The following is a 60312-nucleotide window of genomic DNA, read 5'->3' as shown; positions in this document are numbered from 1 at the left end:
TAAGCTTGTCCTGACAACTGACATAACCCTGCATAAATGTTTAAATGTGTTTATTCCTTTATAGTCATTCGCTATAAAGGTTACATTTGCCAGTTTTGATCAGTCAGCTAAAGTAGCCTTTATGACAGATAACACCTGTTGGAATAAGCATTTATAAACATTTATGTCAGTAGTCATGACAAGTTTATGTAGGTATCATGTAGCCTTATGAACATACCCTACAGTAAAGTGTTACCATAATAATATCCCATGATCCCCGTGATGAACCTGGCGACCTGTCCAGGGTGTTTCCTGCTTTCTGCCTGATGAACGCTGGGACAGGCTCCAGTTCCCTCCGCGACCCAGAAGGATAAGCAGCTTGGATGGATGGATGGATGGATGGATGGATGTATAGTCCACAATCCAGGAATGTCTACCCAACAGCATCCTGTGACCAGAAACTGACCACTGATGAAGGACTAGAGGATGACAAACACAAACTAGGCAGCAACAGATAAGCTATCGTCTCTGACTTTGCAAATACAACGTAGGAGTGTCTAATAGAGTGGACAGTGAGTGGACACAGTCTTTAAAAACTCCAGTAGCACTGTTGTGTCTGATCCGCTTGCACCAGCGCAACACACGCTAACACATCACCACCACATCAGTGTCACTGCGGTGCTGAGAATGATCCACCAGCCAAATATTACCTGCTCTCTAGTGGTTCTGACCATTGAAGAACAAGGTGAAAGGGGGATACAGACAAAAAACAGATGGGCTACAATCTGTAAGAACTACAAAGTGCACCTATAGGGTAAGTGGAGGTGATAAAATGGACAAATAGTACTTAATAAAGTGGCCAGTCTGCCGTTTTTCTCTTAATTATTTCGATGTATTCATTCTGTACACATTTTAGAATGGCCACCAACATGAGAGCTGCTGTTCTTGGTTTTCCACAGCAGATCTACTTGATGTATGTATGAAACACCGGCCAGTTCATACACAATGCAGCTATTTAAAAATACCCTTATTATGCGTTTAAGTCAATCCTGAACTCCTTAATTTACACGTACAGGCCAACCCTTAAAACCTACACGACGTATTAACTGTTACATTCCAAAATAATCATGAATATCATTTCGAAACCTGGAAAAAAAAAGCAACCAGTAAGTTTACACAGACGAAGTACAGTATACAGCACATTTCACCTAATACACTGAAACCAAATGTACAGAAAAGAACCCGGAGCCATGCACCAAATGTTAAAAGAGACATGCTCTTCTGCAGCTGTCTTAGGCTTTTACACGAGGGCAACCAATAAACTGATGCGACTGCAGCAAAGAAAAACATTCAGGAGGGTTCGTTTTTTTGGAGTGGTTACCCCAGAAAAAAAAGAAAAGAAAAAAAAGCATACAGTAGAAAAGCCACAGCAGGTAGCCGGTCAGTATTTCACCCAACAAAAAAAAAACAAAAAAACAAAAACAAGCTGCAAAAGGTGGTACTGGTACATGCAGGATGCAGCAGTTCTCAATGGCTTCTCCACTTATTGCAGTTTGAGTGCCCGAAGATGTCCGCTGCTGACCTCTGTGGTGGAAAGAGCCTCTGTTTAACAATGGCTTTTCCTCTCTTTCTTTTTTTTTTGTCTTTCTGAAATCTGAAACATGTCGCCATGAAATGTAAAATGCCACGTGGTTCTCAAAGACTTGCTGAGGCCAGTATCGCACATACAGGTTGAGTCATGTTGTTTCAGTATGCCTGGCCTTCTAAAGCTCCTCGTAGTCTCCCTCCTCTCTCTTGGCTGACCCTTCCCCTCCGGCCAGGAACGCCTCCAGGTCGTCCAGCTCGCCCGGTTTTTTGCTGCGGGACTTTTTCTTTTTCTTCTCCTTCTCTTCTCCTGCTCCTGCTGCCTCCTCTCTCTCCTTTTTCTTGTGTTTGTGCTTCTTCTTGCTGCTTTTCTCTTCATCCTAGACAGTATGGTCATGCAAACATTAGAGTTAGTAAGGCCCAACTCCATTTCACCCCTCGCCCCAACCACTCGGCCTTTACCCCTCTGTTTTGCGCGTTCATGCCTAGGGGTAGGGTGTCCTGATTTTCCTTGAGATGGAGGGGTAGGGTTAAGTGTTGGGGCTACATGGCCGTCCAAACGGAGGTTTTTCAGAGGCTAGATGGCTGCGCAAGCGACCAAAGAAACCCACAAATGTGAGAATTTTCTTTGTTAAAATGACGATAACCACTGTATTGTCTTAGTTTAATGTTGTTTCAATACATTATGGTCCTTTTCTTCATGACAAGCATTAAAAAACACTAGTAGTATGCTGGTGTCTCGGTAGCTAGCTAGCTAAATTTCCCGTTCCACCTTAAATAGTCCAGCAGTTCTGACGCCTGAAGTGCCAGAATGTAACTGCATTTAAGGTGGAACTGGAAAATTCAAATGAGAAGCTGGTGAATATCTGACTTCAGCTTCATATCACTGAAGAATTAGGGGTGGGTGACAATAAATAATTATCACATCCCCCCTCTTTGAAGGCATATGGTGCCCTAAATGTAACTAAAGCCCAGCAGTGAGGAGCTGAACTTTACCCTCCTCTGCTGTCACTGCAGACTGGCAGGGTCGCCTACAGAGCAGCGCTAGTAGCTGTTAATGAAGTAATGTTCTCCTTTATTTGAGGGTCCCATTTCATGGAGGAAGATTTCAACCATCACCCTTTGTAACTCAGTTCCAAGGGGCAAGGTGACACCCAAAAACAAGGGGTAGGGGTAAAAATTAGAAATAGACTGGGCCTAAGTTTTACATTCAGTGTTTTTTCCACTAAAATTCTTTTTTCAGAAAAAAGTTTTCAGTTGATACGGAAGCTTGAATGATGGTTATGCTTCAAATGACCTGAAATGACCTCCTTTTTAATTTTCCCCTTCCACCTTAAATGGTGCAGCAGTTACATTCAGTTGCCTGTTCAGGTTCCAGATTGTAATTTCTGCTCTATTTAAGGTGGAACAAAAAAAAAATAAGAATTATAAATAAGAAGCCAACTTCTTGAGACAGGAAACAGCATTTAGCACTGATTTTGATGGACCAGTGGGGTGTTAGACATAGTAGGTTTATCTACATATTATTTAGTTTTGTTTTTACTATTTCGTACCAAATTATTTCAGATTTATTTTGGTTGCTAAAAATGGTTCTTATTAAAGGGTTAGGGGACAACCCATAAAAACCGGTTTACCTAAATATCCAAACTGGTTTTATTTCCAAATATACATATATTGTGATTTAGGGTCATTCTCCATTTGGAGGGGAAGCCATGTCACAAAGGTTGCAGGGCTTAAAAAGATGCTTCAAATATTAGGCACAGCTCCAAAAGTCGTTATGTACATTTACACAGTTGACCTAAGATTAATTAATACTTTTTCCTTATAATTTTTCTGATTTTTCTTTTTTTATCCTCACAAAACCAATTTTCAACATTTGAGAAACCATTTTTAACATAAAACAATATTTTTAAGAGGTATAACTCAGGATTTTATTGTATTTTATTTAAATAATTCATTTGTCACAGTGATTTTGGTCACTGGTGTTATCAGGACTCTTATTTTACATTTTAACACAGTATTTTCAGCTCTATTTAACTGCGTCTTTGGGTCGAGGCTCATCAGAGTGGAAGCCTCTCAAGGCATGAGAAGGCGAGTCACACTTACTCACTATATTTCTTTATTAATAATTTTGTTTATCAGGCAGCACAGAACTCCTATGTGTCACTGGTGTTATGTGCTTTAATGGTTGGGTAATCAAAATTTTGTCAAAATAATGCCAAATATATCATTTTTATTACTGATTTTAAATAGTTGCACAAGGTCACCTGACCACCAATGAGGCAGCCAATTTACAAAATCCTCAGTTTTAACCAAAATCTCACTAAAGTCACTGGTGTTACACCACATTCATACAACACCAGTGACTGTAAAATATGTTTGGAATTAAGCTCCTTTTTGCATCTACGATAATGGGAGACGTTAATGGACATATATAGATTATTTAGCTTTGGGATGAAAGAAACTGATTTTTTTAAAAATCCACCTGAATTCCCACTCCAAATGGAGAATGACCCAAATCCTGAAACTTCCAGAGATTTTACCTATACTGTGTCATACATTTTTGGCTATAGCGCCCACTACAACGTGGTATATTAATAAAATGTATTATTATGCTGTCATGACTCTTCACATTTCTGGGCTGTTAATCACCATTAATCAGATATGTCTAATTTGCTTGATATGACCATGAAGAGAGATGATTTTGTTTAAAAAGTAGAGCAGATCTGAGTGAACAAAATGACCAGAATTTATTTATTATATTAATTCAATAACATTATTTTTTTGTGCGAACAGACTGGGGCAGTTGTGGGCTGGAGGTTAGGGAACCGACACTGTGTGACTAAAGTGCCCTTGAGCAAGACACCTAACCCCCAACTGCTCCCCGGGCGCCGAGGATAGGGCTGCACACCACTCTGGGCAAGTGTGCTCACTGCCCCCTAGTGTGCGTGCATACACTAGTGTGTATGTGGTGTTTCACTGCACAGATCGGTTAAATGCGGAGGTGAAAGTTCCCCATTGTGGGACTAATAAGGGTCACTTAATAATAGAAACAGAGGGTTCACATGAACTAAAAAAACTGGACAGAGATTGTAGCTGGTCACTGTCGTTGTTGTTCGTACATATTTTAAGTTACATTTGTGTTCTGTGAATTGTTGTGATGGTGAATTGTTGTGATGAGTAAATAGCAGCCAATTGTATCCGAAACACACATTATAAATGCCAGTTTTGTGGTTGGCGATGACGAACTGCTCCAGTTGTATCATTAACAAAACTCCAGTCACCCTAATGGCCACAGAAACAGACTGTAAACTGTAATATAAGAGTAACACAAAGGTTTGATTCTCTTCACCTCTTTAGTCTTCTTCTTCTTTTTCTTCTTTTCCTTTGTGGAGTGCCTGCTTTCTTTTTCTGCAAAAGATTATAAGATAAAGATTATTAAAGCTTTCAGCCTGGATAAAGTAACACCAGATTCAGTGTGGCTATCTATCTAAATCCAATAATCAGACGATCCTGCAGATTCTCTCTGTGAAGAACTTGCCTTCTTGTTCATCGCTGCTGTCTTTGCTCTTGGGGGTCTTCTCCTCAAAGCCCAGGCCGAATAGGTCGCTGTCATTCTTGTGTTTGAAGGAGAGGATTGAGGCCTTCGGAGGCTCCAACACCTTTGTAGGGACGAGCTCGTCGTCTGAAAGGTCAGACAGATCTGCTCGGACTGGAAAAGCCTCCTTCAGGAACAGAAGGAAGAAGTCAACAGTCCATCCCAAAATAAGCTACCAGTGCTAAAAGCATTATATACACCTCTCAAAACACAAAACCGCTCTTTAACACATCAACAACTTTCCAACACATTTCCAAAACATTAAAATTCTCAAGAGTTTTTGAAATTAAATTATTGTCATTATTAATATTTTTACTACTGTAATCATGATTTATTTACAGGAATTGCCGGAAAGTTTCTGCCTCGATGTTTGTTCACCATTATGAAATATGGGTATTCTGGAAGCTAATTTAAGGAAATAACGTTATAATAATATTTAGGGATGCACTTGTTATGAATTTTTATTGACAATCATGATTTATTTTTGGCTGATTTTATTATGTTTTAAATCCAAAGCAATATAAACAATGTAAACAACATCATTTGGTCTGGATGTCACCTGACTAATCCTTTAGCCAGTATATATATTTTTTTATTATTTTAAAAATTTGTGATTCATTAATTGTGTTACCTCTACTTGTACTTAGTTTGGTTATTTTTATTGTCTGAGTTGTTCTTATTGTTTTGTTTTTGTTTTTATTGTTTATTGCTTGCTTAATTTTTACTGATTATTTTTGAGCATTACTTTTAAGGCCCTATTTCATTTTGCTTTTCTTTTCATTGTATTTTAATTTGCGTTCTTCTCCATGTGATTAGATGTGTCGTTTTTACTCGACTATTGAAAATGAGAATTCTTCCTCAATGTATTTCAGAGTATGAAGGTGAAACTGAATTGAACAGACCTGCCTATTTAAATAACATGAATCAAATAAAGAAAAATAATGTTACTGCCCATTGAAAACAACACAAAATCACACAAAATGATGCTATAACATTTTGGTACAGGTGCAACAGCAGCATTCAAGTATAGCGTGAGTGCACTCACCTGCCTCGCCTTATTTACCTTACCTGTAAATTACACCACCGATCAGCCAAAGCAAAAAAAAACTTTTTCAGCAAAAGTCTACTAAATTTCAAATCTTGGCTGATCCTGAATGTGCATCCCTAATAATATTACAATAATTTTACATATTGGACACATTCATACATGTACCTGCATCAAAATTAGCTCAATATTATTGAACATAGTGAGTCCAAGTTATTGAACTGGGTGACTGAACTCCAGAAAGTGTATGTCTACAAACATGTTGTCAAAAGACTTGTATTCATCATCATTATTGTCATTATAATCATATTCATCTTCATCATACCTTGTCCACCTTCTGGACACGTTCCTCCTCGCTCTCGAAATCAGGGTCGTCCATGACGAAGGACAGCATCTGAGCCACTGGAGCCTCGGGGTCAGTATCGGAGGAGTCGCCCTGAGCTAAGCCCGTTTTCCTCTTGCTGGGCTGGACCAGCTGCTCTGCAGGGGTGTGTGTCTGTGTGTGTGGACTGTGTGTAGGCTGTGCAGGTGTTGGGATTAGTACAGAAGGCTCTGTGTTCTTGCTGGTGTCGCTCGTATTGGGCTGGACTGAAGGCACAGTCTCCAGGAGTTTGGGTTTGTCCTCCAGCGTTAAGGAACTCAAATCCTCCCTGAAAGAGAAAGAGGATTAAAGGAAAAGCTGCAAATTGGAGCTACGAGGCTAATGTAGCTAACAAGTAATGAAAGTTTCTAGTCTAATTAGGACGGTGCAAACCGCACACCTGAATCAGACACATCTGGGCTGTAAACCTGCAGATTCAGTCTGGCAGAGAAACTTATTATTGTGCTTACAATGGTTTACAATAGATAAGCTAAGCTTACAGGGGATCATTGAGTGTGAGCTCCACATCATCCTGGGCAACGGCCGGTCGAGCTCCGTCCTCTCCCTCATCGCTGGACAGTGTTATGTCCAGATTTTGACTAAGCACAGAGGCTCTGGGCTCCGGCTGGCTCAGCTCAGTGTCATCAGGGTCCAAATCATCCTGAAACCCAGCCACCATCGGGTTCCCTCCTTTACCCTCGCCTTCACTGAGAGAGAGAGAGAATGAGAGGCAAACAGGCAGAAAAAAAGGGAAAAACACAGAATAAGAAGGGGAAAAAATAGTGAGAAAAAAACAACAAGAAACAGACAGAAAGACAGGGTAAAATACAGACATAAAGAAAATAGAGAAATAAACACAAACAGAAAAAAGGAACATGAGAGACAGATTGGAAACGAAAGAAAGAAAGAAAGAAAGAAAGAAAGAAACAAAAGAGAAAGAAAGAAAGAAAGAAAGAAAGAAACAAAAGAGAAAGAAAGAAAGAAAGAAAAAGAAGAGAGAAAGACAGGAAGAAAGAAAGAAATAAAGAAAGAAGGAAAGAAAGAAAGAAAAAGAAGAGAAAGAAGAGAAAGAGAAAGACAAGAAAAAGACAGAAAAAGAAATAAAGACAAAAAGGAAAAGGACAAAACAAAGAAAGGGAGACAAAGAAAAACAAAAATTGAAAAAAAGAAAGAAAAAGAAATAAAGAAAATAAGAAAGAAAGAAAATAAGAAAGAAAGAAAATAAGACAGAAAGAAAGAGAAGACAGAAAGAAAGAAAGAAGGAAAGAAAAACATTGAAAAAGAAAGATAGAAAGAATGAGAAAAAGAATGAGAAAAAGAAAAAGAAGACAGACAGAAAGAAGAAAGAAAAAGAAAAAGAAAGAAAGAAAAAGAAAGAAAGAAAAAGAAGACAGAGAGAAAGACAGAAACACAGACAGAAAGAAAGAAAGAGAAAAAGAAAAGAGGAAAAGACAGAAAGAAAAAAGAAAAAGTAAAAGAGAAAAAGAAAGAGAAAGAAAAAGAAGACAAAGAAAGAAAGAAAAAGAGAAAAAGAAAGAGAAAGAAAAAGAAGAGAGAAAGAAAGAAATAAAAGAGAAAAAGAAAGAACGAGGAAGAAGAAAGAAAGAAAGAAAGAAAGAAAGAAAAAGAAAGAAAGAAAAAGAAAAAGAAAAAGATGTGCATCATCAAGTCTTTAGTGATTTATACTGACGACTCCTGATTTCCATAACCAGATCCAGCTCTATTCTACCTGTCACTGTCCAGGCTGGCCGCCAGCGGCTGGGTGTTCATACTGGCTTTGGTGCTGGACGGGACGCTGTCCTCTAAGAAACTCTTATCCAGTCTGTCATCGGGCACAAAGTCGTCCACACTCTGAACGGTGGGCGGAGCTTCGGGAGCCACTGGCTCCGCCTCTGCAGAGACAGACACAAAAACTTACAGATTAAAACACAAAGATTTACATCAAAATCAACACTGATTTCATTGTTTCATAACATTAAACAGAATAAATAAACACTGTTTTGTGTGGAGTGCGTTCCTTTGAATTACTCCTTTGATCTGTGGAGCAATAAACACTGACAAACACAAGAGACTTCGACCCCACATTAATCCCTCAAGACTGGATATGGCAAACCTGAAAAATGTAGAATTAAGATATTTTCTAACTGCTTGAACAGAATAATGCAGGCAATAAGAGACCTTCTGTCAAGTGGTACCAAAACATGCTGAACAACAAATATTCTAAAGGGACTCGAGTCAAGGAAAACTGATTTTTCCTCTTTTTTTAACCTTTTCAACTCCTTGAGACCACCAGTGGTTCCAAAACGCTCTGTCATATTCTTCATAACTTTCATATTTCATAAGCTACGTTCAAAAGGTGGGGGTCGTATGAGAGCTGTAACTGTCTTCTTTCCAGACAAATAGATGGTTTAATGTAATTTTAAACCCTTATAATAAAAGAAGCTGAACTCATTTTTTTTCTACTGAAAGTCGACCCATTTTTACACAAATCTGGGCTATAAACTATAAACAGATGGCGTCTCTTCAGTGATCTGCTCTGTACAAATTATTTTAATAAAATAATACAAAGAGCATCTAAGATTTTTTGGCTTTCAGCAGTAAATTGTAAGCACATAGCAACATGTGTATGATCGTAAAACATGTTCTGTTAATTTGAGGGGAGCTTTTACAAAAAATAAATAAATAAATAAAATAAAAATTTTACATTTATTTCACGCAGTTACTGAATAATTTGCCTTACGATTTGGTCATGTAAATTCAGATGGACAAACCAAAATATACCCTGGTCAATAAGAGGTTAAAATAAAGGACTGATGTCATATCCAAACATACCTAAAATTACCAAAATGTACCATTTACTCTCCAGTCCAAAAACCAACACCTATTAAACTTCCTGAATGAGGCGCTGTAAAGGGAAGCCAATCAGAACAGAAGCCATTTGCATATATCAGTCTTAAAGGTACAGTAACAAAAACAGCTTGTTGAAACAGCAAGTTAGGGATAAAAAGATGGAGCACATGAAAAGAAATAATGACCGTTTTTGGTACATAACCCCAAACGTCATAAATGGGCCTCAGGGGGAAAAACAAAATAGAAGGAAAAAGGAAGACTTGAGCCTTTTTGCTTGAGCACAATGTCTTCAGTCATTACAGTACATTGACTTTCTGTAAGGCTACAATAAGCTCCACTGACGAGGCGTCTGCTGACATCTTTCACTAACGCAGTTCAGAAGTGCGGCTCTAATGATCCTCAGCTTTTTCACAAGTAGCTTACGGTTTTTCCCCTACAGTTGTTCGCTGCTTGCTGGCATTTTTGACACTCTGCTTCCTCACGGTGCTGGGGGGGATTCAGAGCCCCCACAGATGCTGGAATTCGAAATGGTCTTGTGATACTTTGCTGGAAAAACCTCATGATGTTCACGAGTGCTAATCCTTTCCGTTATTCTGCGTCTTAGAGGGTCTAGCCTAGGATAAACTCTCAAAATATATATGTGCGTGAGCCTGTGCAGATATGTAAACAAAATACCCCTTCAAGTGCCCTTCAAGACTAGGATGTCAACATGATACATGAACAGCAAGTCTCTGAGCTGTATTCACAGCGTCATGTATTCATCTATGCCATCTAGATCCACACTGTATCAACTCTTAAAAGGGCCTGTATTGGCCTCCACTCTCAAAATGACCTGACACACACATATATATATATATATATATATATATATATATATATATATATATATATATATATATATATATATATATATATATATATATATACACAGTAGCTAATGGATAATTTATAGTACTGTTTTAAGTCTTAAGATTAAGAACTGTAAAGTAGGCCTGCAGTTTCATAATAAAAGGGGTTAAAATACATGTTAGAAATAAGAAAAGATTAAAAAAAAAATGTTGCAGAAAAATTACTTTGAACATCTTTTCAACATGAATACAAAATAAAAACAATTCCAACACAGACAGACTGAAAGACAAAATTCTGTTGATATATTTTACTCCATTTTATGCGTTTATTTGAAGTAAATTCAAATCGGTTCGAAGTTAATTCTGTGCACCACTTTCACTGTGCTAGTTATAATCCTCATTCTACACGACAGTAATTTGTCTTGCACTCACCTGGTACGGCTGCGGGTGGTTCAGGGTTAGGGGCCGATCCAAACAGCCTGGAGATGAAGCTGCGTTTCTGTGGCTGCGGAGCCGGAGAGGGGGCCTGGGCCAGGGCCGGAGCAGGAGCAGGAGCAGGAGGAGGAGGGGACGGGCAGGGGGCAGGTCTCTCTGGACTCTGGGCTGTGGGGAGGGGCGGTGGAGGCGGGGAGGGAGAAGAGGAGGGAGACTGAGGACTCTGAGCGAGGCCTGCGGGCTGCTGGGGCGTCCCTGGACTGGAGCTGCCCGTGGAGCTGCCCCCCGCCGCCACGATGGGTGACTGCGAGCCTGAAGATGGGCTCTGACCGTTAGCAGCATTTGGGGAGCTGTAGCCTTTAGCACGGGTCTCCATCATCTCCAAAAATCTGCAGAGTCATTGCAAACAGACGCGTTATGTGTTTAATTAAAGGGAAAGGCAATTCTCCTCTTATCCCAAATGCAGTTGATCAGCCAAGACACATTATGTGAGATGTAAACAAAGCCATAAAAAATGGTTCTTTAGAAATTTGGGCTTCTTAACAGGGGTGGTGATAGAATCCAGGGGTCGTATTGTCTAAAATGCAAGTATAGTCATTTTATTTACCATCTAAAACCACCAGTGAACCTTCTGAGTGTCTTCTGAGGTTTATACGTGATGGTGAAGCAGCGGTAAACCTCAAAAAAATATATTTTCTGTGGGGACTATTTTGCCTTCCATGTACATCCTGCATGTACCTCTCCACCAAGAATGATTTAAAAAATTATATTTTAGATCAAAAACTTTCAAAACTATCGTAAACGATGTCTCGGGCATCAGGCAGTGTATTCAAAACCATTTAATGTAATAACTTTCTGTGATGGAGCTCCTAGAGGTATTAAACCCTTCAGACGTCTGGTTCCTATCACTACTGCTATGAACAATTCTGACTCTAAGTTTTTCTGTAATGGAGCACTTTTCTGTAGTCAAACCTGAACGACTTTGTTCACATCTTTGTTCAACAATTTAATTATGTAGACCTTTTGGAAAATAAGTGTAATTCCCCTTTTAGTAAAATAGACTTGTTTATGTTATTGCTGATAATAGAAACACACTATCACCTAGGTCTGATTAATGATATTTTAAGTGTTATCGCAAAGTAAGTTTCCATTATGAACATATTGTTAAGCACTGCCATGATAGAATGGAACAAACAGTGACGTAATTAGATCGGTGGGAATGTAGCATCAGGAGCGATGTCTAAACAGCAGAGCAAATGCCTTAACCACTTTGCTATAGAGCCAATTAGAAAGTACATGCACAGCTCTAAGGCTCCTCTGTCCTTATTAACTTACTAATTAATCTGTAAAAATCGTGACTGGTAGCAGTTCCAGTGTTGTATGTAAGAGGAGTGAAGCAGTACTGGCTGGTGTTACAACAAACTTAATGCACATATAAATACATATATTTATTCAGCTTTGCAGGTCTATATAGAGGCGCTAACTCCTTTTTTTTTATTGATGATGGTTTGATATGAGCCTTTAAAAAAGGTGGCAAAAAGAGTTTCTTGGAAGAACCATTTTAGGTTCCCTAAAGAGCTTTTCAAAAATCATCCACTGAAAGGTTATTTAGGGAACCAAAACCATTTTTATGGTAATGCTCCAAAGAACACTTTTTGTCACCTTTATGTTTATATGCACTACATACACCGATCAGGCATAACATTATGACTGCCTCCTTGTTTCTACGCTCATTGTCCATTTTATCAGCTCCACTTACTATATAGGTGCACTTTGTAGTTCTACAGTTACAGACTGTAGTCCATCTGTTTCTCTGCTTACTTTGTTAGCCCCCTTTTACCCTGTTCTTCAGTGTTTAGGACCCCCATGGACCCTCACAGAGCAGGTACTGTTTGGGTCATTCTCAGCTCAGCAGTGACACTGACGTGCTGGTGGTGTGTTAGTGTGTGTTGTGCTGGTACGAGTGGATCAGACACAGCAGTGCTGCTGGAGGCCAATGATCCTCCACTCAAATAGTACCTGCTCTGTGAGGGTCCATGGGGGTCCTGACCACTGAAGAACGGGGTAAAAGGGGGCTAATAAAGTAAGCAGAGAAACAGATGGACTACAGTCTGTAACTGTAGAACTACAAAGTGCACCTATATAGTAAGTGGAGCTGATAAAATGGACAATGAGCGTAGAAACAAGGAGGTGGTCATAATGTTATGCCTGATTGGTGCATGTAGTGTATATAAGGGCTGTGGTCCAGAAACCTCACACAGACGTTCTCACATCTCGTAGTTCTGGTCCTCTGTCTCCTGCTGGACTGTCAACTCCTCCAGTGTGGCGTCCATGTCCAGCTGATTGGTCTCCAGCTGCCGTAACAGTGTCTCTCTCTGCACACATCATCATTAGCAACAACTACGTTAAAATGGATCTACACATTACTCCTGCCATTAATGAAGCTCCTCAGCAGACCAATTACAGCAAGTGAGATGGTAGCCTGATTATGTTACAGGCCAGAACATAGAGTGGGTCCTATGTGGCTGAAGATCTAACTGAGGGATGTCAAACTGTGGTCATGGAGGGCCTGTAAAGTCTAGCGTTTACTCTGTTCAGTTCATAGTTTTTGGTGCTTAGCTGATGAGATGGATCAGGTTTGATAACTCTTTGAATTCTTATTACTACAGTCATTTTTCTGTTATCATTGGGTTTGAGTTTTTTTCATTTATTTCAACGTCAAAACACGACAAAAACAGAAAAACTTTAGGGTGTTTATACTTTTAGTTCATCTCTCTTTGCACATTGTTCCATTTTAATTTTGGTTTGCTTCGTGTTCACATTGGCATATTTAACATCTAACCAAACAATGTAAACAAAAGTCATACATAAGGGGCTGCAACTGGTTAATAGACATTTCCCATTACGTTCTGTCTCCGCACACATATGATGTAAAATACAGCCATAAAATATCATCAACACAGCATCCAGAAATTACTCAACTCTAAAGATTTCACTGTAAACTCACTCTACTCCACAAACATGACATAAAGAGTTTATTCTCTTATATGGAGGCGAAAAACCACAGCCTAATTTGTATATTTTTGGAGGGCAATCATTTTAATTATTCCTTTGAATTTAATAAAACAGCTGGATGAAAACATAGTTATTAGCTTCTACGGTTATATCACACATTGCTTGGTGCAACCAAGTCTGTTAAACCTAGGAGGGCTATAAACTGTACAGTACTCTGGTCCTCAAAACAGAAATCTGACACCCCATATCTGATTGCTGTTGGATATTTGAAACACTGTGCCTTCCCAAAACCTTAACAACAAGGGGTTGTTACACTACAGTGAACTGTGTCCATCCTAAAGCCTTTAAAAAGTAGGCTCTAATGGTCTCTAGGCCAGTCTAAGGGTTCAATAGTGAAGACGGCATACAATCATATCGCTGTTTTTTAGTTTTTGACATAATTTGAAAACACCTGTTACCCTTTACATTGTATGCAAATTTCATGATGAATGGATTAAAAAAAATGACCCAAAACGACTTGGAAAAAAGTCTGGTTCCATTGACTTCCATTAAAAGTAAAGTAGGTTTTTTCCTTCTCCTGTAAAGTTACAATTTTGGAGATACGAGGTTTTCTTCCAACAACAACGATACATCTCTTGTATCCTTACAGTATGTGACTCTTGAACTTTAGAGACTCTTACCTGAAGCTGCAAGAAAGGAATGTTGAAAAATCGGTGCAAATATTTCAGGCCGAAGCCGTTTTTCATGGAAGACTCAGCGTAGTGAATGTAGGAAGAGCCCAGCGGCCTGTTCAGGAAGAAAAGAAACATGACCAATCATCAAAAAAACCTGAATCAGAATCATAAAACACTTTATTCCACACACTGGGCTTAGATAAAGCCTAGTTTTGTTGTGTTTTACCCTTAAAATATCATTTAGTCTAGGCTTAGGGTTAATCTGGGTCTGGGAAACTGGCCCTCTCTGAAGTTTTTAGGGCTGCACTGATATGGATACTAGGCCACTGCTGAAATCCAACATTTTACATGCACAGCTATATGCAAATGCTTGGGCAGCATGTTCAAACTTTTGCATACGACTGTACATATCTGCCCATGTCGATGCAGATACACAAATATTTACACAATGTACACACTGGAACTACACCTACCTGAATTTTAATTACAGATTATATAAATTATAACATTTATTTCTATAGGGTGACAAACATAGTAAAATGAACAAAATGCAGACATTGCAGCACAGTAACCCAGCGTCATCTAAACATTCTGATCTTCCTGTGTACAATAAACATATCATCAAATGTTGGTTTGATGTATCAGTCAAATGTAAAATGCTCAATGCTGACAGAAGCAGATACCAATTTGGATCGGATATCAATGCGCATCCCTAGAATTTGTCAAGCCACAGGTACGTAGAACAAATAACATTCAAGACACAAAGACATAGAACACTCAAGATGCACAAACAGAGAGAAAATACTGTTGACAGGCATATGTTTAGTGTGCGATGACAGATGCCATAATTAACAAAAATGTATGAATCAAGGACACGAGCACCAAAACTGGTGGATTTCTGGAGGACGGTAAAGATGGCCATATTTGCACAGTGCAGCAGGCTGGTTGTTGTACCTGTTGAGGCTGGCAATGAAGTCTCTAATGTCGTCAGGCAGGATGACCCTGTGTTCGCCCATGTCTCGATGGTTGCCAAGCACACACACTGGAACATGAGTCGGCACTCTGGGCAACTCTCGCAAAATGTAGTTATAAGTCCTGTCCAAAAATGTATAATAAAAAAAGAATATGCATTATTTCTCTCAATAAAGCGCTTATAGCCAAGCAGAATTCAAAACTTATGATTCATCATATCATGTTTTCCTGTAATCTTCCTTCAAAACATAATAACTTTGGCCACTCCTAAAGCTCCATAAGGGGCATAGTGCTTGGACCCCAAGGATCGCCACTTGTGATATAGACATTCATTTAGGTCTCACAGCTGTTGCAACATTAAACAGAAATAAACACTTTTTTAAAAGCAATTTCAGAAGAAAACTAAAAGGAATTTGATTGTCGTGGCTGTTTATGACGAAAATTTACACAAAATTACTTTTTTTTTGTCCACCATTCAAAAGTTATTGAAAGGAATCTGAATATGCGAAAATGAAACCAACTTCACCAACAAAACCACAGATGAATTGGACTCTCTTTTCACTTTTTTGGTAAATCTTAGTTCTGATTGGCCAATAATAATTAACTACTATATCCGTGGGTTGAATAATGACTGTGAACTGCTACTGTGTTGTGTTTTTTGCAAGGGGGGGCAGCATTCAAAACAGTGAATTCTGCCAAAAGGTGATGGGTTTGCATGTACGATGATCTACTAATGAGATTTAATGTATTAAATTGTCTATTCTTCACAAGGCATAATCACATCTCCATGATACCTGGTGTCACGTTTTTTGCGTTACAATATCATAGTGTCACAATGATTTTATGCTTTATTCCATTCCTAGAACAAACATTACTTCTTCTTTCTGAAGCCCCAAATAACAGACCATTTCTTATAATAAATAATGTTCATTAACATATTCCAAAATATTGATTACAACAGTGGTTCCACATGCCCGGCCAAGGAATCCCAAGATCTGCACACTGCTCCTACATTCCCCTGCAGTCGGAGCTTATTCTGCTCCAACACGCTCGTTTTAACCTCATGAAGTGCTTCAATGAACTGATGAGCCGAGTCAGATGTGTTAAAGCAGGAAGAAGTGCAATGTAAGGGGACGTGAACCTGCTCTAACATACCTGACTCACCTCCGAGCCCTGAGACAATTAAGCAGCATTGGTGCAGATTTAGCACAAGCAGGTGTATCTTACCATTGCTTTGTGATGTCAAACATCATGATAACACCGTTACAGTTCTTATACACGTCCAAAAACTCAGCGTCCAACGCCATCTCATTCTCAGCCTGCAAACGCCACACATGGACAAGAAAACATCACATTTATTTCATATCTAATCCTCAAATGAGAATCTGCAATATCAGCCCAGCTTCACAAGGAAGTGTTTAATATTTTACAATTACTTAAACCACCTTCAAATTCTTTCCTAATAAAAATATTAGGGCCCAACTGACATTCAAATTTAATCTCTGACAACAATCCAGAATTTAAGGAGCTAAAACGTCTGATTAGCACTACTATTGAAAAAAATTAAATTAAAAAAAAACTTTAAATTGTTAAAAAAATAAGCAGAACTTTTAGTTAAACAATGCTTTACTGATTGATATGCTAAAATATGACCGCCAAGTCTCAAGTGTCTTCTTTCTTTAGGTCTCAGGATACTTCTTGCAAAACTAAATTCTCGAGGGCTGTGCGAAGCCGTAAATGCCTTTGCAAGCTTACAAGCTCGCATACTGTCTGCGGTTTCGTGTTGCCTGCCAAAGATGCTCCACGTGATGCTATTTCATTTAATAATAAGTTTCACGACTGCTGGAACACGATTCTATCACAGTTCTAACTACGGCGACGTTTGAGTTCAGAATAGCGCCACCATTTAAGGTGGAACAGGAAAATTCGAACAAGAAGCTGGTGAATAAACTTCAGCCTCGTCCTTTTGTGAACCTAAATATAAGATAACCTATATGTTTGGGTTCTTAGTACTACCGAATAACGGACTTACCATCTTACATTTAGGAGGTATTCATTGTTTATGTAACACATTCGCGTTTCACAGTGAAATATTAGCGTGTCTGCAAAGATGAAGCTCCGCAAAGTTGTCCATTTTGTTTAATGGCACGCCTCTTTTAGTCAATCAGAGGCTTTGTCGCATATCGTCTTCGTCCATAGAGTTCGCACAGCTGCCATGTGCCCGGCAGGACGAACGAAGCCTCCACGCGACATCTGCAGTTGTTTGTTTTCTCCGCAATTATGTCATATTGTTCGCTGCAACCAGGCGAAGTCATCTCTGCTTACTGCATCTTGAGGCTTACAATGCAGTGACAGCATGGAAACCAATGCAAACTGTCAGAGTGACTGTTAAGCTAAAGGAGTGAGAAACAGAAGAACCCACTGACACCTCCTGGCTATTTCAACACCCAATTTCAACCCCATTTTCAAAAAGTTGGGATGCTGTGCAAATGTAAATGAACAGAATGCAATGAGCTAATAATTTAAACCCCACATTTAACTAGTAGAAAGGCAATATATCAAATGTTGTAAGTGAAACATTTTATTGTTTTTTTAATATATATATATATATATATGCCCATTTAAATTTGACAGCAGTGACACGTTTCAAAAGAGTTGGGAGAGGGGCAACAGAAGTATATATCGTAGATAAGTAAGTATATAATAGAAGTATATATCATTGTACATTACAATTTACTATAAGTTCTTGCTTTAAAAAAAATAGTTCATATCTTGTGACTGAGTTTAAAGAACAAAGTTTCGTTCCAGATTTCTTCTGGACGTCTCCGGCCATCGCATGGATTTGTTTAAATCCACAAACAGCATTCCTGATTTAATGTAATGCAGGACTGATAAGACAAACTAGGTATTGAATGATACCTACAAGTAATACTGGGCGTCCTTGAATAGAGATTTGGAAATAGCTAAACAAACACATTGCCATACAGAAAATCACTACTATGTGTTAATGGTCCTCGTGCCTAAAACCATGTCTTTATTTGTATCTATTGCATCACACTGCACATACTGTTGTATACTGTATTACCACACACAGTATCCCACACTTAATTATTCTGCATGTGTGGTGCAGGTGTGGTCCAGTGTCACCTGCGGGGGTGGAGAGCTGGTAACAGTAAACCAGCGGCTAATTGGACTGGTTTTCACCTGTGTGCGGCTTGCTGACAGCCTATTTTTATGGGTTTCTTTTACAGTAGGCTGTTAGAGACTTTAAGAGAGACTTTAAACCTTGCAGAGCAGTGCCTGAAGAGAACGACTAGAAAGTCGGAGCCTAAAGAGAGAGCGTTTTTACAGCTTTTAGTTCCCATATAAAAATAAGCTCTGCATTGATTACTCCAGTGTCCAAGCCAAGGATTTTACACTATGCTGTATTATATGTTACTATTCTGCACTGTACTTCTCACATTCACACACTTTCAACTCAACTCTGCCAGACATCTGTACTGTTTGATGTCCTTGCTATTATTTATTGTTCCTTCTTGTCTGGCCTGCTGTCTCACATGCGCAATACCCCCCCTCCTCTGTTTCACTGTAATTTTGAATGCTTTGTATCCTGAATACATATTACAATAACTTGAACTCATATGCTCATCATAACACAGTCGTATGCAAAGTGTGGGCACCCCTGGTCAAATAACACTGTTATGTGTAAGGACATATTTTGGGTTTTTTTGTTTGTGTGTCTCTCTCTCCTGGTTTCTCCCTTCAGAGGTGTACCTGTGAAGGCCATCAGTCATGTGAAGAGGACCTCTAACCAATCAGAGGCCCAGGTAGTGTAACTTAGGGAGGTGCGTCAGCCTTAAAAGAAGGCTGAAGAGGGAGGACTGACCAGATGTGTGCGGTGTTTTAACCTCTTGTGTCCGGAATCTGCTTTGTTTTCAGTATTTTACCAGTGCTTCTTTTAACTCCTGTGCTAGGGGAGGTGCTTTAGTTGGTGTTTCACCTGCACACTTTTAACTTAGTTTTACAAGAGACTGATTATTTGTACTACCTGGGGTTTCAAAGAGGTCAGAGGGGCGCACCTATTCATTCGCACCATGTAGAAGTCCACTCTGTCTAGTTCCCTTGGTCAGAAGGCACTACCGCATGTACTTTTGATTACTGGTCAGGGAAGTGTAGTTAGCTTTTGTTTCCTTTTTTTAGGTTAGCTAAGTACTTTTTGTTTCGGAGTTGGCGAGCGTGGTTAGGTTTTGTTCTTTTCTTTGGTGTCGTCCACAGTTTGACTCTTCCAGTGTGGTACTAAATATCATAGTTATTGTATTGTAAACTGATCAGGCATAACATTATGACCACCTCCTTGTTTCTACACTCATTGTCCATTTTATCAGCTCCACTTACTATATAAGTGCACTTTGTAGCACTGCTGTGTCTGATCCACTCAGACCAGCGCGACACACACTAACACACCACCATCATGTCAGTGTCACTGCAGTGCTAAGAATGATCCACCACCCAAATAGTACCTGCTCTGTAAGGGTCCATGGGGGTCCTGACCACTGAAGAACAGGGTAAAAGGGGGCTAACAAAGTATGCAGAGAAACAGATGGACTACAGTCTGTAACTGTAGAACTACAAAGTGCACCTATATAGTAAGTGGAGCTGATAAAATGCACAATGAGTGCAGAAACAAGGAGGTGGTCATAATGTTCTGCCTGATTGGTGTGTATATCATTATTGTAGCTGATTTTGATAAAATGGCTTCAAAAGCTCTGTTGGTCTGTTCCTCCAGCTTCAGTCTTATGCTACTGTCCACATGTTACTGATCCCACAGCACCCTGGACAAAACCTGGGGTCGTAACAACAACACATCTTCTATAGGGAACACACTTCTGCACATTTTAATGCACAATTCCTGTTTATTTGGTGAAACTAACATAGTGGAAAAACATTAAGCGTGGTCAGTGCAGAAGTTATGGCATATTTTACATTTTATGCTTCAATTTTTCCATGTTCTCCAGTTAAACTACAAACTTTCCATATTACATAAGTAATAAATAGAAATTGTCAGAAAAATGTCAATAATTGTCTTAACTGGTCAGAAAAATGCCATATTTAAGTGTATTGTCTGTTGAAGATGTGCTATCTTTTTAATTTTCACTTATAAAATCAACAAAACGTGTAATTTGATCAAGGTCGTTTGCATATGACCGTATAAAACAACTCTATTGGCACGACTATCATCAACACTGATAAATACACTTATCAGGACTTATTATCAGCCAACCAACATATCAGTTGGGCCCTAAAAGAAACAGCCTGGCTGCATTATATTTATAAAGCAGGCTAGTGCTGATCTATGAACAGATTCTCCTTTTATCCAAACAGTCCTCATAAAGAAAAAGCAATGAGTCTTACCTCTTGTGGTTCATTCTCCAGTTTGAGAGTTTCACTCCGTTTTTTACTCCTTCCTGGAAAGTATATGGGGAAAAAAACAAGTAAGATCAACAAAAAGACATAAGGAGTGAGTCAGAGTACTTCCAGGCAGCACTGTAGCATAGCAACAGAAACTGTGCGCTTTTTTGCAATAAAAGGAAAACGAAGTCAGTGCCACCAACTGCTCACTGAACATGCATTACAGTGTAATAAGATCACAGACATTAACCACAACAGCCACATCTATTCATACTGAACACAATCGTTTACGACTTTTAAGGGACTGCACTTAATATTTGAGCAACTGTATTTATGTATTTTCTTATATTGGAGTAAAGGAAGAAACCAGGGCTGTTGTATCTCGTTAAACTTCATTATTCAATAATTATAAAAATTTACTCAAACTGACTCATGAATTGAGGAACTAGTGGGCAACTGGCATAATGATAGTGGTCCTTTTAAATGCTCTTACAGTAACGAATAGCCTGATGGAAACAAGCTGTGAAGCTGTGGATCCTTCCCCAGCTACCTTTTCACTCAGTCACTTTGTCAGTATTATTATTATTATTATTATTATTATTATTATTATTATATCATATTACTGCTATGGACAATAACACTGTCACTTAAAATAACAATAACGCTAAGTCACTTAAGTCACTTTAAAATGTATATATTCTTCACAGATTAACCCTTGTTTAATATGAATATTTGTACACAGCAGAGTTTTTTTTTTTTATATACTTTCATATTTTTTGTATATTTAATATATTTCAGTTCCAGTATTTTCTTTGTATTTTTATTTTTACTGTGTTTACTTTCTGTACAGTGATTACCTGAGCCTCACCACAAGCATGTCAATGCATGAATGTCCTGACATGTTGTGCAAATGACAAATAAACTTGAAACTAAACTGAAACAGTTACTGTGCAAAAGCCAGACACAACCTTTCATTCAATTCCAGTCAAAAAAAAAATAATCAAAGCATCAGGAAAAAGCTGAAAATATATACTTTACAGAAAATTACACAGCAGCCTCAAAAACTAAACATCATTTTTTTCAGTATTTAGTGATTTTATTACAGCTTCCATTCTTCTCAGGACACTTGCTTTCAGTTTTTCAAAGAACCCGGCAGGCATATTTTTCCACACCTCCAAAGCTCAGTCTTAGAAGTTGGTTGCATTTTCTGCTTCAAGTGATCCCGAACATATTCAGTAATGTTGAGCTCTGGACTCTGGGGTGGTCAGTCCAGTGTTCTGAGACCACCAGCAGCTTCTTTGTTTGATTTTTTTCTCGATTTCCTTTCGAAACTTTTGGAAATTCCTGTTTTTCTACTTATTTTCCTTTGACTTTTGGCGTCTTATGTAAGTGAATCTCATCCCCTCAGAATATCTCCTGAAAAATGAAAAACTTGTACTTAATGGCCATTTTGAATGGAAATTAAATACATAAAGGGGGGTCTCTGACTTTTGCACAGTATTGTATAGCCATTCAAATGTACCTTCTTGATTAACTGGCAGAGATTCAGTGACAGTTTTCATGATGATAATGCATATTTGAATTCTCCTGCTAGTCTCTCTAAGACACAGATAGACACACACATTCATACTATATTTATGTTGTATTATTTTAAGTGATTTTAAAGGCTACTTAGTTTATCATTCTCTACTCAACAACATTTAAATCTTTGTTCAGCTTCTTGTTTGTCACATTTTTGATGATTAATCAACTGATTTGTTAATTAATTGTCAAAATAAATCAGTAAATTACTCAATTACTAATATGAAAGATGGTGACAGCTCTAGTAGTAACCGAGCTTTTGGAGGAAAAGTACACCAGGTTAGTCTTATTAATAAAAGCTGGTATTCTGTAATATCTGTTGCGGAATGCACCATATTGCAAACTGTCATGGACCTGCTGTGAGATTTCAGGCTGAATAACTGCACAGCAGACATGACCACACGTTACGTCTGTTTAACAGTTGAGTCACACCGCAATCAGTGAAAAGTGGCAGCTATGTTTACACTCAGATTACACCACACAGCAGAAACACACCCATTAGACAGCCACAACCTACAGTTCACAGGCTCTATGCAGTAGAGTGTCTCACCTACACCTTCAGGAAGAGGGATTTTTTGGCCTGGGTGCACAGCGGGAGCAGAGCAAGAGAAACACCATTAATATACATGAGGAGTGGACGGTGTGTGAGACGAGGCGGTGAGGTGACACGTGCGTTAATGATGCATTCAAATGGATGGAGTGGAATGACAGCATGCAGTGAGACGGATTCGACACTTGTATGTAATGTATGTAATGGAGCATTCGCCATAATAAATAAATACATAAATAAGTAAAGGCCATCACAATTACTATATATATATATATATATATATATATATATATATATATATATATATATATATATATATATAATTGACCTTCTCTGTAAATTGGCAATGATAAATAGCCAACTTACATGATAATAATACTTTTTTTTTTGGAAATCTGATAGATTTTGGAATATTTAAAGGGCTATGCATTGTGTCTGGCCTTATAAAACAAAATGTATATATATAAATAAGAAAACTAAATGAAATAAATAATACAAATAACTAAATAACTAGAATAATTGTCAAAATAACCCAGAGCTTATATGATTACTAATATAAGCAATAGTGACAGCCATTAAAAGAAAAAAAAATGGTTTAGAGGTACGACAGAGGTCTGATTACATATCAATACATCGCTGCTGTCAGATCAAAACCTCCCATCTTCAAAATAGTAACTTTACAGAAAAAAGAAAAAACATACTTTACTTTTAATGTAAGTCAATGGAACCAGACATCTTTTGGGCCGTTTCTTTTGGTCCATTTATCATTAAATTTACACACAATGTAAAGGACAACAGGCACATTCAAATGATATCAAAATGACAAAAATGGAGATATGAGGTTTGTTCTGACAGCAGTGATATATATTAATAAACATGCTAACTGTATGGACAATGTAAATATGGACGTCTGCTCTCACCAGGTACAGGGGAAAAAATGCAGAATGCGTGGCAAAATTTTGCCTTAATATACTCTAAATAATGTCTTTGTTCTCAGGGTTTAGAGAAATAATGACATTCACTCAAAATACTGACTTACGACAAAATAATGGCTTATTTTTTTCAAAATTCTGAGCACACAGAAACAATCACTCATTATCCGAAAACAATTACTTATTTTCTTACAATTTACTAACTCATTATTTCTACATAGTAGGTCAGAATTTTGTCTTAAAAACTCAAAGTCTCAAAAATATAAATAAATAGTTATTTATTTATTATTTATTAAGTGAAAAAACAAGTTATTATTTCGACAGATCTTTCACATTTTTGACCGTGTTGAAATAATCACTAGTTTTCACAAAATGTTGAGAACATAAGTCATTACTTTGAGATATAACTAAAAACCAATCCAAAAACCTTTTTTTTTATCCTCTACCTGGCAGAAATGAAATTAGAAGACTTCCAAAGAGACACAGACAAAAAAGATGTTTAGCCTCTACTTATCCAGTGAGTTTACTGCACTTAACCTAATGAAAAATCCCAAATCATGCCAACTGGGACTTTAATCATGCTTTAACAATGACTTAAAGGCAGGAAAACCTCAAAGCAGACTGTGTCAAACTCACCTTTATCTACGACATCCCACACTTCCACTTTCACCACGTCGTCAGTAGCTGTGGGGACATTAGAAGAATGAGGCCAAACTATCCAGCCTGATTAAAATCACAAACAAAAACAAGCACTGCCTCACTTCCCCTACTGCCTTTTCCAGAGTCCATGCAAAGCAGTGCTGCTTTTAAATGCTTTTTTTTTTTAAACCTGCAGTCAGACGCGCCTCTAATTTAGTAAATGACACTTGATTGCACCACTTTGTCCAATGAAAGTTCATAATAACACAGCTGCATTGAGCATGTTTACGTATCAGAGTCTAAAGAAAAAATGTGGAAAGTCCAGAGGTGCTCAGTGCAGCGTGCAGCGGAAGTGAGTTCTTGTGGGGGGGAGGGGGGCTTTTGAAGTATTGGGATATAAAAACATGAAAGAAAGCAGGGGGATATAATCCATATGAGGTTGCCAAGACTAAATCACATGATTAAGAGGTGACGCAGCTGTTTGACTAAAGGCAAAGCACATAAAAGGGGACTCTGTTTTAGAGGCTTGCAACTCAGGGTGGGAAGCTCTAAGTGCATCCCCACCCAAAAAGAGAGCCTTACTTAAGACTTTACAGGCAGCTGAAGTAAGACAAGCTATCTAAAAGCTACCGATCTACTGTAGTCTATACTAATGGATTCTAATTATGGCCTACAGAGTGTTTATTTACCTGGTCGCACATCTACATCAGATTATAATCACACAATTGCAGAAAAGGAGACATAAACAAGCGTCAGTTTGTCATATATGACCAAAATGATTTAAATCAATAAGGTTCATTCTGTATTGATAACACTGATCATACTGTGGCTGTAAATCTCTCACCTCATAACAATGTAATATTACAAATATTTAGAAATTCAATGCACTGTGAAATCTCAAATTTCAATAATTTAAATGATCTGATGTGTTAGATTCTGAACCATTTTTAAAAAATAAACTGAAAACATAAATGTGACTGGACATAATACTCACATAGTAATGAAGTATACAATTAAAACAGTATATCAGGATTTATTTTTATCTCGGTTGCATTTTTTACATTTGAAAATGTTTTATTTTGGCCAAAAAGTGACTGCATATTTGATTGATCAGTAGAATAATCTAAAATGACTGAGAAAGCTGTATAACATCAAGAATTAAATTATATTAAAATGTATATCGCTGCTGTCGGAACAAACCTTCGTATCTCCAAAATGGTAACTTTACAGGAGAAGGAAAAAACCTGCTTTACTTTTAATGTAAGTCAATGGAACCAGACTTCTTTTCAAGCCATTTCTTTTGGTCCATTCATCATAAAAATTACGCACAATGTAAAGAGCAACAGGCATTTTCAAATGATGTCAAAAACTGAAAAACGACAAAAATTGAGACATTTGGTTTTGTTCCGACAGCAGCGACAGGCAGAACGCACATTCAAAAGTGGAGATCAAATCTCAAGGCTAAAACTTGACAAAACATCAATGAAATTGATCATTTCAGTATAACATTTAGCTTTTTATCTGGTTCTTGTTCACAAAAATTTTAAAATATGTAATGAAATATATCTTAGCTGTTGTGCAAAAGCACTGTATCTCCATTTTAGTTGTTTTTTTTTCCATTTTCTACATAATTTGAAAATAATTTGAAAGCAGTTTGCATTGTGTTCAAATTTCATGATGAATGGACCAACAGAAAAATTCTTGCTACATTAATTTCTATTACAAGTTAAGAATATTTTTTGTTCTCCTGTAAATTTACAGTTCTGGAGATGCAAAGTTTTGTTCAGACAGCAACAATTTTGTTTAGTTCCACACTGTAGAAGTTATTATTATATATAAAATAACAAAATCTGTAAATATTGCATGTGATTCCAAACCTTTTGAACGCTGGTATAAATGTGCCAGGTTAACTTTCATCCTTCATTTATTCCACACAGCGAGTGAGACTAATAAAGGCCGCAGTGTGTGAAGGTGAGGAAGGCTGGTTTGGCGAATGTAAACCTCTTACTCTTGTAATTCCAGTGGATGCTGGTGACCTGGATCTCCTGAGTGGGGATATATTCCTCCTGGAACTTTCCTCCCTGCAGTCGCTGCCACAGTGTGCTCTTCCCTGTGTTTCTGTCTCCACGGATCACAATCTTCACTAAAGCACACAGCAAACGCGGCATCAGCATTAAAGACCATGTTAAGGTGTGTCTTCATTGAAAATGTACTACTAATTAGGATTTTGTAGTTTGGGTGCTCTCTGGAAAATTCAAACCAGATGAAATTGAGCATCCATGCTCCGCCCACAAAAGCTTTCTTTCATAGCAACTGTTGCTAGTGGACAAGCTTTACAGAACACCAACCAAAAATGTCATGTCAAAACACCTAATTTCTGCTGTATGTGTGTGAAAGGCCACACTGTTAGGACAAATCAGATTTAGTGCTGTTTTCTCAAGTAATCTCAACTAATTAACGTTACCATGGTGGTCATTTTACTGGCGACCTGTCCAGGGTGTATCCTGCCTTCTGCCCAGTGACAGCTGGGATAGGCTCCAGCACCCCACCGCGACCCAGAAGGATAAGCGGTTTAGATGATGGATAGATGGATGGATGGATGGATGGTGGATTTTTGTTCTGATACTCCGGCCTAAATTCATTTGGTCGAATGAGATTCTCTCCAAGGTTCTGTTAAGCTTGTCCAAACTCTCATCAGAGGCTATAAAAGAAGGCATTTTTGGGTGGGGCATGACAGCATGTGGGCAGCGCACAGACAATAAGAAACATTGAAAAAATGCTTGTGACGCTCCCAAAACTGAAGGTGAGTTCTTTAAAGGGCCACTTTATCCCTAAGAAAAATTTCATGTTGTGTTCTACAGGGAGATTCACTCAAAAGAGGCCCCGAATATTCTGTAATAACTCTCTCTAGGATGAAGCAATCTGAACGAAACCACGCGCAATGAACTCCTCAGTATATGGAGCTTCGAACAAGCTGGGATGCCCCTGTGTCGGAGTGATGAGGTAGGTGCCGGACAGCCGTCCCGATGTTTAACCTCCATTTGCAACTTCTGGGTGCAGAGCCCCCGTACCCCTTCATGTGTCTGGCAGAAAACAAAATCACGTCCAACATTGCATGTAATGCAATCGATTACACATGCGTCAAGGTATGTAGCGGATTTTTTTGGTTCATCCTAACGGGAGTTGCAACAGAATATTCGGGGCCTCTTTCGAGTGAATCTCCCTGTATAAAGAGCCATTTTTGAAGTTCAAAGAGTCTCCACATAATGTAAACATTCCCTACCAATGAAAGTTTTCTTATTTGGGCTGAACGTCCCAGCCAAGAATGATTTACAAACCTTTAGAAGGGGAATTCCACCAATTTTTCCAAATTTGTAGGTAACTGAAAGGTTAACATGGAAACAAAGTTGTTCAGAGTGGTTTGGTGTGAAATGCTCTGTTTTAGAGAAACTTACAGAGTCAGAATTGTTCACAGCGGCGGTGATAGGAACCAGACGTCTGAAGAGTTTAATGCCTTTAAAAGTTCCCTCACAGAAAGCTATTATATTAAGCAGTTACGAATACACTGCCTGATGCCTGAGCCACTGCTTTATAGTAGTTTTGAGAAGGTTTTGACCCTAAATGTAATTTGTAAAGGACATTAATGGCAGAGATGCATGCAGGGTGTTATGAGACAAAATAGCCAGCAAAAGAAACATTTTTTCTTCAGATTTACCACTATTTTACCATTATCAATATCTAAAAACTTAGAAGATTAAGTGACCCTTATTAGTCCCACAACGGGGAAATTTCACCTCCACAATCTGACCCATCCGTGCAGTGAAACACCACATACACACTAGTGAAGAGACACACTAGGGGGCAGTGAGCACACTTGCCCAGAGCAGTGGGCAGCCCTATCCACAGCACCCGGGGAGCAGTTAGGGGTTAGGTGTCTTGCTCAAGGGCGATCAAACCGGCAACCTTCCGGTCGCAAGGCTGGTTCCCTAACCTCCAGCCCACGACTGCCCTGAAGATGTGTAGGTTCCCTGTTTGTTTTGAATAGATCATAAAATGGCTACATATCGCTGTTGTTGGGACAAAACCTCGTACCTCCAAAATGGTAACTTTACAGGAGAAGGAAAAAACCTACTTTATTTTTAACGTAAGTGAATGGAACCAGACTTTTTTCCAAGTAATCTTCGGCTGTTTCTTTTGATCCGTTCATCATGAAATTTACACTCAACGTAAAATGCAGCAGGCATTTTCAAATTATGTCAAAAACTGAAAAGCGACAAAAATTGAGATACAAGGTTTTGTTCTGACAGCAGCGATATGTTTGCAGCCCCTGGTTCCGTTTATCACACCATTACAAAGAAATCTGACATGGTAACAATCTACAATGAACCATTTCACATCAAACCACTCTGAATTACTCTGTTCATATCTCAACACACGAAAAACTGGTGGAGTTACTCTTTAATACCATCCTGATCAGATGTTCTGCTCACTGTGAATGCAATTTTATAGGACAGTTGGTATGAGGCACTTGAGAAAACCCAAGCCACTGAAAACAGAGGGAACATTATGGCCCAGATTCTTTTATTTTACGGCCACAGGTTAAGCTCAGCCTTGGCCTAAACTGTCCCGAATGGGATAATCCACTCAAAATCCTTTTCAGACTATGACCACTAGCAGTCTGTGTTGGGAACACCTTCCCTTGCTTGATTCCCTAAGTGAAACGGTGCGTTAAGTGATTATTATTGATCGTCTAATCAGTCTAATACATTCACCGTAAGGTTGGACTTACTGTTGTACTGCACTCCTTTGGCGAATCGCCTCTGCAGACTCTGATTCATTGACTGTAGACCTGCAGGAATGTTCTTGTCCTTTTGCTGGACAGGTGGCTCAGAGCCAACCAGCTTCTTCAGAGCAGACAGCATCTTGAAGGGACGCTTTTTCTAAATCAGTCACTGATGCTTCTGTAAGTACTGAACTCAATGTCTTTGCCCAAAACCGGCTTCTACAGCAGCCTTAGATGAGCCATATACAGGTGAATGGGGGTCTGGAAGTGTCAATCAAGCATTTCTTTGCTTCTTGGCCATGACGGGTAACATCTGCTTCATCAGTCATGTAGATGAAGGGGTGATGTCATCTGTCCAGACTCTGAATTAGTGCTTTTCATAGAAAACCATGTTGTTTCTCCGCTGACCTCAGATAACAAAACCTATGAAGAAATGACAAGAGAATGCAATCAGGCAGACTTCTGAGGAGGATAATACAAGGTTTTCAAAGGATATTCCAGCAATTTAAAAAAGAAATCTGCATAATTAGAGGATTAAGACGTAAACAAAGTTATTCAGAGCGGTTTGATGTGAAATGCGTCATTGTGGAGAAACTTAGAGTCAGAACTGGTGGTGAAAGTAATCAGACCTCTGAAGAATTTAATGCTTCTAAAAGTCCTTTTATACAACAGTTAGTTCCGTAAGCTGATTGGTTGAGAAACATTTTTTTCACAAACACTGTATCACTGCTGAGACGCCGTTGTTAAGCAACGACTCACGGCTGTAGGAGACGCTCGAGCCATCTGAACATTTTTACTTCTTACTTTGCCACAAACAGAAAATGGACACTTTTAAGATCACGTTTGACCGGCAGCCGATTTGGTCAGACTCTGAAGATGAGACGACACTAAATTCCCAAACTGTCGTCACCACTGAGCAGCTTTTCAGTCGGCAGCTGTGACAGAAGAACAGCTAAACAACCTGGAATCGGCCAGAAATGAACCCAATACCATTCGCCAAACTAAACGGGCTGTAAGATGCTTTACAGACTGGCTGGAACAAAACAACATTAATACTGATCTGAAAATTGAAAATCCAAAAATTGGCAAAACTGAGCTAAACTTGATATTGAGGCAGTTTTATGGCTCAGTCCGATTTGGTCAGACTCTGAAGATCAGACTACACGTTTGGCGAATGGTATTCGGTTCATTTCTGGCTAATTCCAGGTTGTTTAGGTGTTCTTCTGGTAATGACAGTTTGGGAATTTAGTGTAAGGAGCTGGAGAACGAACTGCCGGCTGTGCAGCGAGTGAGCGGAGTTCGTTACTCTGACGTAGCAACAAGCTGCTCGTTAAGGAACTATAATTTGGTGAAGGAACTGCGAACATTAAAACATATTAAACGCCGCGTTCACGGCCCAGTTTATTAATTTCTCACTTTATTTATTTAACTGTTGTATAAAAGCAACAGAACACTTGAGATCATATCTAATCATGGATAACTACGGCGACCAAATCACAGCCGTGATGTTATTTCACGATAACACACTCCGTCTCGTGTTCTATTGAAATGTAACGCTAATGTTGTAAACTCAGAAGACACGTGTAGGCTCCCTGATAGCTTTGGATAGTAAATAATATTCGAGTTTAGGCATCATGACCCCCTGGTCATTCCTAAGAAATCTGATTCGGTAAGTTTATCTACAATGAACGATTTCACATCTAACCCTCTGAATGACTTTGTATACAAACCAACCACTGAATTATGCAGAGATTTTGAATGGTGGAATTCCCCTTTAACCTGGAGTGATTTTTATCCCCAATCCTGCTTTGGAAGTTCCTCTGTACCTCACATTTTAGTGTTTCCCTGCTTAAACACGCCTGTTTTAACATTGGAAATGAGCTTATAAAAACAAAAAGGTGTCTCAGAGCAGGAAAACTAAAACAGTGCAGCGCAGGGGGCTCCAAAAGCAAGACTGGGACCACTCACATAAATAAAAACCCCTGCTAAACCTGCTAATCAAAGCCTGTCCTTGCACTTTTTTCACAGTGTAGGGGGCTCCTGAAGCAGGGTTAGGACCCCTCAGATAAAAAGTATGACAAAGACTGCTCTGCAGATCTTCTGCAGGTAAACCGAGTCACATTGTATTACTTCACTAACTGCATTACATTACTGTAATTTGTGCTGTAAAACTGCCGTTTTAATCCCACAAAGGGCCTGGAAACACGTTTACAGGAGAAACAGGTGCCTCAGAGCAGGAGAAACTGAAACAGTGCAGGCCAGGGGGCTCCAGAAGCAAGACTGGGACCACTAATACAAAAAACCCTGCAAAACCTGCTAATCAAAGCCTGTCCTTCTATTTTTCTGCTCTAATTCTCATAATTTAACCTCTTGAAAGGCTTTAAGCTTATGAGGCCAAACATATTAACAATACTGACCATTATTAGAGTAAAAGGTGAAGCACAGGGGGTTCCAGAAGCAGGAAAGGGACCTTATTTTGACGGTGAAAGGTATTTTAAAGCCTTTCAAACACAGACATGTTACATTAATACACATTGCACACGTTAACTTTATTACATAACTGTACATTTGAATGTTTTCCTTCTCTAACATGTCTGATTTGACCTCAGTAAGGGCTTGGAAATGAAATTACGAGGTGAAACTGCTGTTTTAACCCTATACAATCTCAGGCTTATTACATACTAAGGCTTATTATTCAGTAACTACAGTCTCAGAAATAAAGGTATGAAACTGTCACTGGGGTGGTTCCCTCAAGGGTACATCTCAGTACCTTTAGTCAGGGAACATAATTGTACCATAATCCACTGAAATTATATTTTCTAAGTTGTACTGACTCCACACACCCCGTCTCGTCTCCAGGCTTTTATTTTATTGCTCAGTTTTAAAACTTTAAATTATGAAAAAGGTACAAATATGAATTTTTCACCTGGAAAAACTTATTTAAGGTTCACAACTGGACCTTAAAACCACTGTTGGACCTTTGAGGGAACATTTACATTGTCTGTAGGTATGTTTAGCCCTTTAAATGGTCAGGGTCTGCTGGTGGGCCCAAAGTTTGATTACACTCTTCTACAATCTAAGAATCGCTCAGCCAGTTTGCACTGAAGTCCCTACACTCTCAGAAAAAAGGTAGTAAACTGTCACCGAGGCAGTGCCCCTCTTGTCACTGGGGTGGTACCCTTAAGGGTGCATCTCAGTACCTTTAGTCAGGGAACATAACTGAACCATAATCCACTGAAATTATATTTTCTAAGTTGTACTGACTCCACACACCCCGTCTCGTCTCCAGGCTTTTATTTTATTGTTCTGTTTTAAAACATTAGATTACGAAAAGGTACAAATACGAACTTTTCACCTGGAAAAACTTATTTAAGGTTCACAATCAGATCTTAAATCTACTGTTGGAGCTTTGAGGGAACATTTACATTGTTTGTACCTTGATGAATGAAAAATGTACCTGAACAGAACCTTTGTTTCTCCCAGTGCACAGGGACTTCAATGCAAACTGGCTGAGCTATTCTTAAGTCATAGAAGTGTGTAATAAAGCTTTGGGCCCACCGGCAGGCCCTGGCCATTTAACCCCCATTTAAGGGGTTAAACCAGGAAAGGAAAAAAGTGCTAGTGCAAGTCTTCAGAATCAGGATTGGGACCACTCTGGTAAAAAGTCTGTTAAGCCAGATCTTCTGCAGGTAAACAGAGCCACATGGCATTACACCACATTGCGTTACCACACTAACTGCATTTCCTGTTTGAACTCTCCCATTTTAATCTCACGAATAGCTTGGAACTGAGTTTATGAGGCCGATCAGATGTTAGATCATTAAAAGGGGTGATGTTCAGGGGGCTTCACGAGCAGGACTAGGCCCACTCGGGTAAGTAAGCCTGTCAAAGCCATTTTTAAAAAAGGTTCTATATAGAACCATCTACAACACATTCTCCATCAATCCAAAGAACAATTTCACCATGCAGAGAACGATTTACGCATGAAATGATTCTACATACAACTAACTAGAACCGTTCCCTTTACTAAAGATCCCTTAAAGAACCATCTTTTTAAGTGTGTACGTGAAGTCAATAACAGACTAACCAGGCTAGTCTAATGAACAGCCAGCATTAATATACTACACACCTAAAAAGATGGTTCTTCAAGGGTTCTTTAGTAAAGATAATGGTTCTATACACAACCATGAACCCTCAAAGGACCATTTGCATGTTTAAAGGGTTCCCTGCATGGTGAAATGTCTATCCAACACCAAAAATGGTTCTTCTATTGTAACAATCTTGACATGGTAACAACAGCAGAACCCTTTTTTGGTGCTAAGTTATATAGAACCATTTTTGCAGAACACTGCTGGGGGCTATACAGAGCCATTAAACAGAACTACATACAACACATTCTCCATCCATCTGAAGAACTATTGCACCATGCAGAGAGCCATTTAAGCATGAAATGATTTTAAATAGAACCCAAGGTTCTAAATAGAACCGTTCCCTTTACTAAAGATCCCTTGAAGAACCATCTTTTTAAGTGTGTACGTGAAGTCAATAACAGACTAACCAGGCCAGTCTAATGAACAGCCAGCATTAATATACTACACACCTAAAAAGATGGTTCTTCAAGGGTTCTTTAGTAAAGATAATGGTTCTATACAGAACCATGAACACTCAAAGGACCATTTGCATGCTTAAAGGGTTCCCTGCATGGTGAAATGTCTATACAACACCAAAAATGGTTCTTCTATTGTAACAGTCTTGACATTGTAACAACAGCAGAACCCTTTTTTGGTGCTATATAGAACCATTTCTGCAGAACCCTTTTGGTGGCTATACAGAGCCATTAAACAGAACTACATACAACACATTCTCCATCCATCTGAAGAACCACTGCACCATGCAGAGAGCCATTTAAGCACGAAATGATTTTAAATAGAACCCAAGGTTCTAAATAGAACTGTTACCTTTACTAAAGATCCCTTGAAGAACCATCTTTTTTAGTGTGCACATGATGAAGTCAGTAACAGAGTAAACAGGCCAGTCTAGCAAACACTGCCATCATCACTACTGCACTGCAGTGGGCTACACACTACACTGTCCACTACCAGCGCTAACACAGACCGGACCTGTCCATCCCGGCTGTGTCATGACAGCTGGACTGCTGGTACTGAAGACAAGCAGCCGTGTACACCTCCTGAGGAAGATGTGATGAAGAGAAACCGTCTAAATCTCGCCGTTACTGCAGAACCCCTAACCCACAGCTCCTAGCTAGGCTAACTAGCTGCAGCAGCTGTTCAGAACCGAGTCTGCTACAGTTACTGCCGGCTCTCTGAAGCTCACCCACTTCACATTCACAGTCCACATTCATACTGACCACATCGGATTCCCGTTTTCCCTCAGAGAATATCTATCCCCGTCCATAGCAGCACGGACACATCAGCACAGGGAGTCCTGTAGGCGACGAACGAACAGGGAAGCATAAAACCACACGGAGAAATCTGAGGGCTGCGTTCCAAACGGCCTACACGCACCCTAGCGAGGGCACAAGAAGGGAGCACGCTAAAGGCAGGCATTTTGTAGTGTGGTTCCAAAGCTGAAGTGTAGAGGAAACCGGTTTGATTCATTTAAATTCAACTTGGAATCAAAGATCTTGGAAATTGATTGGCCTTGTTTGTCCCTGGTCATATTTTATCTCTTATAAAATAATACAAAAAAAAAAATATTAAAAACAATTTATATATTTTTTTCATATGATTTTTATGTTATTTATTATATTTTTAATATTATTTTCATAGACGTGATTTAGTATGTCGTATAAAATAATATACTATATATATATATATATATATATATATATATATATATATATATATATATATATATATATATATATATATATATTTTAAGTATAAGTAAGAAAAATAATAAATTTTATGAGACATGATAAATCACGCCCAATATGACCAGGGACAAACATGGCGAATATACATGTATATATATATATATATATTACAAAATACCTCCTGTAGCTATCACTGCGAGCTGAGAGATCCTCCCTGATACCATGTTTCGGTCATAATAATGTCACAATGTTTAAAGAAAATGTATTATGATTTTTTCTTCATGCTGACTTTAATTCTATACATTTTCCTTAAAAAATAAACGCCATGCATTTCATGATATATATGCAAACTAAGTCTACAGTGTCGATTAACTCCTAGAAAACATTAAATTATAGCAAAATCAAACTAGATTCCCGGTTCATGCTAAATAAAGTTAACTGGTGGCTGAAAGGCACAGTTTTGCTGCTTGTCCATCTATTCACAGTATTATCTTTTTTCTTTAAAAATACGTCCGTCGTAAAGCGGATCTTTGTAATATAGTAATACATGTAATTAAACTGTGTTCTGAATGACCATATTTTGCAGCCCTTCCGAGCTTTTATTATGAAGGGTGGCGGGAGTAGGGAATAGGGAGTAGGGCGTAGCAACAACCAATTAAATTGGATGCGCCAAGAAACTGTATACAAGCAGTAAAGGTCTGGGACGTGTCAAAATAAAAGTCCGAAACAAACAGACATACGACTCTCACAAAAATCAACCTTAGTGACTTTTATTTTTCATTTATTTATGTTATGTTTGCATTTTGCCCTCATCAAACAGAAGTGATTCTATGTAAGGATATAAAGCAGGGCTTCCCAATGCCAGTTCAGGGAACCCCTGATATGAAGCATACAAGGTAACCATGTTTACATTGTAGATAAAGAAGAATAAACTTGAATATATGACAAGAACATGCACAGATTCACTATTAAGACGAAACTGAAGAAGTGATATTTGAAATCAGCCACAGAGGGAGACTTTTCAAAATGTCATTATGAAACTTTATTTAATTTTTATTAAAATACTGATTTGATCTGGTTGAACAGCTTTGACTACCACAGAAAAGGATTTGGAAAATGTCTCTCAGTACATTCAACTTTAAAATACATCTATAAAAAGGGGAACGCACTGAAACATTCCTCACATTATTCTAATCCAAGGCCCAATCCCATTTCTCCCCTCGCCCCTACCACTTAGCCCTTAGCCCTCTGTTTTGCACGTTCACGTCTAGGGGTAGGGTGTCCCAATTTTTGTTGAGATAGAGGGGTAGGGCGAAGTGTTAGGGCTACATAGCCCACCAAATGGAGGTTTTTCAGAGACACACTCCAAACAGAGTGTTATCAGAAAAAAGAAGTGGGCAAGAAGAGCAAGAGACCAAAGAAACCCACAAATGTGAGAATTTTCTCTGTTAAAAAATGACGATAACCACTGTATTGTCTTAGTTTAATGTCGTTTTAATGTATTATGGTCATTTTCTTCATAACAAGCATAAAAAATCACTAATAGCAGGCTAATATTTCGGTAGCTAGCTAGCTAATTTTCCCGTTCCACCTTAAATAGTCCAGTAGTTCTGACACCTGAAGCGCCAGAATGTAACTGCTGCACCATTTAAGGTGGGACGGGAAAATTCGAGCAAGAAGCTGGTGAATATCTGACTTCAGCTTCGTATCACCAAAGAATTAGGGGTGGGTGATAATAAATAATTGTATTAAACCCCTCTTTGAAAACATATGTTGCCCTAAATGTAACTGAAGCCCAGCAGTGAGGAGCTGAACTTTACCCTTCTCGGCTATCACTGAAGACGGGCCGGGTCGCCTACAGAGCAGCGCTAGTAGCCTGGGAAGCAATGTTGTTTTATTTTTTTCGTTTTATTTGAGGGTCCCATTTCGTAGGGCAAGATTTCAACCACTACCCTTTGTAACTCTGTTCCAAGGGGTTAGGGTGACACTCAAAAACAAGGGGTAGGGGTAAAAAGAAGAAATGAGATTGGGCCTAACATTAACATGTAGATGCTTTTCTTCATTCGTCTCAAATCCCAATCACAGCGCTCAGTATCCAGTGTTCTTGATGGTGATCTTCTGAGCCTTCTCAATCTTATAGTCCTTGATGCCTGAGAAGAAAAGCACAGCATCAAGAATGTTTCTAAAATTGCATCAGTTTAGTCCAGACTACCACACATACAGAGAGGTGACGAATTAAAGGAAAACAACCTGAAGGAATAGGTGGAGAAACATAATGAGTGCAGATGCTTCCAGCCTGGTTTACCTGGACTTTGGATCAAGGAAAGATCTAAGAACCTTTAAAAGAGGGCTCATTACTGGGACATGGACTGCAGGATCTTAGGTCACAAAGACTGCTTAACTCTTCAGTGTTTAACCCTCGTGTGGGGTGGGGGTCCGTGGGACATTTTCAATGTTTACCAAAAGAAAAAATGATGCTATTTATTATTATTAACCCCAGATTTCTTGGTCTTTGCTCATTTTCTGTGAAGAATATATAAAATAACACATTTTCAGTGACGTCACACTGTTCACCCCCTACACATTTATATTACACATGTGGTGTTGGGTGAACCTGCGTGGAAAAAAAGTGTGGAGGTGCTGTGTCCTTCACTCTGTTCTCCTCCTACATGCTGCTGTTAGTGTGTGTGTGTGTTTGTGTGTGTGTGTGTGTGTGCGGGTGGACAACATGGACAGGCTGCTGACTGGCTACAGCTGCTAAAGGAGAACCCTACGCTGGACACCTGTGATATTTTAAACATCTGGCATTTTTACATAAATTGTTATGGCTGTATTGATTTTAAATAACAATAATACAGTGGATCCACCAGATCACTGAGTAACAAACACATCAACACCACACAAGGGTTAAATAATAACAGTGACTAAGGCATTGATCTCCATCCCTGGCCCTGGAGAACTACCTTCCTGCACAGTTCAGCTCCAACCTGTAACGAATAAGCTGCCCTGCTTCTTAACTCTAACACATCTGATCCAGCCAATCAGGGGCTTGGGAAGAGGCTGATTAGCTGGAGCAAGAGTGGCAATTTGTGGTTGGATCTAGGCTCTGCAGGAAGGTAGCTCTGCAGGATCAGGGTTGGAGAGCCACTAAGGCAGAGATCTTCAAATCCGGACCTTTAATCCAAAGTCTGGTCCTGGATTTTGTGATCACTGGTAGGTGTGCCACTTGGTGGCCAACCAGTTACATCAGCAGTTCTGTTAAGTACCAGCAACTACAAAATCTGGACTGAAAACTGGATTAAAGGTCCAGATTTGAAGACCTCTGCACTAAAGTGACCTCTGCATTTTGATGTCAGTAAACAGGGTTGAAAGTATGGATGAAAGCGCACATTCAGCAGCTGCGTTGCTTGAACATTAGCGTGATATGCACGTGATCAGACTGTGTCAGCGAGAACATAGAGGTCAGTGGTGTCAAAGCCAGAGACGCTGCTCGTCAGAGACGTGGAAAACAGTGATATGGTCAGATGAGTCATCCTTCACCATATGTCAGACAAAAACCTCATTCCTCCAGAATGGTAACTTTACAGGAGAAGGAAAAGACTTTCACTCTGTTCACCCCCCACACATTTATATTACACATGTGGTGTTGGGTGAACCTGCGTGGAAAAAAGTGTGAAGGTGCTGTGTCCTTCACTCTGTTCTCCTCCTACATGGCCTTCTGTTAGTGTGTGTGTGTGTGTTTGTATGTGTGTGTGTGTGTGAGAGGGTGGACAACATGGACAGGCTGCTGACTGGCTACAGCTGCTAAAGGAGAACCCTACACTGGACACTTGTGATATTTTAAACATCTGGTATTTTTACATAAATTGTTATGGCTGTATTGATTTTAATTAACAATAATACAGTGAATCTCATACTTCATCCTTCACCGTATCGTTGCTGTCAGACAAAAGCTCATACCTCCAAAACGGTAACTTTCTCAACTTTTGATGCAAATTGATGTAAAAAGACTTGGTCACACCTTATTTGGATGGTCCCCTCTGGGTGATCTACAGATACTTAAATCATTAACAAACTTTCTGGTGATATTCAGCTGATTATCAACAACATTAAGGTTAGGATTAGGTTTTAGGAGTAAGTGTAGGTTTTGCCCTGAGGTTAGGGTTAGGGTCAGGTTTAGGGCTAGGGACAGATTTAATGGAATATTTCACATGCAACGTCAAGGTCAGTTGCATTTAATAGCTATTTAGATGAGATAAGTTAGTTAAAAATCGCTGAGCATCTACAGTGGACCGTCCAAATAAAGTGTTACCAAAGATTCCAGTCAATTTTGGACATTTTTTCTATTGGACCATTCATCATGAAACTTCCACACAATATAAAGCTCAGCTGCTGTTTTCAAATTATACATACATACATACATACGTACATCATCTAAACCGCTTATCCTTCTGGGTTGCGGTGGGGTGCTGGAGCCTATCCCAGCTGTCATTGGGCGAAAGGCAGGATACACCCTGGACAGGTCGCCAGTCCATCGCAGGGCAGACAGACAGACATACACAATCACTCACACCTAGGGGCAATTTAGCATGTCCAATTAGCTTAACAGCATGTTTTTGGACTGTGGGAGGAAACCGGAGTACCCGGAGGAAACCCACGCAGACACGGGGAGAACATGCAAACTCCACACAGAAATGACCCTGGTCGCCCGGCCGGGAATCGAACCCAGGCCATTCTTGCTGTGAGGCAACAGCGCTACCCACTGCGCCTGTTTTCCAATTATGTTCAAAAGGGTGTAACGATGCAACGTTTTCTTTTGAAATCAGTGAGTGTGTATACATGCACTCAATAATCCGATCATAATCAGATTTCTGCAGTTATCCGATTATTCAGATGGTCATGGATTTACATTACGTTTATGTCACGTCTTCTTCTGTGAGTTTATTGGTTGGTCTCAAGTGCATGTAAACGTGTTGATCGGATTACTGACAAAATCTGATTTTCTTCAGTTATCGGATTATTAAGTAAATTATGTAAATGCACTCAATGATATTCTCCACAAGTGGGAGAGTGCATGTGCCGTGTACACCAAGACAATGATAGATGCTTATATGCTTGGCCCCTACAGTGAGGGGTTCCAAGGACTCTGTTATGCTGTGGAGGGCATGTTGCTGACATGGTTTGGGTCCACTCATCCCCTTAGAGGATATTTCCATCAGGACAGAAATAGTTTATCCTATAATGAAACATTTCTGTCCTGATGGAAATATTCTCTTATTATACATGCTTAAAACAGATGTGTTACAACACATCCTGTTTCGAAATAGACACATCAGTGTGTTCAGTTGGAGGCAACTTTTAACTTTTAACACAAAATTTTTGAAGTATTTCTACACCCAGTTATGAAAAATAAGTTTTGAGCTATTTTAACACAGAATGTGTTAAATCTGAAAGCAATATGACACAAAATAGTGTTAAAATGGGTAAAACAAGTCGGTTTGTTGTTATTTAACACATCACTTTTTAGTGTATAGTAACTAAAACTACTACTAAAACAAAAACTAGTAGTGTAAAATGTGCTCGTTCAACGTAATAAAAATAAAAACACACCATCTAAATCAAAACTATAATGTCCACTGCAAAATGAACTAAAACAACATAGAATTACTGACAAAAACTTGTTTTCATTTTGTTTTTTTCAGCGCATGATTGAGAGTTTATAAGCAGGTCCCTTCTGTGTTTGGCTGTCTTTAAGAAGAGCTTTAGTCAAGCTGAGCTCAGACTACTGTTTTAATTTCATTCTGTCTTTTGTTATCAAATATCTACTATCACAGCGCTCATCATAATATTAAAATTTAAACTGTAACTGAAATAAAAACTAAACTAAAACTATTACTTTTCAGAGCATAAAACAAAGCTAAACTATTACTTTAGTAAGACCAACTGAAACTAAATTGAAATCAAAACCAAAATGAAAAACTAAATAAAAATAAAAAACTAATGAAAATTTAAAAACTATGATAAACTTGGGCTCTTCCAGGATGACAGTGCCCCCCCACAGGTCATGAGGGCTCACTGTAGGTTCAGTGAGAATGAAAATGATGTATTTTAATTATGTAATTATGTATTTTAATTATGCAACTAATGAAAATGTAAAAACTATGATAAACTTGGTCTCTTCCAGAATGACAGTGCCCCCCCACAGGTCATGAGGGGTCACTGTAGGTTCAGTGAGAATGAAAATTATGTATTTTAATTATGTAATTATGTATTTTATTATGTAATTATGTATTTTAATTATGCAACTAATGAAAATTTAGAAACTATGATAAACTTGGTCTCTTCCAGAATGACAGTGCCCCTCTACAGGTCATGAGGGGTCACTGAAGATTCAGTGAGAATGAAAATGATGTATATGGTGTGATATTTTATTGTCTATTCTCCCATCAGATCTGTGTATTAATTTTGATTCGCAAAGTAGTTGAATCGAATGAAACTGTGGTGAAGTTTGAGATTTTATGATACACTGAAACATTTCCTAAAGGACTGCTGTGAGAAGTCTACACCACCACATATAGGCCTCTAAAGGTTTAGATACACATGGGTTTATACATAGATGTGGGTGTCCGTCTAACTCACCCTCTTTTAGACCATTGCCATCTGAGGAGAGATGCCAATATCTGCGGTCAGTCTGCCGAGCCTGTTCTCCGTTCACCCGGCTAAGGAAGGGTCCCCACAGACTGTCCTCCGTCTCAAACCTACAGCACACAAGACAGATACACAGACGATAAAGCCAAACCGCACTTACCGCTGTTGCCATGGTAACACTGAATGATGGCGCACATGCACATGAATTCCGATCTGAGAGTCACATTAAGGTCGCATGGCTACGAATCAGATACATATCCGATCTAGGACCACATATGAAAGTGGCTAAAGTCGGATTTGAAAAGATCAGATTTGTGTGTCCACACAGACCTGAAAACGTCAGATCTGAGTCACATTAGGGCAAAAAATCGGATTTTTGCCGCTTCAGCCTGGTAATGTGAACGTAGCCTTAGAGATTACTGAACAAAACCACACAGTTTGAGATAAATGTGTGAGGACTGTTGGGTATTAGCATCCATTACTTGCTAGCTACATTAGCCTCATAGCTCCAGTGCATAACTACAGAAACAAAGCTCAGACCCCAAACATGCCTTTAAAGGAATAATTCGCCCAAACTGACCGCATTACTAACAATGAAAAGGTTTCTAGGCCACTGATTAGTGTTATATAAATGAATGCTGCTAAATGGTTTCACTGGATTTCACTCTCTACTGTCAACATTAGCCCTATTTATCGATGTGGTCCTTTAAGATGAAATATTCAAATAAACGAGACTGACGTGAAACCCATCTGATGGTCCTGAAGCAGGGTGAGAACCTCAAGCAGCGAGAAGCCACTGGGAACGTCAAGGCGATACTCTGAGGACGAGCCGTCAGCTTTCAGCACCTCCACCCGCACAGGGACTTTGGTCAGGCTTGGCAGGACTTCCACAACCGGAGCAGCGTCCAGAACAAGAGTGTCTGTTCAGGAGAATAAAAGAAAAAAATCTGTTTCTTTTCAATGATGCGCTGGTTCGAATCTGCTTAAATTAGTCAACAAATTCGTCATTGCCAATACAGATTAGGCAAGACAAAAGGCGCTCTGCAGTGCTCTGTGATGTCCGTATGAGAACACTCTTAGAAATAAAAGGTGCCAGAATGTGTTGGAGCAGAGCGCTATAGGAGAACCACTTTTGATCCCCTAAAGAACCTTTCAGTGGATGGTTCTATAAAGGGCTCATATCCTACATGTTTCCTGCATGTTATTTTTCCTCCTTGATGTCCACTTATAATGTTAGTGTTGTTTTATGTACCAAAAAAAATAATATTTCATTTGTGTGTGACCATCTTCCAACCTCTCTTTACTCCTCAGACTTAAACTGGCTGTTTTTTAACACAACTGTGCCTATAACACTAATATATGTAAATTAGCTCTTTTCTGGGTGCACCACAGTGTGCCTTGCTCAAAAAGCAGTCCTGGCTGAAACCTTCATATGTGAATGGGTAGAGCTAAACTGCTGGGGGGCTAAAGAAGTGGCTAGATGTCAATGCGGTAGTTTTTCTGACATCACAGAAACAATGGATTCAAAACAGGCTGTTTATGCAGCTTAGCTTCTATATATGTATAAAGAAAAATATGTATCTCCAAAACAGTAACTTTACAGGAGAAGGCAAAAATATTACTTACTTTCAAAGTCAATGGAAAGAGATTTTATTCCAAGCAATTTTGGAGCATTTCTATTGGTCCATTCATGTCATTTTCACACAATGTGAAGGACGGCTGCCTTGTTCAAATTTTGAAATTTTAGCAATATTTATACACTACAGCAAATTATTTTTAAAAAATTTTCCATGATACTTCCCATTAACAATGCAACAACAAAGCATAAAGAACCCTTTTAAAGGTTAATGAATCTCTACACACAAGGTTCTATGCCAATAATAATTTTTCCTAGAACCTCACATCTAAAGCCTGTTTAGAAAGCTTTTTATTATTAAGTGACCCTTATTAGTCCCACAATGGAGAAATTTCACCTCCACATTTTAACCCATCCATGCAGTGAAACACCACATACACACTAGTGAACACGCACACTAGGGGGCAGTGAGCACACTTGCCCGGTGCAATGTGCAGCCCTATCCACGGCGCCCGGGGGGGCAGTTGGGGGTTAGGTGCCTTGCTCCAGGGCACTTCAGTCACGTACTGTCGGCTCAGGGTTCCGAACCGGCGACCTTCTGGTAACAAGGCTGGTTCCCTAACCTCCAAGGGGCAGTCGTGGGCTGTAGACTGTACATGCAGTCATTCCAATTGCAATTCACTATTGGGAATGTAGGGGGCGATATGGTTTTTGTTGTTTTGTTTCAACATAAAAGAGCAAACTGGTTTTCACACAGATGTAACTGATGTGATGTAAAAGAAAAAGGAAATCAAAGAAGTTTAAATGTTAAAATAGTCAATTAATCAAACAGCTGAATATATAAAATACGTGACTACAGAAAGTGAGACCGTCTATACCGTCCTCATTGCGGCACTCGTGGCTCTTCAGATGGAGGTAGGAGCGTTGCTGTAGAGCAGGCAGGGTCTGGGAGATGGCCATGGCGTTGTGGTACGACCCCTTTCTAGCGTCTGAACGGAGAGCCTCCATAGAGGTGGAGCACTCCGTCACCTTACTGCCCATCGCCAGCAAAGCCTGAGGAGCAAAGGAGGAGGTAGTCATGATATCCGGTGTGTCTTTTCTAAAAACTGTAGAGAAAGATTCTCGCTTCTACACCAAACTCAAGGCGTACCTGCACAGCCAGTCCAGTGCTGAACTCATTGCCTATGTGTCCATCAGCTCGCTGGGAGTGCTGAAGCTTCTGTTTGATGGTAGCCAGAGGATCGTTCAGGTCCAGCCCATCCTTCACTGGGGTTCCAGCTTCTTTCAAACACTGCAGAGCCATGCCTGCCATCGCATACGAGTCTGTGAAGGGTGAGAGAGGATACCTTCGTATGTGTTGCTGGGAAACAATACATGCAGTTTTTCTCTTAAGCCAAATCATTCAATCAATCCATCAACCAATTAGGCAAACTTCGTTTAAACTCAAGGCACAATGAGTTTCACCCTCATTTACAATATAGCCAAGCCAGAGGGGGCCTTCTAGGCCTTCAGAGAGGGCCTAATGGTCTCTGTGAACTAAAGAAATGCATGTCTTTAATCTTTAATTCATTTTTATTCAATAGAATCATATTTGTTTTTAAACTGTGCAAGTATTACAGTATTACTTGTTTCATTGTTACATTTTGGATGGAAACAAATAGGTTAAATTCTTGAAACACCTATGGAAAACTGGCCAATCAGGAATCATTTTCCTCTGTAGTATCGTGGTGGATATAGCTAAGCGAGCTCTCCTATTGGTTAGGACTTCAGGAGCTGAAGTCCAGTTAGGACTGTAGACCTTACCTGTTAGATTAACTCTCAGCATAATCAGAAAGTGACAGAGGAATCACCTAATCACATTCTGACTAACAGTAGGCGGGACCAATATCATGAGAACAAACATCACTCTAGGCCTTCTGGAAGTTCTAGATACGTCACTGGCTGTGAATACAAGCCTAATTAGCGGGTTGTTAGAACACGTTTTGACTGCGTTTTTCATCACAGTTTGCCACTGAGCCGAGCATCATACAAAAAAAGGGATTCAAAAAAGTAAATAAAAATCTATAATAATAAAAGTGTAACAAAGAAAGTGAAGTAAAGCTCAAGTACCTAATTAAACACACACTTAAAATGGTAGTTCTTCAAGGGTTCTTTAGCAAAGAAAATGTTCTATATAGAACCATCAACATTCAAAGAACACTTTGCATGATTAAAGAGTTCGTTGCATCGTGAAAGTTTCTTCATATTGTTGGAAAAGGGGGTCTATGTAGCACCAAAAAGGGTTCCTCTATTGTAACAAGCCTGACATCATGACATTGTAACAATAGCGGAACACTTTTTGGTGCCACATCAAAAAGGTCCTATATAGAACCATACACAGCACATTCTCCATCAATCTGAAGAACGCTTTCATGATGCAAAGAACCCTTTAATCATGCCAAGGGATCTTGGAGTGTTCATGGTTCTATATAGAACTATTTTCTTTACTAATGAACCCTTGAAGAACAATCATTTTTAAGTGTGCAGTACCCAAGGCAAATTAAATTCAGGCACTTTAAACAATTGAAACCTTGATAAGACCAAAACAAACAAATGAAATCAACCAAGGCATGTTCAGTGTCTTTAGTTTCACACTGGAGCTAAACCTAAAGGACGATATGCCTAAATCATCATATGCTTCCTTTAAATCATGTCAAGTTGTTCAATAATCTGAAATAGACTTGCTTATCACTACTGTTGGAACAAAACCTCGTATCTCCATTTTTGGCGTTGTTCATAATTTGAAAATGCCTGTTGTCCTTTACGTTGTGTGTAAATTTCATGATCATTGGACCAAATTAAACGGCCCAAAATCGCTTGGACAAAAAGTCTGGTTCCATTGACTTGCATTAAAAGTAAAGTACGTTTTTTCCTTCTCCTGTAAAGTTACTATTTTGGAGATTTTCGAGGTTTCGAGGATTGAGGTTTTGTTCCAACAGCAGCGTTATACTGCTTCTGTTTATGTACGAAATACAGAACAAGGGCATCTAAAACAGTAAAAGTGTAGTATCAGGAATTTTGAAGCCTGAATTTTATCTTTCATTCAAACGCAAAAAGCAAACTTCGGACTTCAAACACTTCAGACTTCAGAAAAAAGCCTGAGTCAGCATGCATACTCTTGTTAACAGGGAAGGTAATCTGATTTATGAGCTGTAATTATAGGGTAGGATATGTCATCTTTCATGTTCCAGCTTGCATTAGTGTGAAGTGTGACTGTAACACTGTCACTGTAGAAAGTGTAGAAAGTGTCACTGTAACAAAGCCCTGAAAGTGAACTCCATTTAAAATGGCTCCTGGTAAGTTCTTTAACCTCACCGACGCATATGGAGTCGCCGTGCTTGATCTGGCCGTGCTGGACGGCGTGGATGAGTTTGTGGCTGACGTGTGAGCTGACCCTCACTCCACTCACACACAGAGCCAGAATGCCCAGGGAGTACTGATAGTAGTTGGTCAGGGGACGGTTACTCACTGAGAAGAGAATAAATCCACAAAATATTTAGTGCTGAGTCATGTATCTACATCTATATGTACTGGACTGATATATCAGCAATGATTTCACAAAAGTGTACTGATTTGTTTTGTTTGTTTAAAACCCACTAGTAAACATTAAATTACATATTAGTTTCTCAGTAATTAAATTACAATTATGTTAAATATTCAGCGATAAGTCTTTAGTGTCTAAATAATACAGTTTAAGGATTTAACAGAAATCAGACTGAATGAAAAAGAACATGACTGTCTAACGACAGTCTTAATAATCGGCCATCCATTATCATGACCATTATCATGGTCAGTCTTTTTTGTGTCATTGAGAGAGAGAGAGAGAGAGAGAGAGAGAGAGAGAGAGAGAGAGAGAGACAGAGGCAGACAGAAAAAGAGAATAAAGAAAAAGAGAGAGAGAGAGAGGCAAGAGAGAAAAAAAAGAAAGACAGGCACAGAGAAAAAGAGAGAGGACAAGAGGGCAAGAGAGAGGGGGGGAGAAACAGAGAGTGAGAGAGAGAGACAGAGAGGAGGAGAAAGAGAGAGGGGGAGAGAGAAACAGAGAGTGAGAGACAGAGACAGAGAGGAGGAGAAAGAGAGAGGGGGAGAGCGAGAGACAGATAGAGGGGGGAGAGAGACAGAGAGGAGGAGAAAGAGAGAGGGGCAGAGTGAGAGACAGATAGAGGGGGAGAGAGAGACAGACAAAGAGAAAAAAAGGGGGGCAAGAGAGAGAATAAGAGAATGACAGACAGAGAAAAGGGGAGAGGGCAAGAGGGCGCAAGAGAGAGTGGGAGAGCGAAAGAAAAAGACGGTGAAAAAGAGAGAGAAAGACAGACAGAAAATAACAGAAAGAGGCATAGAGGGAGAGAAAGAGGGAAATACAGACACAGAGAGCAAGACAGACAGACAGACACGGACAAAGAAAGAGAGAAAAGGACAGACAGACAGACAGACAGGGCGCAGTGAGAAAGAGATACAGAAAGACAGGCAGAAACAGAGAGAATGACAGAGTTTGTGTGTGTGTGTGAGAGAGAGAGGGGGTGAGTGTGTTTGAGAGAGAGAGAGAGAGAGAGAAAGGGAAAGAAAGAGGGAAATACAGACACAGGGAGCAAGACAGACAGAGAAGGGGGGAGACAGAGAGAGAGAGACGGACAAAAAAAAGAGAGAAAAAGACAGACAGACAGACAGACAGACAGACAGACAGACGGAAACAGAGAGAATGACAGAGTGTATGTGTGTGAGGGAGAGAGCGAGAGAGAGAGACACTCACATACAATGTTCTCTTTCTCCTTCTCCATCTGCCTCTTGAGGTGGGTGAGCAGGGTGTCGCTGGTCTCTCCCTCAATCAGAGTTAGACTGTTCAGGTCGTGGCAGGAAGACTTCAGAGCCAGAATGTACAGAGCCAGACGGCCCACCACCATCTGACCCCCACTGAGAGAGCTGAACACATACGAAACTCATCAGGGGATTGCTCGCTAGGCAGAAGGGGGCTTCTAATAGGGTCTTACCGCAAAGTGTGGTCTTCACACCAAGGAAGACTCTTTTTCAGGCCTGTCACAATCATTACACAATCACCTGATCGCAATTAGTTCTGTTAACTGCAATCAGACAAGGTGACCGCAGTGATTTTCCACAGCTGTTTTCAGCTTTTATAATTCACAATTATATATTTAGGTTGCATCAAACAGAACTGGGTGCATTTCGTTCAGACAAGTACGTGTTAATAAAAGAACGCAGGAAATGGGTTTTATGAAAGCAACAACAGTTCCACCTGTTGACTTGTTGTAGTAACATCAAGAGCAAGCTAGAGGGCAGCGATGAGTAATGTCTGTTTATTTGAGCTCGAGCTGTGTCTGTGATCAGTTAGGACACACCTGTCAGGGTCCAGTCCTCGCAGGCCAAAACACTGCAAACTTCAGCACGCTGCCTCATTAAACACACCTGATTCAGCTCATCAGCTAATTAGCAAGGCCTTCGTTAACTGAGTTCAGAGCGATAGATGATGGTAAACACTGATCTCCACAGCACTTTGGCCTGGAAGGCCCCTAGCTTGACATGCCTGAGTTAGGAGCTACGAAGTGTCCACAGCTAAGAGGCAAGATAGCTAATCAGTTAATCTGACCATTCTGTACTTTCGTAATTAATTATACTGTAAGCTAAATTTTCATGATTGTGACAGGCCTACACTTTAATGAACGGGTCATTCCACAGAAACGTCCACTTTTCTATCTCTCCATAGGAGTCACTGGTGTTACCCATCCTCATTGTTGTTACAGATAATAAAGGTAACACCAAAGACATTTTTAATGAACAATGCATTTTACAAAGTTTCTGCTACAGAGCATCAGACCACATGTTGTCAATCGTGGAATATCCACTAAAATATGTAATTTAATCCATTTGTGTTCCATTTTTTGACAGGTACCTAAGAATAAAGTGGGTCACACCAGTGACTTCAGCTAAGAGCTTCATATGAAATCATGAGCTAAATGAGAGAATCTCTGATAACTGAAAGACACAGTGGACTCACCATGTGCTTTTCTTCATAGATCCTCAGAAAATAGGTAAAAGGAAGTCAAATGATGTCATCAGTGTGATTTTTATTTCAAAATAAGAGATTTTTTGTTATGTGGTAACACCAGCGACACGACTCCTGGGGACAACAACTTTTATTATATATTTTATAGTACTTAAGTCATTTAATTTATATATATATATATATATATATATATATATATATATATATATATATATATATATATATATACACATACACAATTCATAGTCATGTATAGATTATTGTAGTTAAAATTGCAGAAAAATGTGTTTTTTTTTCTCCAAAATATGGTCTCGCCTTTCACACATGACTGTGGGGACGAGCACTTCTATGGTGCTTGGAATTCTAGATAACTGATTTAAAAACCAATATTGCTAAATTGATGGATCAGGATGGTGTAATTGTTAAAATAACGTATTGGTTTAATTGAAAACGTAAATAAATTGTAACCCTAACATGTTTTTCAGTGTAATATATCTGTAAACACTAGGGACACAAAAAATGGACGTTTCTGTAGAATGACCCAAACATGAAGTTGAGTGACATTTAAAAGAATCAAAGTGTCTCCAAACTCATGGAAGTGTGTGCACTTTCTTATAATATCAGTGTGACCTCAGCAGCGTGTATGAGCTCTTTACTTCTGAATGTCATCGTGGAGTTTGGTTTTGAGGTGGTTGAGGTGCTGGCTCTCCTTGGCCAGGTTGTGGTGAGTGGACAGGCGCAGGGCGATGTGGACGCTGGGGTTGGGCAGAGAGCCGGGCTCTTCAGTGGAGCGCAGCAGCTCCTTATTGAGCCTCAGCACGAGCTCGTCATGATCCTTCGCTGTGGGGTCAGTGTACGACAGAAAATGCACATGAAGTACATTAGTGCACCTGCATACACGCACGTACATTCAACACCCCCCCCCTCCCCCGCCTCATTTTACAGAGGTGGACTTTACACTATGCAAAAGTAGCCACTTTTTACCTTTATTACAGCTTCCATTTATTTCAGGAGACTCGCTTTCAGGTTTTTTTAAAGAAATCTGCAGCGATATTAATCTTATTCCCAAACACAGTCAGTGATGTTAAAGTCTGGACCCTGGGGTGGTCAATCTATTGCTCTGAGAATGGCAGCAGTTTCTTTGTTTGATTTTAAAAACCTTCTTTTTTGTCCATTTCCGTTTCTCAGTGAGGTTCTTCTTGACAGCTACACATGCTTTTAGACCCATAGCGCTGAGTCGTCTTCTCACAGTGGAAGGATGGACAGAAACACCTGTGGATGTTTTCAGATCTGAAGCAGCTTGATTTTCTCCTCTCTCTCAGAGATGAAAGCTTTAAGTGCTGTTTATCTGATAGGGGGCTGTTATGGTGGTCTACTAAGTCTTGCACGGTTGTTAGGAGTCGCTTTTTCTCTGTAGCCTTTAATAACTTCTGAAATCTGTTTCTTCACTTACTTTCCTTTAACTTTCTACTTCCTGCAAATATATCCTCAGAAACATCTCCTGAAAATGAATAACTTGCACTTAATGGCTGTTTTGACTGGAAATATATACAATATTATATATATTTAATTTATATATATATATATTTATATATATATAAATCTAGTGTTAAATAATGTGTAGATTCTAATTTATTATAATTTCTAAATGCAAATAATTTCTCATTTAACTAGGTCCCTATTCCTGTCTTTGGTCCCCAATAACAATAAAGAGCCCATTTCTTATATTTTTTCATTTCATTCTTTTCCTCCAAGATCACTCATGACATTTGTATAGTTTATGCACCCAAAAACAGTCAGAATTTATGGTAACACTTTCTATGAATGTCACCTTCATAAGCATCTATAAACACATGTTATAATGTATTCATAAGGCATTATAAACATGGTTATAAATATTTATAAAAAAAGAATTACACTGAATTACACTTTATAGCCATGTTTATTATACATTATGAATTGTTAATATAATGCATTATAAATAGTGTTAATAACATGTTATAATGTCAATGCCAAAGAAGTCAGTCTCAGCTTGGAGACTGCAAAGTAAAGACAAATACCAAGCTAATGGTGGTGTACACTACCTTTCCCACATTGGGTAAAACACTGATGGCAGCTCTAGTTTAAACTCTGACATTTGAAGCCTGTAATGTGCTTTATTGTTTATGTTTTAGTGTTTCAGTAAATCCTTCAGTAAATACTTCAACTTGAAGCCTCACTCTTAACACTGGAGGAGGCTTTAGTACAGTATGCTTCACTTTACTTAGAGCGGACAGATACAACTTATGAGCTCTTATAATTTGTTATGATCAGTACTTATAATGTATTATGTTAACAATTCATAATGCATAATAAACATGGCTATAATGTATAATGCATTTTTATAAATATTTATAGCTATGTTTATAATGTCTTATGAATGCATTATAACATGTTATGAATGTGTTTATAGATGCTTACAAAGGTGACATTCATAGAAAGTGTTACCGAATTTATTTTGGATGATCATTTTTCAACCTCTTTTTATCTCTTTTTTGATTTGCTGCCTTATTTAAAGCTGTTCAGGCTTATAATTTCAGTTTGATAGGGTGAAGCTAAACAGGTATAGGCTGAATAGGTGTACATATTGTTGCTGTCGGAGCACAACTCATACCTCCAAAATGGTAAAATGGTACAGAAGAAGGAAAAACGTCCTCAATTTTTAATAAAAGTCAATGTAAGGAAATTAAAGGATAAAAGGATATAAAGACTGTAAAAGGATAAAAAGAGATGTAAAATTGGTTTCTATTAGTCTATTCATTGTAAAATTGACTAAATTATAAAATTGAAGTGTAAGAAGCATCTTTCAAATTATGCAAAAAATGAGATTTGAAGTAGAGGTGGGCAATGTGGCAAATATGTAATCACAATATTTCTAGACGTTTTTGTGATACACATTTGTCTCAATGTTTATTTTATTGTATTTTTTTTGACATTTGGTAAGTTACAACATAAAGCAGTGCCACATTGACCCTCTACTGCATAGTGTTGCCATATGGCAACAATTACTTTATCTCAATTTTACTAAAAAGCAGTAACATAAAATCCCTTTTCCCATTTAATTGTGGAAAAACGGTCTTTTACTTTGAAAGGACAAATACTTTATGACATCACACGACCAGGAATTCTTATTATGATGTTTTTACCATACATTCCAAATACCAGTTGAAATTGTATTAATTTCCAGTATTTGTAAATATTGGGCAGTACATTTCACTAAGCATACGTTGGGTTTGTTTGGTCTTGTTTTCAGTAAAAGGACATTTTATGGTGCTTTTTTTATTTTATGGTGCTATGGTACGAGTAATTTACCAAATACCCCGCTTAAAAATGTTTTTTTTTTCAAATATTTCCATTATGTAAACAAATTTAAATAACAAAAACACATTGAAACATTTTTATCATGTGCAAGTAATAATTCATGCAATAGAGGGTTAAAGAATATCAAAGTATCAAAAAAAACAGTGATTTGTATTCAGCGTTCCACACACTGTGCTGCACTAAATCCAAGTCTCCTCTCTCTTAGCAATCAAACATGCAGTTGAGAAGCGTTTTTCAAGCACTGATGACATCCATGATACACTCAGAAAAGCATACTGTGATATATTTTGGCTTAATTTATCACGATATTGATAAATATTGTCATGTTGCCCAGGCCTAATTGGAGGTTTTATGGACTGAGGAGTGAAGATATGTTTTAAAACTTTAACAGTGTTTACACAATACATCAAACGCTTATTTCAAAAAAGAGAGGAAGATCCATTTTGTCAATGACACGGGCCCTTTAAATCTGTCCCTGCTCTTGCACATGTTCATCCTACTCAAACAGAAGCAACGTGAGGAACAGAACAAACTGAAATAAAAAGGCAGTTGAGTCAGGGAAACAGGAAAAGTCACAGGATTTTGCAATGTGCTAATAAACTTTCTATGGATGAATGAGTCACAATCAGTGCTCACTAAAACAGCGGACACACATTCGAGTTCATGGCCTCTCTCTTCTGCCCCGGTCACACTGCTGCCTCAGCAGCGTGAGTTCCTGACACTGACTAGCATGTGACTGTCCTTAAAAACTGCCACTGTCATAAACGCAGAGAGCAAAGTACAGAGAAAAAAACATTCCTCCAACTTCATGAATGAAGGAATCCAAGTCCATGTTCAACCTAAGTGACCTGTTTCCAGATACTGACAACTGTGACTCATCAAAATGAATATTTGTTCCAGTCTCCTGCTTATGGCTTAATTGATTTAAAGGGACAGTGTATAAAATTTAGGGGGTTCTATAAGCAAAAATGGACTATAGTATACAAAATCAGGTTTTCATTAGTGTATAATCACTTGTATCTATGAATCGTTGTATGTTTTTTAGCTTAGAATGAGCCCTTCATACTTACAGAGAGAGCCCAGATCACACAAACCAAACCCTGGCTCTAGAGAGCGCCTTTCGTGGTTTTATGTTGTAACGGCAGCTTGAATTCGGTGGCACTACAGCACCAATTGGAAGATGTACAACCCCATTTCCAAAAAAAATTGGGCCGCTGTGCAAAATGTAGATGAAAACAAAATGCAATGATGTGCAAATCATTTAAACCCTATATTTATTTAAAAATAGTACAAAGACAACACATTAAATGTTGAAACTGCTTTGATGGCAGCAACACGTTCCAAAAAAGTTGGGACGGGGGCAACAAAAGACTGGTAAAGTTGTGTAATGCTATAAAAAAAAACCTAAAGATTAATTGGAAACAGGTCAGAAACATCACTGGGTAGAAAAAGAGCATCTCAGGGAGGCTGAGTCTTTCAGAAGTAAAGATGATGAGGGGTTCAACACTCTGTGAAAGACTTCACGGGCAAGTAGTGCAACAATTCAAGAATAACATTTCTAAACATAAAATAGCAAAGAACTTTTGCTTTCCATCATCTACGTTACATAATATCATTAAAAGATTCAGAGAATCTGGAGAAATCTCTGTATGCAAGGGACAAGGCCAAAAACCAGTATTGGCTAGCCAAGATCTTCGGGCCCTTAGGTGGCACTGCATTAAAAACAGACATGATTCTGTAGTGGAAATCACTGCATGGGCTCAAAAACACTTCTGAAAACCACTGTCTGTGAACACAGTTCATCAATGCATCCTTAACGCAAGTTAAAACTCTAAAACGCAAAGAAGAAACCATATATAAACAGGATCCAGAAATGCTGCCACCTTCTCTGGGCCCGAGCTCATTTAAGATGGACTGAGGCAAAGTGGAAAAGTGTTTTGTGGTCCAACAAATCAAAATTTGAAATTCTTTTTGGAAATCATGGACGCTGCATCCTCCGGTCTAAAGACCATCAGGCTTGTTATCAGCACACCGTTCAAAAACCAGTATTCATGATGGTATAGGGAGGACATTAGTGCACATGGCATGGGTGACCTGCACATCTGTGAAGGCACCAATAATGCTGAACGATATATACATGTTTTGGCAACATCTGCTGCCATCCAGACAACGTCTTTTTCAGGAAAGGCTCTGATTATTTCAGCAAGACAATGTAAAACCACATTCTGCCCAAACTACAATAGCATGGCTCTATAGTAAAAAGGTCACAGTGCTAAACTGACCTGCCTGCAGATCAGATCTGTCACCCACTGAAAATATATGGCATTTTATTAAACAAGAAATAAGACAAACGAGACCCTGAATTGTTGAGGAGCTGAAAACCTATATCAAGTAAGAAAGGGAAAACATTTCACTTTCAAAACTACAGCAGTATCTCCTCAGTTCCCAAACACTTACCGAGAGTGAGACAACATAGTGGTAAACATGCCCCCGTCCCAACTTTTTTGGAACGTGCTGCTGCCCTCAAATTCAAAATGTGCATACATTTTTCAAAAAACAATACAATTTCTCAGTTTTAGGATTTGATATGTTGTCTTTGTACTAGTTTAAATGATTTACACATCATTGCATTTTGTTTTCATTTGCATTTTGCACAGCATCCCAACTTTTTTGGAAATGGGGTTGTAGAAAGAATAAAAATCAGTGGTTGCCGCTGGTGCTAGCTAACCAATATGTGTTGAGAAGTTTGAGAACCCAAATTTACACAAATACAGTATCATGCTTATTTTTTGGCACAAGAAAAAGCAAGGGAGGGTGAATCCTCATAGTCAAAGAAATGAAAACAAGAAGAAGCATGAAATCGGGACAGGCAATGGCAGAAAACCTGACGGCCACCATAGGTTCTGCTACGTGCTTGGAAAGGGAGGGGTGAGGGAGGAGCATTCAGTTGGTTGCAATCTGTAACCTCTACGTTAGATGCCACTAAATTTTACACACTGCACCTTTAAACAACCAAGTGATCAAATGCTGCCAATACAAATATGCATACATTTACATATGTACAGTTTGTGTAGAGTTACATAAAGAATCACCTCAATATTCTCTCATCTTTCTTACCCAGCTAGTATCCTTTATAAGTGCCTTATAATTTATCAACTAAAATAAAGTCATATCATGAGAGCAATCAAACAGCACTTACCATATATACATGAAGACCCTCAGTCCAGCACAATGATAACCAAACAATGGCCAGTTTTTCAAGATAGCTGCATATTTCAGTGGTTGAGATGTAAACAAAGTCATTCAGAGTGGCTTGATGAGAAATGCTTTATTGTAGAGAAATTTACCGACTTGGATTTCTTTACAGTGGTGGTGATAGGAACCAGGGGTCACAGTGTCTAAAGCATAAATATAGCTATTTTATTTGCTATCCAAAACCACCAGTCAACCAAAACATGTCTTCTGAGTTTTATATATAATGTTGATAATGATAACATAGTAATAATTCTAAAAACATAGGATTTCTTTACTGACTATTTTGCCTTAAATCGCCCTGTATGTTCCTCTTCGCCACAAATGGATTTCAAATACATTTTAAGCCAAAACCTTCCCAAAACCGCCTCAAAATAAGTTTTCTTTGGGAACTATGTTGCCTTACAACGTCCTGAATGTATTCCTCCACCAAGAATGGATTAAAATAAATGGTTTAAAATACATTTAAAGGCAAAACTTTATCAAAATCTATCATAAAACAATGTCTCAGATATCAGGCAGCTTATGTCTAACTTTCTCATGCAATACCTTTCTGTGAGGGAGATTTTAGAGGCATTAAATTCTTCAGACGTCTGGTTCCTATCACCACCACTGTGAATAGTTCTGGCTTGGCAAGTTTCTCTAGAACAGACCATTTCACACCAAACCACTCTTAATGACTTAGTGTACGTCACAACCCTTTAATTATGTAGAACTTTTAAAAAATCAGTGGAGTTCCCCTTTAAGTGTTATGAAAACGCAGCTTCTATGAACGTTATAAAATCTGCTCTGAGCACTGTGTTAGTCTGTTATTACTATGTTACTGCTATGTCATTACAGGCTGGATACGGAAATATTAAGTTAGGAACAGAGAAAAGAGAGATTTAATCATACCGCACGGTGATCCTGCTGTCAGTGCAGCCAGCACAGCTACAACGAGGAGAATCGCCTTCATTTTGGGCTGATCTGGACAAAACAAACCAGCAGACCACACAGTTACATACAGAACACACGCAGAAGAAGAACAGGCTGATGGATCGTCGGGCTTACCTGCCTTTCACGGTTATGAGCTGTGAATGAAGGGCAAAACTTCACGCTGCCCACTTGTAAATCAAACTGTCCACATTTTCACCGCTGCCTCTCTGGTCACATGACCACAGCTACCCAAACAAGGCAGAGGTTGAACCAACCAACACTGTTAAAGTGAATATGAACTAAATTACGAGCAGGATTTCACATTTTTTCTTATTTATATAGGTAATACACAAGTTAAAGTAAAAAAGAAACTTTGATAAAATAAAATAATAGTTAAATAATATTTTTCTTCTTCTTCTTTTTATTATTATTATTATTATTATTATTGTTATTATTATTATTAACGTCAAATTTAGTAATGTATAGTGATGGTTAGTACACTTTTTTACATATTCAGGATCGCATTGGCGTTTTAGGGCCACAAAAAATAAAAATAGTACACTTTGAGAATAAAGTCGTAATATTTCGAGAAAAAAAACGTAATTTTTTGAGAAAAAAAGTCGTAGAATTACGACATTAAAGTGGCAGTAATACCAGGAAAGGTCCAATATTGTGGCCAAAGGCTTTGCAAAGGGAAGGCAGCCCCTCCTCATGTTAAAATGAGGGGCGTTGAGTTGGTGGAGTTATACTTTCATATCGATTCACCCATAAAGAAACACTCAGTCTCCCTGTCTCTCCTGCACATCAGCACCAGCCTGTTATTAGTGTAAGAAACGGCTGAAACGGCTGAGCAGGAAACTGTTTATCTAGAATAGAGAGCCAGACGGACTCGGAGGAAACTGGCTGTCTGTGTTGTTGAAGGAGAATCGCAGGCAGGGTCGATTACACGGCTATCGGGGGCTACATCTCCCCCCATTCAAAGAGGGCATGCAGTTACACAGACAGTGAGAATGATGATCAAAATGATCCACAGAGAGACAGGAGTGAGTGGAGCTCCGGCGTCAGTACAGCAACCGAGACACCAACACGGTATGGCAGCCCCGCTACAGTTAGCCCCCCTACAGTTAGCCCTCCTACAGTTAGCCCACTTCATCCTCCAAATATTACGACTTTTTTCTCGAAATATTAAGATACGACTTTGTTCTCGAAGTCTAGTATTTTTATTTTTATTAACAGTGGCCCTAAAACGCCGTGGAAAAATATTTTTTTTATGAAAATACTTATATCTTACTCACTATTAATGAATAAAAAAAACGTGAAAATTGCACAAAACAGTCCATTTCTGTCTCGGACTGTGGCACGCGAGTTTGTTTACAACCTTGAGCCGCACCCGTATGAGGACCACAAACCGCAAACTTAACGGACTACAAGTCCCAGTGCGCACGCGTGTTGCAGAACGTTAGCGTGCCTCCTCGGTTCGCGCAGACGCTGTGTGGGGCGTGCTGTGCGTGGAACGTCAAATTTATGTTTTTCTTCCTCGAGCTGCACAGGCACGCGCTGGCTGGTTCACTACTACGGGAAAAAAAGGTGAACATTCACAACATTTTTGCACGAATTGGACAGCGACTGTTTCGGGCTTTGTCGATATTTAGGGCTGAAAATGGGACGCAGACAACTTACGGCCGGAGTTATGTCGGAGCTAAGCTAGCGCGGCTAAAGCCAGTGAAGCTCCGTGCTTATTAACAATGTTATACTGGAAGTTATAACGTTAGAGTGATAACAGCTGAGTGACCGCAGCGGTGCGAGGGTGTTCATAGCCACAGCTTATCTCTGAAAGAAAAAGTGAAATTTGGTTGCCTTTTAGTTTTAAAGCGAGGCCTTATTTACCATTTAAGGTGGAACGGGAAAATTCGTAGCTACAAGAGGCTGGCGAGCAGAAGTCAGTTACAGCCTCGTCTATTTCGGGTCTTCAGTGACAGCTGTAGCCAGCTGTTCAGACAATGCAGACAAGTTAGATACCAACTTGTTATCTAAATGTTATTAGTGAACTGACTAGTTATCTAACCTAGTAATGTAATGATAATATACTAAGTAACTTACGCTATAATACACTGATCAGCCATGACATTAAAGCCTCCTCCTTGTTTCTACATTCAGTGTCCAGTTTATTAACTCCACTTACTATATAGGTGCACTTTGTAGTTCTACAGTTACAGACTGTAGTCCATCTGTTTCTCTGCTTACTTTGTTACCCTGTTCTTCAGTGGTCAGGACCCCCACAGGACCACCACAGAGCCGGTACTGTTTGGGTGGTGGATCATTCTCAGCACTGCAGTAACACTGACGTGGTGGTGGTGTGTTAGTGTGTGTTGCGCTGGTCTGAGTGGATCAGATACAGCAGTGCTGCTGGAGTTTTTAAACACTGTGTCCACTCACTGTCCACTTTATTAGACACTCCTACCTTGTCGGTCCACCTTGTAGATATAAAGTCAGAGACGATAGCTCATCTGCTGCTGCACAGTTTGTGTTGGTCATCCTCTAGTCCTTCATCATTGGTCACAGGACGCTGTTGGCTGGATATTTTTGGTTGGTGGACTATTCTCAGTCCAGCAGTGACACTTAGGTGTTTAAAAACTCCAGCAGCACTGCTGTGTCTGATCAACTCAGACCAGCGCAACACACACTAACACACCACCACCATGTCAGTGTTACTGCATTGTCTTAGTGCTGAGAATGATCCACCACCCAAATAGTACCTGCTCTGTGAGGGTCCATGGGGGTCCTGACCACTGAAGAACAGGGTAAAAGGGGGCTAACAAAGTATGCAGAGAAACAGATGGACTACAGTCTGTAACTGTAGAACTACAAAGTGCACCTATATAGTAAGTGGAGCTGATAAAATGGACAATGAGTGCAGAAACAAGGAGGTGCTTAATGTTATGCCTGATCGGTGTACACATTATATATATATATATATATATATATATATATATATATATATATATGGTCATTTGATAACACATTTCTTCAATTTTATTTAGTTTCCTTGTGTCCTTTTAATTATTTGGTGCCTGTGAAGTTGCACATATTAGATACATATTTCATTTTATGCCTTCTTTTTATTGATTCCAGACTTTTTTTTTTACAGAGATTCCAGTAGAGCTGTGCAATACGACAGTTTATTGTGATTGTGATAAATTACATCAATATGTGTAAAAATATGCTGAGCATGATCTGGATATCCTCAGTAGTTAAAAATCACTTTCCAACTGCATGTTTGATTGAAAATAGAGCATAAATAGTCCTGTATAATTGGTTTTGGTGCAGCCCAGTATGTGGATTCATAGTTTTTTTATAGTATTTTTAAATTTAGCACTACTTTGTCTGTTGTAAGTCATCATCCGTCAGAAAA

At 39.0% G+C, this 60312-nt stretch overlaps 3 protein-coding genes across 6 annotated transcripts in view; 1 reads left to right on the top strand and 2 right to left on the bottom strand.

Moving 5' to 3' along the window:
- Positions 1-571: 571 nt before the first annotated feature.
- rabl6b (RAB, member RAS oncogene family-like 6b) lies at positions 572-34732 on the bottom strand. 2 transcript variants are annotated; one of them, XM_036598493.1, is made up of 17 exons: positions 34624-34732; positions 29262-29678; positions 26481-26615; positions 24470-24517; positions 22902-22931; positions 20774-20826; positions 16589-16680; positions 15344-15484; positions 14396-14501; positions 12972-13075; positions 10698-11089; positions 8297-8459; positions 7068-7274; positions 6532-6856; positions 5105-5288; positions 4916-4974; positions 572-1943 (listed from the first exon to the last, which is right to left on the bottom strand). In XM_036598493.1, the coding sequence occupies exons 2-17, from the start codon at positions 29392-29394 to the stop codon at positions 1743-1745; spliced, it is 2373 nt and encodes a 790-aa protein (XP_036454386.1). In that variant the 5' UTR covers positions 29395-29678; positions 34624-34732; the 3' UTR covers positions 572-1742. The 2 variants fall into 2 exon arrangements, with proteins under 2 accessions (XP_036454386.1, XP_036454388.1); XM_036598495.1 differs by lacking the exon at positions 22902-22931.
- Positions 34733-35855: 1123 nt separating this feature from the next.
- Positions 35856-57163, bottom strand: tcn2 (transcobalamin II). Of its 3 annotated transcripts, XR_005008845.1 has the most exons (11): positions 57036-57162; positions 56880-56951; positions 50030-50213; positions 48105-48274; positions 46670-46822; positions 44466-44638; positions 44194-44368; positions 42479-42659; positions 41731-41849; positions 37047-37241; positions 36110-36353 (listed from the first exon to the last, which is right to left on the bottom strand). XR_005008845.1 is itself a non-coding variant. In XM_036598367.1 (10 exons), the coding sequence occupies exons 2-10, from the start codon at positions 56938-56940 to the stop codon at positions 37180-37182; spliced, it is 1278 nt and encodes a 425-aa protein (XP_036454260.1). In that variant the 5' UTR covers positions 56941-56951; positions 57040-57163; the 3' UTR covers positions 35856-37179. The 3 variants fall into 3 exon arrangements, 2 of the variants coding, with proteins under 2 accessions (XP_036454260.1, XP_036454259.1); XM_036598367.1 differs by having other exon boundaries at positions 35856-37241; positions 57040-57163; XM_036598366.1 differs by having other exon boundaries at positions 35856-37241.
- Positions 57164-58294: 1131 nt separating this feature from the next.
- ccdc117 (coiled-coil domain containing 117) overlaps positions 58295-60312 on the top strand; it is an 11351-nt gene continuing 9333 nt past the window's right edge. Inside the window, exons 1-2 of the mRNA XM_036599078.1 lie at positions 58295-58336; positions 58386-58487. Of these exons, the coding sequence (XP_036454971.1) occupies positions 58295-58336; positions 58386-58487 (144 nt within the window). The remainder of the gene's footprint in view (positions 58337-58385; positions 58488-60312) is intronic.

The sequence above is a fragment of the Colossoma macropomum genome, unplaced genomic scaffold, assembly GCF_904425465.1.
Source record: "Colossoma macropomum unplaced genomic scaffold, Colossoma_macropomum, whole genome shotgun sequence".
Lineage (NCBI taxonomy): Eukaryota > Metazoa > Chordata > Actinopteri > Characiformes > Serrasalmidae > Colossoma > Colossoma macropomum.
This window is presented reverse-complemented; position numbering and strand designations above follow the sequence as displayed.

Excerpts from the sequence above, each read along its gene's own strand:
- rabl6b (XM_036598493.1), bottom strand. The coding sequence starts at position 29,394 with ATGCTGTCTGCTCTGAAGAAGCTGGTTGGCTCTGAGCCACCTGTCCAG. Across the intron at positions 22,932-24,469 it reads GTGGGATGTCGTAGATAAAG|GCCAAAAAATCCCTCTTCCT; the intron begins GTGAGTTTGACA and ends CTGTGCACCCAG. Across the intron at positions 5,289-6,531 it reads GTGTCCAGAAGGTGGACAAG|GAGGCTTTTCCAGTCCGAGC; the intron begins GTATGATGAAGA and ends CTGTTCCTGAAG.
- tcn2 (XM_036598367.1), bottom strand. The coding sequence starts at position 56,940 with ATGAAGGCGATTCTCCTCGTTGTAGCTGTGCTGGCTGCACTGACAGCA. Across the intron at positions 48,275-50,029 it reads CTCCACGATGACATTCAGAA|CTCTCTCAGTGGGGGTCAGA; the intron begins GTAAAGAGCTCA and ends GTATGTGTTCAG. Across the intron at positions 44,369-44,465 it reads GCACTGGACTGGCTGTGCAG|GCTTTGCTGGCGATGGGCAG; the intron begins GTACGCCTTGAG and ends TTTGCTCCTCAG.